General features: G+C 40.7%; 1 pseudogene; it reads left to right on the plus strand.

The window, feature by feature from the left end:
• The first annotated feature begins 12,705 nt into the window (after positions 1-12,705).
• On the plus strand, positions 12,706-13,287 carry LOC101605252 (annotated as a pseudogene).
• The last annotated feature ends 58,802 nt before the right edge of the window (positions 13,288-72,089 follow it).

The raw sequence follows: 72,089 nt of genomic DNA on the forward strand, positions 1-72,089 counted from the left end.
AATCTTCATAATAGGAGGAAAAGTTGATGACATCAAAATAAAAAAAAAAAAACAGACTAATTGAGAGAGGGAGGGGATATGATGGAGAGTGGATTTGAGAAGAGAAAAGTAGGGGAGAGGAGGGAATTCGTGGTTTATTGTCTATAATTATGAAAGTTGTCAATAAAAAAGTTTTTAAAACCCCACTGTGTATAAATGCAGTGTTGGAAACCTGATCCCACATTAGACTTGTCCAGTTTAAATCTACCCCATTTTTTCCATGATCTTGAGCCAGACAGGTAATGGCTAGATATCTTTCCTGTCATTAGAGTGGCTAAAATTGCATATCTCAATAGCTGATTTTTGGAATTAAATAAATGTTCATAAACATGCTCAGTACAATGCCTGCCACACAGTACAAGCTCAGTAAGGGTTGGCACTTGTTTTTCATTTTATTATTGTGATATTCCAAGTGAAAGCCACCACTCTGAGCTTACATGTATAGCCCCTTGGGTTAGAAATTGACCCCACCCATATCAGTAATTTTTCTATAATATGACTTTCGGATGTCTGTATAATTATCCATAGCCTCCATCACTATCTGTTGTCTGCCCAATTCCCTATATTTAATTTTTAACAATATTTTAGTTTCTGAAAGTAAAGAAAGAAATGATGAGTTGATTTTAAGCCATGCCTGCCACTTATGAAGCACATTTACCTTCACTGAATATTCAGAGTGATAATTTCAAGTGTAGATATTGAGATAGAGAGATGGCTCATTTGGCAAAGTGCCTGCCATGCAAACAAAGGACCTGAGTTCAGACCCCAGAACCTACTTAAAAACACAAGCATATTGGCATGAGCCTATAATTCCAGTGCTGGGAAGGCAACCAGGACGATCACTGGGACTTACTGGCCAGCCAGTCTACCCTAATTGGTGAGATTCAGGTTCAATGATAGATCATGTCTCAAAAAAATATATATGTGGTGAGCCAGGCATGGTTGCCCACACCTTTAATCCCAGCACTCGGAAGGCAGAGGAAGGAGGATCATCATGAGTTCAAGGCCACCCTGAGACAACATAGTGAATTCCAGGACAACCTGAGCTAGAGTGAGACCCTACCTTAAAAAACCAAATATATATTTTGTTTTTTAAGAATATATGTGTAGATTCTCTCTCTCTTTCTCTGTCTCCCTCTTTCTCTCTCATGTCTGTTTCTCTCAAATAAATAAATAAAAATTAAAAAAAACTATAAACTGAAATAAACCTTTCATCCTTATATTACTTCATTCTAATATTTGGTCATAACAATGAGAAATTATCTAATACAGTATCTGACTAGCAACTACTTTCTGGAAAATAAGTTCAGAATATCCAAGTACCAAAACCTTTTTTACTCTGGCATTTCATGTCATCTGTACCTTAGTGCAAAAATAAGCAAATGTAATGCAATGACTAGAAATGGCCTCTTGAGAGGAAAAGATACCAATTATGTCTCTAAAGCTTAGAGATGTACTAGAGTACACATCAAAGACTTATTTAGTACTAGTTAGTCAGTACTATTCACTGTTCCACATGCCAACTCACTCAGTACTAACACTAACACTGACACAATTGAGTACTTACTACAATTGCCTTTGTAAAAGACAACATTAAGGCTCATGGATGCTAAGGGCATGACCAAAACTGCATACCTAAGGAGTTGTGGAGTCATGTCTGAAACCCAGATCACCCCAGTTTAACCCTTCTGCATTCACTAAATGTTCCCATACCACCCCTCCCCACACATGCACTACTACACCAAATGCAAAGCCCTGCAGCCCCTCTCCTCACCTCAGCTCCAACTCTCCCCCTCTGTGCTTTATCTGTCCATCTTGTGCTTATAACCAAAACACCCACAGGGTGGGTTGGATAGGCAGAGAGATAGATATAGTAATATAAAAATTATCAATTTACTACATGCTTATATGGAAATATAGTAATGAGTGTTTTTACTTCTGAAAGTCATTTAGTAAAATAAAGAGACCTACAGTTAACAAAGAAGAAACCAAGTAATAGCAATGTATTAAGTGTCTATTTCCATCATATTTTGTGTTAGGTGGAGAAGCTGCCAATAGTCTGTGCTCTAAGGGGCAATGTGTGCATATGGTTAAGAATATCCTAGGCTGGAGCTGAGGACAGATGGCTTAGCAGTTAAAGGTACTTCCTCTGCAAGGCTTCTAACGTGAATTCAATCCCTAGCACCCACATAAAGCTGGGCACAAAGTGGCACATGCGTCTGTAATCCCACCATATCTATAACATAGAACTCAGAAGAAGAACCCTGAAGCTCATAGGCCAGCTAAGCAGACCTTCTCAGAGGCAAAACCACAACCTTGTCTCAAAGAAAGTGGAAATAGAGGATCAACCCCAAGGTTGTCCTCTGATCACCACACATGTGTCATGGCATACACCATTTAAGCATACAAAAAGAAAAAGAAGAAAGGAAGGAAGGAAGGGAAGGAGGGAGGGGAAAAGAAAAGAGGAAGACAGAAGGAGGTAAGAAGGAAGAAGAAAGAGAGCAGGGAGAGAGGGAAGGAGAGGAAAAGGGAAGGAAGGATACCTTAGGCGACATTGAAAACTCTGGCTATAGCATTTATTACCATTTATACTTTAGCAGGATATGTGCTCTTACAACAACTCCATTTAATACCCATCATAGTTCATCTTAGTAGATGGCAATGAAGGGGAAGTGGCAAGCCATAAGCAACCCCTCTCTGGTGTTTTAGCTCCCAGCTATGAAGGGAAGACACTAACTTGGGCTCACATCAGCTGAATCAGTCACAGCATAGTTTCTTGATTCCACATCATTTTTAGGGCTATTCAACAAGTGCCTCACAGGCAAAGAAACACTAGCAATGATGGTTATGACTGACACTAAACATCTGCTGTTTCCAAAAGAAACCGAGGAGGAAAGAATGAGTAGACAGAAAGAGCTACACACTTCCCTGGGGGTTAACGTCAGTCATTTGTAGGGAAGGTGGGAAACGCAAAAGCTTTCCTCCCCCATGGAAAAAGAGAAACAGGAGGCTTCATAGGAATGAGTCCTCTGGCATTTCTATTATGATATGAAAAAAAGAATGCACCTGCGATTTTATATTCAAAAGTGAGAAACTTCTTGCTAAATGGAACTTTAGAAGTGAGGATTTCTTGGCTCTTATTACCGAGTCCCAAATGTCCAGTACCAGCCACTGCGACTTCGGCGTCCAGCTAGTTCTCTCTGCCGGTGTTCCCATCGCTTCAACAGCACAAGCAACCAAAGAGCACTTCGAACGCTGCAAGCCCAGCTTCCCCGCCTACCATTTTGTGCAGACATCCAGGAAGAAGCCAAGACACTGAGACTGGATGCTGGACTTAGAGGTCATGCTTCTCAGGTTTTAACTCAGCACTTTCCTACCCTAAAAACAACACTGTCTCGCTGCTACGGCATGAGAAAACGTGCTTTGACCAGCCTTCTCACTTCAGCAGAGGGGCATAAACCACATAGAGCGGACTCAGGTTGCTTCACCACAGCCCCAAAAAAGAAACACACCTACAGTCAAGAGATCTGCATCCAAGTTGGCTTTTCCTCATTTCCTATGGGAACCCAAAGGAAGTTTCTTTACAAACGTAGATTACTTTCTCTAATCCAGGGATATTTGGCATATCATAGGATAGGGATTTAAGGTAAACTACCCAGAACCACATATGTTAACAGCTATAATTTTCTGGCAGGATGACTTTGATGCTCAGAGCAAAGAGAACTACTTCGCGGAGTCCCCCTGCCTCTGCCAAGCCAGTCCCTCGCCCGGCCACTGGGGTGACAGCTCCTAAAGCGATGCAACTTCACTTGCTGCTTCTCCTATCAGCACATAGCACTGCGTTAATGAGAAGTCCCCAACCCCACCCTATTCCTTTCAAAGGCTTGAGTCAGTCTGCTTTTTTCTTTTCATTTTTTCTTTTTAATGCCTGTGACTCCTTAGTTTTCTATTTGCTTTACTTTGTGAAGAATGTATTCTCATTTGACCAGCTTAGGAGTGAATAATGTCAGCTGAGTGTCTATTGATCCAGACCTGATAAAACTGTCCACTTAGCCCAAAACCTGTGCTTCTGGGACATCAATAGCATTTAATCATAAAATTCTCACATTTTTATATCTTGTTTGCCAAAATAAGATCATTTCCACATCATAACCCCAAAGGAAGCGAAAGAGAAAAAAAATAACAAGAAGAAGGAGGAAGGGGTGAAGGAAAACAAAGAGGGGAAGAAGGATGGAAGGCATGAGGGAGGCAGAAAAGTAGGGAAGACGGCGAGCTGAAATGTTTGTCAAGCAGCATACTCAAGCAAACAACCCTGTCCACTGTAGTTCCCTGACATGTGCTTAGAGTCTGAATGAGTAAATGGATGAAAAACTTCAGGTAATTATCAGCAATATTGGTCCTCGTGGTCATAATAATAGCCAGCATTTTTTAGTGCATTCATCCAAAGGGTACCATGTGCTCACTCACTATTTCTCAGGAAAAAAACCAAAAAACAGAAGGTGAGATACTATTTTCATCTCTGTTTTACAAGCAAGAAAACTGAGACACTTGGATTTTAAGTTACTTGCCAAAGACCACACATCTGGAAAGTCATTTGAACCAGGTCAGTCTGCCTCCAGAGTCCATCATATTCTCAGTCCAATTGCCTAAGCAGTTAAGGGATGCAGGGGAAGATGAGAGGCAGAATAAACTCCAAGGATGGGTTAACAAATAATCAACATTTGTATATATCAAAAGGACCCAAGTGCCTTTTACTTATATGTAACCCTGTGAACATTACTAGTACCATGGTAAGGCAATTTCCTCTTGTGGAGACAGGCTGTCTTTGTTTGGACCTTGGGCATTGAGCAAGAGAGAGAAAACATACCCTTACATATTCACTGGTGTCCATTCCAATCTAATTGGACCAACTCAGGGCATATAAGCTACATAACCTACCTTAGGCCAAATGATCCACAAGAGAATGGCAGAAACCGACTGAGGCAGGGTACTCCCCAGGAATGTGATGATATGTATCAGGTAAAGCCTACAGAAAGGACATTTCTATCACTAAAGTAATCATGTCCACATCATAAATCTTATGAGCTAGAAAATTTGTTGGTTCACTTCCATTTATGACATTCATTATCTTAGGAATATATTCAAATGTCTTGAGGAAAACATGCTTCTAGGGAAGTATTTCTCACTTACCTCAGTTGTTCAAAGGAAGTATAATTATGCTACCATTATATTTTCAGTGAGGTGACTTAACAGGAAGAATTTTAAGTTAAAGGGAAACACAAGCCATTGCCTTTTCTTTCAGTGCTGTACGATATTTTCCATCATAACCTTTGATCTGTCCATGGTGGTACATGTGACAAGGGAAAGAGTGGGCCTTCATCACTCCTGTTATGGGGACAGGCTCAGACATGCAGTGCCAGCTCTTTGATCCAGCTGGTCTTACAGTGAAAACTTGGCAAGGTACCGAGGTGTTTTGTACTGAGAAGCATCAGATAGACAAACTGAACCTCCATATCACTGCCAGGGATATGGAAATGATATGCCCAATAAAGCCAAGAGACACTTCACAGCAACGCTATATCTCTGACTCCATGCAGGTGGCATAAACAGCTGCTGATTGTTCTTGCACAGACATAAGGACCCGGGAAGTCTTCACCCGGGAGGATTCCTTATTGTCTCCTGCTTTCTACAAGTCTTCAGCTTCCACGTCCTCTGCCATTAAAGAAACATTGTGTAACTATAACTGTGTCTACTGGCCTCATACCATCAATCACATCAGCCATCCCATAGAGACACTCATGAACTTACACAGGATATTGAACAAGAGCAGTTGGGAAGTCCATCATCTTCTGTGAAGTCTTTATGTATTTAATTTGAGATGACTGAAGAGCAACTTTCTAAGGTGTTCTATATGACTCTATAAGGTTCAGGTACTCCCTAATATAACTAAAGGAATCCTCTTAAATTAAGAACGTAATGAGTTTATGAGAATACCTGTTTGGGTAGTCTAAGTACTTCCCTTCTGTTTCCTTCTGATGCAAGGTCTTCAGAAACATTTTATTCAAAAAAAAAAAAAAAAAAAAAAGGCCAGGGCAGGAGAGACGGCTTAAATGTTAAGGTGCTTGCCTGCAAATCCTGAGGACTTATGCCTGATTCTCAGGTCCCACTTAAGCCAGACGCACATGATGTAAGCACACATGAGCACAACAAGGCACACATATCTGGAGTTTGATTGTGGTGGCTAGAGCCCCTGGCATGCCAATTCTCTCCCTCTCCCACCCCCATATTTTAATATATTTTTGTTTATTTTTGTTTATTTATTTGAGAATAACAGACAGAGAAAAGGAGATGGAGAAAGAGAGAGAATGGGTGTGCCAGGGCTTCCAGCCACTGCAAACAAACTCCAGATGTGTGCATCCCCTTGTGCATCTGGCTAATGTAGGCCCTGGGGAATCGAGACTGGAACCATGGTCCTTAGGCTTCACAGGCAAGTTTTTAACCACTAAGGCATTTCTCCAGCCCCCATCCCCAATTTCTTTTTAAAGTGCCAATCAGTTGGGCTTGGCTTAAAAAAATAAGAGAAGGTCATAAAGCAATAATATCTGAAATTTAGCATCTAGGATCCTTCATTGCATCCAATGACTCTGAATTGGATGTTTATCAAGATTCCAAAATATGTCTATTACACATTGAAGATTGGGTGGTTATTTATTTAAAGTATTGCCTTCTTTAGCTTACATCAACTTACCCTCCCCGCATCCCTTAATCACATAGAAAAATCATGTGGGTCAGCCACATACTCATTTGCAGATACTCACAACTGGAGCCATATCTTTAAGACTGCATAGTAAATGAGGCAGATATCCACAAGTAATACTCATATGTGCATAAGATACCTCTAATATTCTACATATGTTCAAGTTAGTAATTTCTGTAATTATTATTGTGTGAAATATCAGTAACTAGAAATAAAACAAAAAAGTTTAAGATACAAAACATTCTGCTATGGTTTGAATATGCTTTGTTCCCTCTGAAAACTCTTTCCTGATCCTGAGCAGGTTTTAAAGTTATAATCATAGGGGTGGAGCCCCACAATTAATACACTGTTGAGGCAAAGAACCAGGTATTGTGGTGCAATACTAATTCCAGTTCTTGTGAGGCTGAGGCAGGAGAAACATGAGATTGAGGTCCTCCTGGGCTACATAGTAAGACTCTGTTGAAAAAAAAAGAAGAAGAAGAAAGAGGAAGGACAGGAGAGGAGGTGGCGGTGTCCAGTATAGACATCATGTTCTTGCTTCTTGTTAGCTCTTCCCTGTGTCTCCTTGGGACTATGCCATTAATGAAGCCATCTGCCAAATGTGGCCCCTCAACATTAACCTCAACAGTGAACCAATATAAGCCAATTTCTTTAAAACCCACTAGGCCTATGATTTTGTTATTAGCTAAAGAATATAACTAATAACAATTCAGTTTAAATGAAAGAGACTGTGTTAGCCCTAAGTAAAGATATGAGAAGTTATCACTGCCCTCCTCTAACATATGGAGTTTGGTTACACAAGAAAGAGCTGCCTTTCTGTAGGAGATAAATGGTAGAACAATAGACCACAGAAAGACACGCAGGGAGACCACACCACAGATATAGTATGGGCGCTGGGTGGTACATCCTTGATGGTGGAGCCAGCTACTTCCTTTCCCTTCTTGCCATAATGGATCTCTTTCCATGGGAGTCTATTTCTACTCCAGTTATCTTTGTCAACTGCAGAAATGAGCACAGGACAATTCATTGGCCCACTTTGCTTATTGTGAGTGAGATTTGGGCAAAACGTTCACTTACTGCTTGAAGACCACAAGTCCCTAACTGGCAAATGGGTTCAAGATTTGCTCTGACTCTGTAGGAATTTGCATCATTTCGGAGCCTATGTCCCTTAACCCATTGTCTGAGCACCTCCTTTTTTCTAGTCTTTACCAATCTCCTTCCCTGTTATCATGGTCATTCACAAATGGGAAAGTTACCAAAATAATTAAACACAATAATACAAACAAAAAATAATCAAACACTCTCATTGACATTATTTTTCTCCATAGGACTTGCCACTACTAAAAGGACATCATTTTTTGATGGTTGTCTTTTGTCTGTTTTCTTCCTGATTAAACTATAAGGTCATGAAGACTGGATGCCATATCCATCACTGTCTTTCCAGGGATGCTTAGAACAGTTCCTGTACCCAAATAAGCCCATGATAAATGCTTATGGAACAAATAGACATTTCTGGAAGGCAATTGGCGATGGGTATCAAAATCCTTCAAAGCTTGTGTGAAGCCTATGGCCTGAAATTTTAATCTCTAGAAATTCATCCTTTAAAAAACAATTGCAATTCAGTATTGACAGATTTGTTCATAATAGAGTAAAATTGAAAAAAATAAAGCACCTTTCTAAACATATAATCAGAGATTATTCATTCACTATTGCAGCAAACTTTTACTGAGTACTTACTAAATTCCAGGTATGGGACTGAGTACCAGAAATATAATAGCTGATGAAAAAATATGATCTCTGGAGTCCAGAGAGCTTGAGAAAATGTTTTGCTTTTTATTTTTGTAATGAAGCAAATAAGTGAACATTAGCTTATAGACACTCTACTAATAATAGCAGTAATAATGAGGATATTTTACATTTGCATAACACTTATAACTTTTCAAAGTAATTCTCTAGCCATTATATTTCTCAAAATTAGGTCATATTAAACTGCACTTGAACTTCATTATTAGATCTTTCCTGAGAAGAGAGTTGAGAGGCTGTTGGACCTTTTACATTAGCTATAGATATATAAGATGAATTAATCAAATTCTGCTGTATTTGCTCTTAAGGTCAATTGAGTGGGAAAAATAGATACTCTGCAGGGTTTTGAGTAGGATGCAGCAGAGAAGATTATTCAAAAATTTAAAAAAAAGCCTAAAAACTTTTTGAAAGGCTTTCATTTTCAAAATAATTCCTAAACCCACTGTGTAGATGGCACATCATGGGTAGTCCACATGAATACCTCGACTTCTCATGGCTGAGGAACTGCCTCAGAGGGTCAACACTTACTGCGCCATCAAGCATGAGGACCTGTCTTTGGATCTCCAGCACATGCTCACATATAGACACACATACACACTAGACACACATAAAGCTTCTTGTTAAACTTCACTAGCAGCGGTGTATTGATGGCAAACCTAATGAGACTCTGACTTGAGGGCCCTTTACTTGCATGCCCCCCATCAAGGTTCTGAAGCAGACTCAATGGAATAGTCAACTGTCATATTTTTGTAACAAAAGACACTTACCTCAGCAGGTTACCCTCTGATGCATTTCTCTTTTGTCAAGTAACACTAATACAACCACAGCTAGTGCTTCCCAGAGGATGGCAAATATTATTTTTAGAACCCTTTAAAGATTCATAATTGTATCAAAATGTATTATAAAATGTATAGGACTATGTGAAGTTAACTAATTTGTCAATGAGGATTAGTATGATCAGTAGAAAAGAGGAGTTTGTATCTGTTTGTTGTCTAACCAGAAACCCAAAATTTTGTAGTATCCAGACACCTTGTCTATTATCACAGAATGAGGAAGTGTCTCTTCATATTCTCTAGAATCAAAGGTGTTCCCTGGCTAATTTCAGGATACCTACCATGAAAAAACAGTTGCAATACTGTTACTACATACAGTATCCTAACTTACTTTTTTAAAAGCCTGTTTTTTTTTTGGAATAATATGGTCATCTTGCCTCTGCAGCCATCCGCTAGTACAGCATATTCAAAGTGACTTAAACTTCCTTATAAGGCCATGGCATTCAGTTTGTATGACATAAGCAAATGATTCTGGAAGATCATCACATCACTGTCTCACCACACCATATTCATAAGAAGCAAGTGACAACATGCATCAAAGAGAGCAGTGATTGGCCTTACAGAGCAACAGTCCTGAAAACCCTTGCAGACAATGAGTACAGCCTCTCCTGGAGGGGTTGTGACAGCTAGATAAGAGTCAAGGTAATGGCCTTAGAATCTATTGTTAAGAGTCCCACAAAGCTCAAAAGGCATGCTACATTCTGCCTTCTCCCCCAGGTTCTGCGCACCTAAAGCAATATTGAAATCCAAGAAAGAACCAAAACACCCTCCAATCAACTTCAAGGATGGATAGTGGGCACAAGTAGATCAGAGCCCTTAGCTTGCCTTATGTCAGATGACAGTGAGTCATCATGAAAACCTGCCAGTACCATTCTAGTTGGCCAATATCACAAATTATCTTAAAAGAAACGCCACATGATTAATGAGTGAAACCTGCTTACACAGACACCGGAACCCAAGTCTCACAAAGCTGTGAGGTATCCCGTCAAACTCAAACATGAAAGAAAGGGCCAAAAGCAGCCCAAACGTTGAGATACGGATAGAGGCATCTACAACCAGAGCTGGAGAGATGGCTTAGCAGTTAAGCACTTGCCTGTGAAGCCTAAGGACCCCGCTTTGAGGCTCGATTCCCCAGGACCCATGTTAACCAGATGCACAAGGGGGTGCACTCATCTGGAGTTCGTTTGCAGTGGCTGGAGGCCCTGGCATGCCCATTATTTCTCTCTCTCTCTCTCTCTCTCTCTCTCTCTCTCTCTATCTCTCTGTCTCTTTCTACCTCTGTCTGTCACTATCAAATAAATAAATAAAAATAAACACAAGCAATAAAAAAAAAAGAGTCCATCTAGATGTTGTGCTCAGTTCCAGACAATCTCAGGATCCAGAATGAAACAGACAAGTTTGAGGAAAGCCTATCAAGATATCCCCAGAGGCCCAGGGCCCAGGGTGAGGTCTTGTCAGCTATGGCTCAAGGACAACACTTGCAACAAGCGTTTTGAATGTGCAGTTAGGAATGTTGGCTCAGAAGATACACCTAGTGAGGGTTTATGGAAATATATTTATTTAATTTTATGTCACTTCCATACATAATTAAGTTATCACAAGCCATCCCAATGCAGAAATGGCTTCTAGGCTTTTCTTTTCTAACTATCCATTGTGAAAATTAATCCAGTATTTTAAAACAAAAGTCCATGGCCAGGAACCATGCCAAGATACAACATTGCACCATAAGAATACATGTTTCAAGGGCTGGAGAGATGGCTTAATGGTAAAGCAATTGCCTGTGAAACCTAAGGACCCAGGTTCTACTCCCCAGAACTCACATAAGCCAGATGCACAAGGCGGCGCATGCATGTGGAGTTCATTTGCAGAGGCTGGATGCCCTAGCATACCCATTCACTCTATTTGCCTCTCTCTCTCACTCCTTCTCTCTAAATAGATGGATGAATAAAATAATTTTTTAAAAAGAATATGCATTTCAGCTAGTGGTAAAAAACAAGGTTTGAAAGTAAGAAGCCAGAACCTAGTTGGTGCAAAAATGTTTTCAATATTAGCAGCGCATAATGTGAAAGGAACATGATAGAAATTTCCAAAAGTTAATAACAACATTAATAATTTCCATTAAATAGCCATGAACAAGATCTGAAACCAAAGAAGCATGTTAAAAGAGAGATTAAGCTGTCTTTTCATTTGCTGCATAGTAAATGTTACACAGCTACTATCATGTAGCAAAATGACCATAGTGTACAACTGAAATGCAAGAGAAAGTATTGTGTGGGTGCACCCATTATTAGAGCCATAGAGCTTAGCTTCTGAATTTGCTGGTGCTTGTATCAAAACAGCTTTTTAATTTTGTGACTTCCTGTGATTTCTTTTGCCATTCTAAATGTTTACTTTCATGCCTAATTTTTAATTCATTTTTGTTAATGAAGGCCCATAAACTCATACACATTTTCAGGCTCACAAAGCCTACATCTATCCCTGTTTATGGCGTCACACTTCAAAATAGCTGACTTGTCAATTGGAACTCGTCATGAGCTATAAAAATATGCATGGAGATTTATGAGTCTCTCTGGGTAGCAAGTACAGTATTTACTTTCCAAAAGGAGCCATTCACACTTCGAATCAAAAATTCCATACCTCCTTACCACAAACTACTTGCGCCAGACATAAACAAATACACAAGTAACCACTATCTTCTTCATTCTGGCTGTCAGGAGATGACAACTATCATGGCTGGCTAGATTCCTTTCCTTGAGAATTCACTGAATTCCTAAGCAAGGTTTGCATTCATTTTATCTTTGTTTTCCTACCAGCGTCTGCTTTCATGCAGCTCTCTCGGGAGAAGTTTAAGGACTGTTCTAGCCAGCTGTGCTGGGCTGGGCGATTGGCCAAGGTGTGTAAACTCATGGAAGGCCAGCGGGTCAGCTGATTCCTGGCCAGTTCTGCACGGACTGCATCCTCAGAGAGGGGACTCTACACTTCGTCACTGGGGAAATCAACTCCCACAGCCCATATGCCGCTGCATCTGACCAAATACACAGCCGGGCAGAACCGCAGTGTTTCCGTTGAGGGTGGCCACTTTCAAGGCAGCAGATGGAAGAGAAGAGTATGGTGCCTGGGGGAGATATTAGAAAGCTGGAATACTTCAGCATTAATCTAATATACTCTGATGTTAAATCTATTTCCATAGGATAAGGCAGCAGTTACACCAAGGTGCTTCCTGTTGTAGTCAGTGTGAATAGTATCTTGCTCTAGATTGGGTTTCCCCGAATAATGACGCTTGTATTCTCTGAACACATGTCAGTCAAGGTGATTAATATGAACTATGTTAACAACAACATGAGCCCAGAACCAAAATCTTGATGATAAACAAAATAAAAATAAGCTGTTTTCCTCCTTACTGCTTGAGGATCACCACCTTCCTGATGACACAGTAACAATCGAGACCAGGAAGTTTATGACCAACCCTGCTTCAGAGGTCCTTGACAGGGGAAGGCTACAGTACCCAAGACAGAAATTTGGGGAAAACTAGCCAAAATATCCAAGGCCACGCCAGATGTCATCTTTGTATTTGGGTTCAGAGCCCATTTTGGTGCCGGGGGAGGGGTGGGGGCCAAGACAACTGGCTTCGGCATGATTTATGACGCCTTGAATTATGCAAAGAAAAATGAACCCAAACACAGACCTGCCAGACACAGCCCGTATGAAAAGAAAAAGCCCTCAAGAAAACAGTGGAAGGAACAGGCGAACGGGATGAACGTCGGGGGCACTGCCAAAGCCAATGTCGGCGCCAGCAAAAGGCAAAGGACTGAAGACTGTGGTGACTTAATATGCCACAATGCTGCAAATGCCTAAGGTGACCAAAATCTAAAAACTCAAAAAATTAAAGAAATCAAAATAAATAAAACTTTATTTGTAGCCTCCACAATGCCCAGTGCATATATTCATACACTGTCCTCCAAAGAACAGCTGAGGAGCCCAGGGCGCTCCACTCATGGGGCTCTCTCTCCCATTTTACCCCCTCAGGGGCATAGAGCTGACACCTGAGAAGGCTGAGGAAAAGAAGGTCATGCAGGGCCTCCTAAATGCTGGCGTTATACCTAAAGTTTGTCTTTTCTGCCTGCATTGCACTGGCTGGAACTCAACTGTGAATCTCCTTCTACTGGACAAGAGGCTGGGAAAACCACTATAACTGATAGGAAATAAGTTTGCTATCATTGATAAGTGTATTAATATAAACTAGTCCTCTGTGTTGCAAAAACCATAGATTTTTTTTACTCAGGAAACTTTGAACACATCCGCTGATTGATAGCAATCAATCATTATGCTTCAGGTAAATGAAGAAAGGTTAAAATTAACTTCTACCACTCTTGTGCTTAGGAATATCAATTTAACATCTCTTGTCTCTTATTTGACTATATTAGTATTTGCTATGTGGATTTAAGATGGAAGATTAAATATTTTAAATTTACCAATGTGAATCTCTTTTTGGCCTCCTAATTGACACTCTTGATGCTTTCTGGCCTCCTGCATATTTTGTTTTAGTCCATGCCCCTTCCCACTAGAGTTTTTGTTTTTTTAAGTACTGATGGTTCATGTGGGAAACCAGTTTGAAATCAGGAGTTAGGTTGGTAAATACTGACTTTAAATATTGTCGTTTCCCTGAACTTGTTTTCATCTGAGCATTCTCAAAGCTCTGATGCAGTATTTCCAAAGAGGATCCACTGAATCTGAAAGGGATTGTAAACTTCCTGTTAAGTTTTTCCTACAGTACTTTCTCTTAGAGATATAAAATGGACCTGATAATATTACAGACTGAGGAAATTGGTTTTCCGTGCTTTCACTAAAGAAACAAACAAACAAACAAAACAGTTTGCTTGTTCTGTTTTTTTGTTGTTGTTTTATTTTGTTTTGTTTAGTTTAGTCAGGATCTCATGTAGGCCAGGATGACCATAAAATTGATATGTGGAAAGACTAGCCTTGAACTTCTAACCATCCCCTTTTCCACCTCCCAAATGCTAGAATGACAAGGCATATATAATCACACCCAGCATTTTCCTAAACATTATAACCATGACAGGTGTTTGTTTCTTTTTTCACTTTTATATTTTACTTTTTTTACATCATTCATACATAAATAACAAACTATTTCTAATGTAGGGAACGTAACGTCCAGGAAAGATCCAGCAAGAGCAATGATTTAAGGAGGGGATTTCTCATGGTATCAAGACCCATTCTGACTCTATGGGACCATCTTCTTGTTTTCATCTTTTCCTAGGGCCCAATTTTATATGTGCTTTCTGAACACCTAACTCTGTGCTTTATCAATTAAAATAATGCCTCTCCAGTGATAAGTAAGTAAGCACAGCTGGGCGTGGTGGCGCACGCCTTTAATCCCAGCACTCGGGAGGTAGAGGTAGGAGGATCACTGTGAGTTCAAGGCCAGCCTGGGGCTACATAGTGAATTCCAGGTCAGCCTGGGCTAGAACAAGACCTACCTCATAAAAACAACAACAAAAAAAAAAAAAAGAAAAATAAGTAAGTAAGCATATAAGAAGGTAAGCAAGTGTTCCGTTTGGGAGAAGTTCCAAGTTCTCTCCAATTCAAATTAAAGAAAATTCAGCCAACTTCACTGTTTTCACCTAAAAACCTTTAAATTTAATTTAAATTTTTTACACTTTGTGCTCTGCAGTTAAAGAGAAAAGAACTGTATCTTCTCAGAGGAAAAGACTTTAAGAAAGAAAAAATAAGCCAAATAAACTCAGTAAGTTCCCTACTGATAGTCTCCCTTTCCTCTGGCTTTTTTTCCTGCTGGGGGAAAAAATAAATAAATAAACTCCATTTGACTTTCCCTGGATGACAGTGTCTTCTGACAGCATCACAAGTTGAACTTTAGAACAAATACATGAATAGTAGCAGCTGCCGCAGGATGGGAAATGCAGAGACGAGGGCAGGACCTTAGGAGAAAGGAAAGCTCAGTATCATGTGATGTGTACAAATCTGCTGGACGTTTTTCACATGGTCCTGATATAAATGGAGAAATAAAGGCTTTTTAGCAATAGTGGGTGATATCCACATCTGTATGAGGACCTGAGGCTTTGTATAAATGATATACCCAAACTAGATAGTGAAAAGAAGTGTATATTTACCTTGAACTCACTCCCATTCCCATCTACTAAGCACCCACATAGGAACAGGAATCCTGCCACCCCACCCAGTCCCCTGGAGAGAAGAAATTCCCTGTTTTTATTTTATTTTTTTATTAATTGATTTTGTATTCAGCAAATGCAGTCAGTTTGGTACCATTATTAGGCTCATCCATGACCTACCCCCTCCCCATTGGCCCCTCCTGGTTGAGGTATATGGGTAGTGCATTCTGGAGTTAGCCTACAGTTATGGGTAAGATAAATGTCTCTGCATATCATGACCCAACATGTGGCTCTGACATTCCTTCCGCCCCCTCTTCCGCAAAATTTCCCTGAGCCATGTTGGGTTCATTTTTGGTCTGCTTCAGTGATGAGGCGTTGGGGGCCTCTGGGGCTCTGGCTCTTTAATTTGGTAGGAGTTGATTTTTTCTCTGTGTTGGTCTCCTTCTCCCTTGTGCTGGTATCCGGTTCATCAGGAAAACAGCATTCTTGCTTGTTTCACCAATTATTCTTAGTTTCAGCTGGGGCCCTTTTGAGGTATGATGGGGTGGCTCTCTCCTTAGGATCTACATCTATCTGAAAAAGAGAAGCAGATTCTCCAACAGAGAGTAAGTTATCGCCAGGACAAATGAGATAACCCTTACTTTTTTTATAGAGAATTTAATAGGTGTAGGCCCTCTTGTAGCCCATGATTGATGGTAGCTTGATATTGGAGAGTGGGCTTATGTTTGGATATGGTTCTGACTTGTTTCCTAGCTTCAGCTATGGGTCCCATGCCACTGAGGGGATCAGTTAGCCAAAATAAGAGTATTTGGTTCCCCACCATGGCTGTGTGCCACTATTGCACTTGTGTGGGCATCACAACAGGTTATTTGCTGCTAAGTAGGTGAGACCATGAGTTGCTTGGACAGATATTAGTCATTTTCCCTCAGTCGCCCATGTAGCACCTTCTGGCACTAGATGCGCTGTCTGGGGACTGACACTCTTCTAGCTTCCAGCTGTGCCATCCCATTTTACATGTCCACTGCATATGGTGTCTTCAGCAGTAGGGTCTTACCACTAACCTTTGGTGGGTCATCAAGTACTCTGACAGAAATCTGTCTGTCTTTTAGGAAACCTTGTAGGTCTCTCTGATCAAAAGCTATAAAAAGCTCATTGTGGATGAAAGTCCCATGCTGGTACTTGGAGTTACAGGTCAGTGCCCACTACAAAAATGAGGAAAAAGATAACTAATATACAAGAGTTAGAGAGAAGAGAGAGAGGGGGGAGGGGCAGAGGGAGAGGGAGAGGGAGGGAGTGAAGATGTAGAAGATTAAGATTAGCCTTGATCCTACCCTCTCCAGTGTCTTGTGGTTCATCTGTTCCCTGTAAGGGACTGACATGAACACAAAGGATCACCTGAGCTCTGATGAGTAATAATTGGGTCATATTCCTTGTCTCTCTCTCTCCCCCTCTCTCTATCTCTTTTCAATCATTTATTTATTTATTTAAAAGAGAGAGAGAGAGGCAGAGATAGAGACAGAGAGAGCATATGTTCCAGGGCTTCCAACCACTGCAAATGAACTCCAGAAGCATGCAGCTCCTTGTGCATCTGGCTTACATGGGTCCTGGGGAATTGAACCTAAGTCTTTTATCTTTGAAGGCAAGCACCTTAGCAGCTAACCCATTCCTCCAGTTCCTCCCGCACCCCCCCACCCCCCCGCCGTTATAAGTAACAGCTTTATATGGACACATCATACATTGGTACCATCATTTCCTTCCTAATTGTCCTCACTCCACTAAGGGTCATCCTTAGTGAGATTGCTGGTATTTACCCCAGAAGTTCATGGAGTGCTTTTCAGCACTATATGGGTTAACCATCTGTGAACTGGCTTCCTTCCAGATTCAGCCAGTTCTCTCATGTTCTACATCAGTAGCATATAGTGTCTTTACTCTTGTTTTTCTGTTGTTTGTTTGTTTGTCTTGTTTTGTTTTGCTTTTCAAGTAGGGTCTGGATTTAGCCAAGGCTTACCTGGAATTCACTATATAGTCTAAAGGCATCCTCAAACTCATAGTGGTCCTCCTACCTTTGCCTCCTGAGTGCTGGAATTAAAGGCATGTGCCACTGCACCTGTCTTAGGTAATTTGTCATCTTCACTTCAGCATCCCTGCTTTTATCTACTTTATATTATGTAATTCCATGCTTAAAAATATTTATTTAAGGGAAGAAGGGATGGCTTAGTGATTAAGGTGCTTGCCTACAAAGTCTAAAGACCTAGTTTTGACTCCCCAGAACACACATAAACCAGATGGAATTGGTGGTACATGTATCTGGAGTTTATTTGCAATGGCAGGAGGCCCTGACATGCATATTCTCTATCTCTCTCAGAAAGAAGGAAAGAAAGAAAGAAAGGAAGAAGGGAAGACAAAGGGAGAGAGAGAGAGTTAGAACCATGATATTTAGATATATATGGAAAGCATTATATGTAAGGATATAGTTGGTAAGATGATAATACTTATCTTTATCATACTGTATTAAGATTTAATTTACATAAAAATGTACACATCCCAAGTGTAAATTCAATGGACTTTTTATAAATGTCATATGGAAATACAGAGTCTATATACAGTACTCAAAGATAGTTAGCACTTTATTTATCTAGAAAGTTCATTGTGTTCTTCATTCAAGAGACCTCCTTCTCCACATACATATACCTGTCCCCAGGCAACCATTGATCAGTGTGCTTTTGTCTATTCCAGAGTGTTATATAAAAGAAATCATGAGCTATGTACTTTTTCATATCTTCATCTAAAATGTCTGGGTTCCTCTCTCTGTGTGTAATGTGTGTGAGATTCATCAATGATGTTATATATAATTTAAACTAATATTTTTCTTTGTTACATCATGTTTTGTCATATAACTAAATCACAATATGTTTCTCCATTAATTATAATAAATTTATGGAGCCATTTTTAGTTTGGAAGTATTACAAATGATGTCAATAAGTAGCCAAGTTCAAGCCCATTTGTTGTCACCTATTTTTATTCCTCTTGGATATTTAGGAGCACAATTACTAGGTTATAGAGTAAATTTCTTAAAAATCTGCCCATCAGAGGCTAAGATGAGTCAGTGGATAAAGTGTTTGTCACACAAGCCTGAGTATCTAAGTTCACAATCCCAGGCTGCAGGTAAAAATGAGTCGTGGTGCCAAGCTTCTTGTAATTCTCAGCTAGATATAAAACCAGCAAAATGATATGCAGAGGAAGGAGAATCTCCCAGAAGCTCATGGGCCGGCTAGCCTTGCAAATGTATTATGGTTAACAATGAAAATGAGGAAACTTTGCTTCAAATGGGGTGGAAGGCAATAGCTAACCTAAATATTGTTCTCTCACTGCTACAGTATGCTGTGATATCATTTACATACATAAACACATACACACGATGGAAAAAAAAAAACAATTTCCCAGTTACCTTTCTATAGTATCACCAACAATGGAAATATATTTATATGGTAACCACCACATAACAGTATCATAGTTTGTAATTTTAATATTATTAACTGGTTCCAAAATATCTAATGGGGACTGGCAAAATGGCTCAGCAGTTAAAGGTACTTGCTCACAAAATATTCAAATGGCTTTAATGTATACTTTTCTAATATTAGCACTTTTTATATGTATATTAGCTATTATAATATTGTGGACTGTTTATTCAAGAATTTTGCCCTTTTAAATATATATTTATTTGAGAGCGAGAGATAGAGACACACACACAGAGAGTGGGCACACTAGGACCTCTAGCCACTGCAAGTGAATTTCTATGCATGTACTACTATGTGCATCTGACTTTACCTGGGTACTGGAGAATTAAATCTGCATCCTTAGGCAGGCAAGCACCTTAAGCACTGAGCAATCTCTCCAGTCCTCTTTAAAATTTAGTACTTGTATTTTTATCATCAGTTTATCTTTAAAAAGCAGAATGTTTTAAATTTTTTATAAAGTCTCATTTTAAATATCTTCTCTTATGCCAAGATAGACAAAAATATGCTTTCTTATGTTTTCTTCTAGTAACTACAAATTTAGTTTTCTGCACGTATTATGATCATGAAAAGAGTATACTCGCATTTGTTAGTTTCTTATCCAATATTCAATAATATGATACCTGGTCAATTTAAGACAGAATCTTGTGATGACTGAGCTTGAAAGAATCAGTAAAGAATGTTCAAATATATTTTTATTTTGTTTTCCTATCTAACAAGCTATGGAAGAGTTCAAAGTAGAATCTGTTGAGAGTAAAAAGGAGCCCCATTCATAAAAATTCCCACAAAAAAGAAGTTTTGGTCAGAACTTGCTTAGCAAACTCAGGCAGGTTTTTGCTCTACTTTCAGACTGGTTAACTGATGCCTGGTTACATACCACCCTAGATGTTCTCTATCAGGTGACAATGACCAACTTTTGTAGCAAAAGCTCCATTTATGTTATCTATGAGAAAAAAAGGAAAAGAAAAAAATGAAGTGGCCAAAACAGCCGAAGGCAGTACTGCTCTGTCCTCTCATGGGTCTGGGTGGAGGGGCATCAGCCATGGATTATAAATCTAGACTTGCACCTTTTGCACACGTGAAGACTGACTGGAGACTGAACAAAGAATGTTTCCATTGCTGCGTTTAGAACCCCCTTTGGGGAACACTTCTCAAAAGATATATTGTTACTCTTCCAGTCTGCATCACCATTTGGTTTAATTATTATTCGTAATTGAGAAATAATTAGATAAAACAATGATGTAAGCCCCAGTGGAAAATAGACATCTCTTAAGAACTCTAATGTTTTCCGTCACTTAAAAGGAAAGGGATATGACTTACTGGAGGAAAGAACTAATTAGAAAAGCAGACACATCTTCTCCCTCTCCTCATATTTCAGGCATGCTGGCAAGTGCTCAAAAATGATCAGAGAGTGGCCTATTTCTCAAGGACCCCAGGAGAGCATGATAATTTAAATCATCATCTCAGGAAAGTGCCTTGAGCATTTGTCTTTGCCGTTTTATGTTCTTCAGTTGGAAGACATAGTTTGGTCTCCACGCTGGCATGGCCATGCAAAATATTGGCTTCAGGAAAACTGAGGTCACACCCACACCAAAGTGATCCAGGCAAGTTAGGACTCCTGCCAAAAGAAACATATGTGAGGAGAGAGAAATGCTTAAGACAATGCCTCCCCCAAAAAATGAAAACAAAGCTTTCATCCGGGGACACAAATCAAAAATGTTTGACAACATCCAGAGATGAGAGAGAAGTGCACTGAGGTTCAGATGTGAGTAGAACAATTGAAAACAGTAAGTCACCCTGAAACCTGTCCAAAGTTAGAACATTTGGGTGAAACAGCTCAATTAACATCCATAATACTTCAGTAACTCTCAAAAATAATTTTTAAAAAATTATGCATGATCCATGATCCACATGGGTTGACCTGTATCCACAACAAGGATGGCGTCTTTGGAAAAGAAGATAAAGGGAAGGATGGTGTTGTTTACATACTAAGTATATCCATATCTAATTTAAAAAGGTTTTTTAAGTTTAAAAAAATCCAATGTAGGAAAACTGACATTCCAATGAAAGTACTATTTAAATTCACCTTCTTGGTAAACATAAAGGTCTATTAATAAATTATAATGTCATTGTTTGAAGATGATAAACAAGAGCAAGTGAGAAGAAAGAAGGCTGAAAATGAACAAGATGTTCTTAATACTCTCCCCAACTTGGTCCAGCTACTTCTTTCCCTTAATATTAAACCAAAGCAAACATTAATTCACTAAAAACAAAATTTCACTGATGGTCTTAGGTCAGACTCTTCATAGCAAAGCACTATATTGTAAACTCAAGTAGGTACAAATATTATTGGCAAATGAGAGCTCTGACTCTGCGCAGATGTCTTTTTTTCTTCACTTTCCTCGATTCCTTTGGTTTACAATGTATTTTATTGAAATTTATTTCATAAAATTTTATTTAAATAAGATAAATTATTTTTATTTACAAATCCCTGGACTTATTCTAGGTTGGTGGGAGCTCTGGGCTTCTATGGTGTGTGACACACTTGGTGTTGCCATTCCAGTGAGCAAAATTATTTACTTAGTGGCCACCAAAGCAAGGACTCTGTGCTTGGTCATTCAACACATAAAACAAGTACTCTGAGAAGATGGGACTATAGTTGAGTCTTGATAGATAAGAGGGTAGAAAAGATTAAGCTCTCTTGACAAAGGCACTTAAATACATGTGTACCCAACACATACTGGAGAAAGAGGAAGGTGAAAAGGGTTCAGAGCAATGCGGGGTGTGGGGAGGGCTGGGGAGATGGCTCAATTGGCCTCACAATCATGAGGACCTAAGTTTGAGCCCTAGAACCCAGGTTTTAAAAAATGCCAGGCAAAAGCACCACATGTTCTCCCTCATCTGTAGATCCTAGCTACAGATGACTGGGCTTCTATGTGAGAAGGAAAAAACTCAGTAGCAGAAGCCAGTAAGTTAAAAAGGAGATATAAAGGGAAAAGAAAGGAAGGGAGGAGGGTACTTAATAGGTTGGTATTGTATATATGTAAGTAGAAGAATAGATCAACTGGGGTGAAAAGGCCCAAAGTGAGGTCAGGGGAAGAGATTTAGTAAAGGAAAGGTGGAGGGAGGGCTAATCAAAATCTAAGAGGATGCAAATAAATCTTATGGGAATCCTCCAGTTTCAGACAATGGAACACTCAGGAGCCATAGATTGTTGTTAGAAAATTTTCAGTGCCAGAGATGGGATATCTTCAGTGAGTTGTTGGCCAGGGAGGTCCCTGATGTCCCCAAAACATTATAGGCCATTGACAAGGCCCTGGGTTCCCCATCAGGAATAGATGGTAAGACCCTATTTCTGAAGACTCCACATACGTGGGCTGCAAGACCGCTGACAAATCCTGCTAAAACTGAGCTGATAACCTCCTCCATGTAGACCAGCTGACAGAAAGCTGGAAGAAGCCATTCTACATGTAGTTCAACGGGAGAAAAGAGAAACCACCAGTGAAGATACTCAACAGTGGACACTGCAAGCCTTATAAGTGGCCAGCCAGCCCAAATGAGCCAACACGTGCAATAGTGGCATCTGTCATGGTGGAAACTAACTGCCCTCCAATTGGACTGGAGGCCCGCTCCATGAGAGGGAATACATCCCTGATACTGAAAGCTTAAAACAGGGGTAGTCATGAGCCCTAGGGGTATAACAACTGTTGATGTCTGGAAAAATGTATATACTATGCTTATCAACCTGCCCAGTAAGCACTTCTCTTAATATTTATACCCTTATATTAATGCTACTCTCACTTTGGGTAGAGAATCTTCTCTTTGCAGATGGCAGTGACCTTGGGATGACTCAGAAGGTATCATAGAGCTGGAAAGAAGTGACTAGAGTACTGAGTATTATCTCAATCACACCTTCTAAGGCTCAGGGTCTAATGCAGAAGAGGTGGCAGAAAGAAAGAGCCAAAGGAAGGGTAGGACTCCTTACAATGTGCTCCCTCCAGACATAAAATGCCCTGGATATCCATGACCTCATAGTGCCTGACACTACCTACACAAGACCATCATAAGAGGAGGAAAAGATCATGACATCAAAATAAGAGACTGATTGAGATGGGGAAGGGATATGATGGAGAATGGAATTTCAAAGGGGAAAGTGGTGGGAGGGAGGGTATTACCATGGGATATTTTTTATAAGCATGGAAAATGTTAATAAAAATTGAGGAAAAAAAAAAGAAAAAGAGACCAATTGAGGGGGGAGGGTATATGATGGAGAGTGGAATTGCAAAAGGGTATGTGGGCAGTATGGGGAATTACCATGGTTCATTGTCTATATTCATGGAAGTTGTCAATAAAAAAATAAAATTAATTTTAAAAAATGTTTTTAAAAAATGCCAGGCAAGCCGGGCATGGTGGCACATGCCTTTAATCCCAGCACTCTGGAGGCAGAGGTAGGAGGATTGCCATAAGTTCAAGACCACCCTGAGAGTACACAGTGAATTTCAGGTCAGCCTGGGCTAGAGTGAAACCCTACCTCAAAAAACAAAAAAATGCCAGGCATGGTAGCACATGGTTGTAATCACAGAACACAGGGGAGGCAGAGATAAGTGACTTACTGGGTCTTGTTGGCCAACCAGTTTAACCTCTTTTACAAGCTCCAATCCAGTGAGACCCAACCTCAAGAGAAAGGTGGACAGTGCTCCTGGGGAATGATGCCCAAGGTTGACTTCTTACCTCCACACACACGAGAGAAATCAGCAAGAAAGTTCCTAAGGACTTTGACTATATCTTACACATTATTGCTTTTTGCTTTTACTAAACAGTAATGATGCCTTAGAAAATTAAAGAACTGCCGCATCCCCATGAACACAGGGCCCAGACTAGGGTGCCTTTGTCCATTTCTGTTGTGTTTTCTGGAGAAGAGATTAATGGAAGTGTGGGGAGAGGTGTGAACACTATTGATACTGGAAGAGGGTAAACCATCTGACTATCAGATGCTTGACGTGCATGGCAAAGCGTTAAATCAAAAACACTGGTTCAAGCCAGGTGTGATGGTGCAAGTCTTTAATCCCATCACTTGAGAGGCAGAGGTAGGAAGATCACTGTGGGCTCAAGGCCACCCTGAGATTACAATGTGAATTCCAGATCACCCTGGACTAGAGTAAGACCCTACCTTGAAAAACTGGAAAAAAAAGAAAGAAAGAAAGAAAGAAACACTGGTTCCAGGATGGAGAAATGGCTCAGTGAGTAAGGCACTTGCCTAGAAAGATTAAGGACCCATGTTTTACTCTCTAGGTTCTGTGTAAGCCAGAAGCACAAGTTGACACACATGCACACAAGACGGCGCACACATCTGTAGTTTGATTGCATAGGCTGGAGGCCCTGGTGTGCCAATTCTCTCTCTTGTTAAAAAAAAAAAAAAAGAAAAGAAAAGAAAAAAGTGTTCAGGTTCATAGAACAGACCAGCAGGGGTCATTTTTTAATAAGGTGAGTAGATGAAAATCTTCACCACTACCAGAGATGATTCTTCACACGATTTGATGGATTGATTGGATTGCTCTGACTTAAATACATGAGCCATTTCTCATTCTGTCAGTAGTGGGTGGAAAACTGGTTGTCTAAAAAATATTTCGTGGGCTGGAGAGATTGTTTAGTGGTTAAGGCACTTGCCTGCAAAGCCAAAAGACCCAGGTTCAATCCACCAGGACCAATGTAAGCCAGATGCACAAGGTGGAACATGTGTCTGGAGTTCATTTACAACAGCTGGTGTACCCATCCTCTCCCTCTCTCTCTCTCTCTCTCTCTCTCTCTCTCTCTCTCTCTCTCTCTCTCTCTCTCAAATAAATACAAAAAGAAAGAAACGTCTTTTGTAAAAAAAAAAAAAAAAATTCCTGATAGTGCTTGCCAACTATGTGTGGTATAAATATTCTCACTATAACCAAATTCAGCCTTGCATGACCAATTTTACCCACCATAAAGGGAAGTAGAGCTAGAAGGAGAGGTACAAACCCAACGCTTACAAGTAGATAAAACCAATTCTAATATACCAACTCCTCACCCTTCCCTCTTTGAAATACACCTCTCTTTTCTCCTTAGGTTCAGTTTCTGTGGGAGTTTGAATGGATGTCTCCCAATAGATTCAGGAGTTTTATTCATGCTTGTATCATGGTGTCCCTGTAGGTGGATCCTAGGTTCTGGCCCTGAGATGATGTGGGAATAGATCTGGAATTCCAGACTAAAGATATGCAGAGTGCTTGAGCTCTGCCTGGGGCTCCTGGGGGGCGGGGGTTGCTTGTTTGTGCTGGTGGGGGTTCTTTCTCTTTCTCTCTTTCTCCCTCTCTCTCTCCCTGTGAAACTGGGTCCAGCTTCTTCTGCCATTAGGGAACTTCCCCTCTATGTGTAGGCTTCAATAAATCCCTTCCACCATCACTGTGTCTGTTTGGATGGTTCATCCCAGCAACATGAAGCTGTCTACAGTCTCCTTGATCACCCCAGATGCCTCTCACATTGCACGATGAACTTTACTGTCCTCTTATGAGACTCACTGAGTCTCTCTTTATCCACCCAGAAATCAAGTATGCATCTTGAAAAGGCCTACTTAAGTTCTTCATATCATTACTGGGCGTGAGGAGACTGTGAAATGAAAGAGCAGCGTAATTGACATCCATCTTATTTTAGAGTAACAACTGGAATGCCTGGTCAGATTAGTCAGGGTTAATATTAATAAGCTGAGGAAAGTGAATGATAAGCTGTGCAATATTCTTGTGATAGCTCGACCCACTGCCCTTTGTGAACTTTCTTCCCCCCCCAAAAGAAAAGAGGCCAGATGCACAAAGTGGCACATCATCTGAAGTTCATTTGCAGCAGATGGAAGCCCTGGGGTGCCCATTATCTCTGTTTGTCTCTCTTCTCTCTTCCTCTCTCTGCTTTAAAATAAATAAATAAAAAATATTTTTAAAAGAAGTGGAGTTTGAGAGAGGGAGAGAGAGAGAGACAGCCTTTTCTTTATCATACCAAATGTAAAAATCTGAGGCCAGGTCCCATGTTGGAAATCCAATTCTTTATAACAATTCTATTCACAGTTTATTTTGTTTATGTTTCTCAGCATAGAATGTTTGAAAATAAATATTGCAACCTTTGGGGTTGATTTTTTTATCCTGTAATTAGTGCCAAAATTAGAAGAAAAATACTTTTTGTTTTGTTTTTTATCAAAACAGGTTTTAAGCTTATTATCATAATTTTGATTACTATTGCACCACCTTGAGTGATGTAATTTTTGCTCAGTAAGCTATTATTTATCTAACAGTCATGATTTGTGCATCAATACCATTCAAGGTTATGCAATAACAATCAGAAATTATAATAAACCTTGAACCACATTTCTACACAATATGATAAACTAATGTGAGCTTCTTAATCTTTTCATTAACAAAGCATCTTATGCTTCAGTGATACTTTAATTACCAAGAAATTATCCAAGAAAATATGTAATTATTTCTAGTAATTGACAGCAACTCTATATGTAACACCTCTTTATGTTAAAATAATTGCTAAAATATGACCTCTTTCTTCCCCAGACATGTAGAATAATTAATTGCATTTTGGTATTTCAAATAAAAGGTAATTTTAAAACATGATCACTAATGTACATAAATAATTCCAGTTCAGTTGAGAACTGGTTAGTGACCTCAAAATAATATTTTGATAATGACCATTATTAATGAAAATATCGCAATAAAGTAATTTTAATTATTTAGAGTCTTCATTCTTCTTCAATGCACTAAAACATGCTCTTTCTTGGAATGATGTTGCTTATCATTCAAAACCTCATATTCAAAAACTTCCCCTGGTGGCTATGGAGAAAATCCAAAGCCCTTGCATCAGTCAGAGAAAGAGAAATTTACTGGCTCAAAGCTAAAGCTACTCTAGCCCCACAGCCATTAAATTTTTAATACTTTAGGGTTCTATATGATCTAATAATAATTTAAACTCATTCTTTAATGTGTCCATCCCCTGGCTTCTTATTTATGTATCTGATAGAGCCCTAACTCAAATGCCAGACACACAACTGCTTATACAAATTTGTTTTCCCTTTATGTTTTACCAGCTCCTTCTCTTCTCTGAGTAAAAACACATCTATTAGATAAGCTTTTATCATCACACTCAGTCCCTTTTGAAACTGACCAACATAGTGGGTTTTTAAGCAACAATAGACAACTGCTACCCACACAATAATGTGGCATCAATGTGATTTAATTTGAAAGAAAAAAATCAATTCTGTTTTCTTTCCCCTAAGAGTGACTGAATTCTGTTGCAAAGCCCAGTTTTTGCAATACACACATCCTCCTGGAACTTCCATCTTTCTTTTAAACATCATCTTCAAGAGCCATATTCCTACCAAAATGTCAGAAGACACCCAAATCTAAAGCCACAATAATAACAGTCTGATGTTCAGCATGTTTGGAAGGTTAGCACCAGAGGTTCTCCTGAGAACCAGAAGATTCTGTTAAAGTACTTGAAGGAAGGAATCCCAGACATAACAGTGAGCCACACATCCAATTCCTGTTAGCCATCTAGAGCCTGAAAATTCATCTGCTGTCAGTATTGAGTTCTATAATCGGTTAAAATTCATGCAGAGATGGCTTAGCGGTTAAGGTGCTTGCCTGTGAAGCTTAAGGTCCCATGTTCGACTCTCCAGATCCCATGTAAGCCAGATGCACAAAGGTGAGACAAGTGCAAGGCAGCACATGCCCACTAGGTGGCGCAAGCATCTGGCGTTTGATTGCAGTGGCTGAAGCCCTGGTTCACCAATTCTCTCTCTCTCTCAAATAAATAAATAAATTAGAAAAAGAAGGGGGGGGGAATCCTTCATTTTCGATTTATAGATTAGAAAGCAGAGTTGTTTCAAGAGCAGCCCAGTTGTCCCAAGCAAAGCACCTGATGGCTGGCGGTGCTCGGTCTGGAGTATGCAGCACGTGACAGCCAGCCCAGGGCTCCCTACTCCAGATATCTCTATCCTGAGACAAATAAAAGCCTTAGTGGTTTGTCCAGTAATCTGTGGGCTTCTCTTCAGAATTATCAACAGGTTGCTTAGGGGCATAAGCTCACTCAGAAGGGGATATGAGGCAAAAGCATCACTGAGCAAAAATATTGGCCCTGAATCCTAATCCAGCTTAATGGAATATGCCAGAGCATGTGATGTAATCCTCTTTCTCTCTCTTCGTCTATGTTCTGGACAACCAGCCTGCCATGCCCTTGGGAGCCTGGGACTGGACATCTGCGAGGTTTAGATACACAGTAGGGCTCTCTGGTCAGTTATGAAGACACTCACTGTTCATGAGCTGAAATCTTAAGCATGAGCACTTCTACACAGCTGCTTGAGCAGAAACGGCAGCAACGTTCTGTGTCTTCATTTGCATTCTGCCCCGTCCCTCCCCCGACATGCTGGGTCTTTCTAGACCACTGGCTGCGGCATTCATCCCCGCTGCTTGCCAGTGGAGAAGGTGTCTGTGTGTGTGTGTGTGTGTGTGTGTGTGTGTGTGTGTGTGTGTGTTTCTTCCAAAGGAATGGGAAGCTAGAAAGTATAATGCATTTAGAGTAATCTTCCCATGTTTGTTTCCACCTTGTCTCAATAAATTTTAAGTTTGACAAGGGAAGAAAAAACATGCTTTTTTTTTTTTTTTTTTTTTATTTCTCCGTGCACTGGAGAGGCCTCATCTCTCAACAAACCCCATGAGCTTTTACATTCTGGGCCCTGTGTCCTTATTCTGACCTTTAAGCTTTCTTTCTGCTGGAAATAGAGCTTTCCATAAGGACTTGAAAAGTCCTACAAACTAAGCTTGACAGTGAAGCAGTCAGTGCACAGGGCAGACGACCATCAGAGGAAACTGTGACTTGCTCGTCAAAACCCATTTGCTTAACGTAAAACCCAGGAGGCTTCTGTAGGTTAACCACTGGCTCCCTCACACCCAGCAGCTTATCATTTCTTGGGCACATAGACCAACAGTGGCACTTACAGAATGCCATGAGTGCTTTTTCTTCCAGAACGGAAGGTCCTGGGGTGCTTCCAGCCTCTCCTTGGGACCACTCCATTAACTCCACTAACTGGAGGGGAAGTGCTATATATTTCCTGCCCCTTCTCATGCCCATTCCATCTATGAGACTCTCAACAGACTGAGAAGGAATATCAAAGAGGAGAGTAGGGCACATCCTGGGCTCCTTTGTCCACCAGGCTCACCTCTCGAGTGTGGTGACGTCCACTAGGAATACAAGAAAGGCCATAAACCTGTTAAGCTGCTTCTCCTCAGCTTTAAAGCCCAACAAGTACCTGCACCTGCTGTGGGAAACTGTGACCCTAGTAAGCAAGTTGAAGACGGTGCGGCAGCACTGACTGGGGAGGTGGCTCAGTGGGTAAAGCACTCACCCCTCAAGCCTGAGTCCCTGAATTCAAACTTCAGACCCCACATAGGACTCTGGAAGCCTTGGTGGGCTTCTGGAATCCCAGCACGCACACACGCACGTGCGCGCGCGCACACACACACACACACACACACACACACCACATCACATCAATGCAAAAGGGGTTTTGATTTCAAATATATGAGCTGAGGCGTGATGCAGTTAAGCCTGCTGCTATCCTTGGGTTATGGATTCCTGTCCCCTTGGCAGTAGGAAAGCTTAGTCCTGGTGTTAGAGAGAATCTTAGGTCTTTTCCCTAACCACCCAGGGGTTCTCTTCCCCTCAGCTCTCCGGCGAGCTTCCAAAGACACCATAAAGGGAGTCGTAGGCCTGCAATACTTTCTGGTTTAATTTTCCACCCGTTGTGAAAAGAGTCAAGGTTCAGATGCTTCTGTGCTTCCAATAACATCCAAATTACTGTTCTAGGGACTGAGCCTCGGTGACATCAATGCGCAGGACAGACTGCAACACGCAAGTCCCAGGCTCACTGTAAACAGAAGAAATCCATCCCAAAGGGAAGATCTCAAGAGAAATCCTGGCCAGGCTTTCATTACAGATCATGGTGGATAAAACCTTGCTGCCTGTTGACACCGTGGTCTACGGACTTTGCTGTCAACATGGGGATTGTCTGGTTCCAGAACAGCTCAAGTGTCCTTCACAGCAAGGCCTTGGACACCATCATTGTTAAATGCGTGTACGACTCTCTCTCAGAAGCCCTTCAGTGTCCCTGTCTTAGCATTCAGACCCAACACCCTGCCAAGGGAAAGAAATGAAGTTATTCAATTGTCATTCCTGACATGTGAGCTGCCTGGGTGACCGAGCGGGCATTTTGTCAGGTACCTGCCTCTCTTTTTACAATGCTGGTAAGTCAGCCAGCTGGGGGCCTCGCTTCTTTCTACTGTCACGAGTATTGGGGTACCCTGAGTTCCCTCTGGACCTAGTCTATGCCTGTTTTCAGCCACTGAAACATAATAAACAGCATTCATTATCTTCCAGGACTTGGGATAGTTGGGATTGTCCAGCAACATAGAACCAGATGTGTGTGTGTGTATGTGTGTATGTGTGTGTGTGTGTGTAAAGAGAGAGAGCATTTTCATTGAACTACTGCACAAGATTGTGGAAGTTGGCACATCTTAAAATTTGTAAAGGAGGGCAATGATCTGGACACTCCAGTAAGACTTGTTATAGGAAGCTAGAAAGGAGCCGTGAGGGAGGGAGGAGAGGGGAGGGTTTAAGGGGAGGGTATGGTATATATGTAACGAGATGGGCAAGAATACTGAGGGTGGACTGGTCTAATAAGGTCAGGAGATGAAATGGAAGAGAGAATGGGTGGTAATTGATAAAAGAATCAAGACTTGTTACAGTCCTGAGTGTGACTTGCTCAGGGCATGAGAGTGAAAGTCAGGCAATGTTTCTAAGTGCACATTTGAGACAGAAGTGTTTCTGTCCTAGGGAGCCTTGGTCTTTCACTCTTAAAGCCTTCAACTGATTAGATGAAACCCTCTCACATTAGTCAAAGTGAACTAGTTGTCTATTAGTCACATGCACAAATCCCTTCATAGCATGAAAACACCTGATGAACTACTGCATGGCTATTTCAAAATTCACAGCAGATTAAGTCATAAGCAGGAAAGGAACTTCAAAGGCATGAAGAGCTGTGGAAATAAGTTATTTAATAAATATTGACCTCCTGTGTGGCATGGAGCTCTGCGTAAGGCAGAGATGGATGAGTCAGTCCAAAGAGCTGCCCTGGAGGAGTTTGCCATCTGATGGAGAGGCTAAGATCAAATGTGCAGAAGTAAAATGCCAACGGGCCACCTTAGGAGATCCTAAAGTCTGTGTGAAGGTAAAGACATGGGAGCCCCAACGCAGAGAGTTTGCTAAGAACGAGAGTCTGACGGGCCACTGGAGGGACTGCCTCTCCAGTAGCATGGCATGACTGCTCCAGCGCTGTCTCTCAGGATGCCATACTCCTATTGTTCTTTAAAACCTATTTCAATGCATAACCATTGCTTTGCTTGTCTCTATTTAATGAGGCTCACGTTCATCGGAAACACCATGGGAGTCAAGGGACTCTGGTTGTGGCTTTCAGCCCCTTCTCCAACACTTAACCACGTAGTTGGCCACATTGTAGCTGAGAACATATGACTCAACATGATATGAAGTTTTCTCTTATGCAAAGCCTTATCAACTTATTATAAAATCATACAGATGTACCGAAGTTTGAAGATTTTGCCATAGCCAACAACATATAAATCATGTAAGCTCAATAATTACTAATACTTTTGTAATTCTGTGCAAAATCTACGTGTGTGTGTGTGTGTGTGTGTCCCCACATGTGCATTTCTCTTTGCTTTCTCTCTCTAGTTTTAGTATTGAATCAATACTAATTGAAAGTAAATGGTTGATGTCATGACACTGTATATTTGAACATACATTTAAAAATAGGTACATATCCTATATTACCCCAGTAACTAAGAAATGTAGCAGTAATCCCCACTCTCGTGCAGTGTTTAAGACATATTCAAATTTTCCCAATGGTTAAAGCTCTTTTATGTTCTAACTTATATCTAATCAAGATCCTGGACCACCTTACCAACTCTCTCTCTCACACACACACACTTAATTATTATTATTATTATTATTATTATTTTATCATTATTATTATTATTCAATGCTACAGAATGTGCCACATTCTGGATTTATCTGCTTGTCTCTTTATGGTGACATTTCATTTGATCTTCTGACTTGTACCTATCTTAGAAACCAGTCATCAGACATAACAGCTGGATGAGATACAGTTTAAACACATCTCCTAAGACTAATTGAACAATGGCAATTCTTGCTTCGCACTTCGTCAGGAAGGCAAGGTTACACGGTCGAGCCAGCGACCACCTGACCTGCCGGTACTATTGGTGCCTTTTCCCCTTCGTACCAGCGGGAACTCATTCAAACCAACATTTGAAAATTTATTTATAATTGAAACCCAAGATAAATTCTTTCCCTGGGATTTAAGGCAATCCAAAATTCTAGTTTATTTGTAGAACTGCTCCATCCTTTTCTTTTTGAGGGTGGATGCCGGGGGTTCTCTTCAATTACCATTGCAGAAAATGTTGCTGAGCTTAAACTCAAGTCTTCATGAATTTTAAAATAAATCCCCCTTCCCATGTATTTTAAAAGACAGCATTTTGCATGGAACTTTGACTCCAGCATTTTCACTCAGCATTAATTACATATATCAACTTTTCATCCTTCCTGTAAACTGATATTATTTATTAAACTCCCAAGAAAAGACACGATTAATCTTTGTGATTCATTGTTTCTCCTGCCAAGAACTAAAGCATACATTCAGAGTTGGGTTTGGATTTGGGTTTTCCCCCTACTGGGGCTGTATAATTGGGTTAGATCTGTGCGGCTCAAATCTCAGTACCGCTGGGATCAAGCAGCAGCGCCCTGGAGGTATTCAGTAAACATGGAGCCTTTGTAAAGCATCGTTTTTCCTTAATGGTAAGTAATTTAAAAATTTTAATATACTGAAATAAACTAAGATTTCAAGGAAAAATGCAAGAATCACATTTAAAGATTGCAGCCTAAGACCACTTGTGTTAAATAAGTTAACAGTTTGTCCCACACCCATGGTCTTTCCACACCTAGGTGATCAGTCACCTCTTTTCTTCAAAGTTTTTGGTTAAGAATTTTGGTTAAGTATGGCAACTCACAAAATTCCCAACAAATTTCACTAACTAATCTGAAAAATGTACCGAAAAATGTATCGAACCTGGGTCCTCTGGCTTTGCAGGCAAATGCCTTAACAGCTAAGCCATCCCTCCAGCCCATTTTTTTAAATAAAATATTTTGCTTTTTGGGCTGGAGAGATGGCTTAGCGGCTAAGCGCTTGCCTGTGAAGCCTAAGGACCCCGGTTCAAGGCTCGGTTCCCCAGGTCCCACGTTAGCCAGATGCACAAGGGGGCACACGCGTCTGGAGTTCGTTTGCAGAGGCTGGAAGCCCTGGCGCGCCCATTCTCTCTCTCTCTCCCTCTATCTGTCTTTCTCTCTGTGTCTATCGCTTTCAAATAAATAAATAAAAAATTAAAAAAAAAATATTTTGCTTTTTAAATTTTATTATTTATTTGACAGAGAAGGAGGGAGGGAGAGAGAGAGAACGAGAAACATCCATTTTTACTGGCCCAGCTCAGTAAGTGCTATTTACCTACCTCCTTTCCACACCTAGGCAAGAGTTCCTTTGCAGTTAATGTCTGTACACTCTTCAACTACAGAGTCTGTGCTAAGTGGTTGTAGCACATTCCTATGAGGCAGCACCATGCAAAGGAAAAGGTTTGTTTGGGCTCATGGTTTTGGACGTGGCACTCCATTACTGATTGGCCCTGTTGCTTTTTGATCAGTGCTGCCACATGTTCGGCGGAGTCTGAGGCCGAGCGAAGCTGCGCACCCCGGCCAGGATGTGAAGGCAGGCGAGGAGGAAGGGCTGGGTCACCCCTGTTCCCTTCAAAGCCACATGACCAATAACCAAAAATCCTCCCACGTCGTAAAGGTCTCCCCACCTCTCGGTGGTGCCACTCTAAAGAAGAAGTCTTTAGCACTTGTGCCTTTGGGGGACATGTAAAATCCAGCAGACATTTGCAAAGCATTAACTGTAGCACTGGAGAGAAATTTTAGTTGGTAAAGTGCTTTCCATACAAGCATGAAGATTTAGCACTCCGCCCTTGTAAGAAACGTGTAAGACAAAACAAAGGTAAACACCGGACTTGATCTTTACATATAGATGATTTATTAGAGAAAACAGCAAAGGCGGGGGCGTGGGGGAGATTCAGCTCTCCCTTGGGATGAAGGCTAAAGCACCAGGCCAGGCTGCGGTGTAAGCTTATAAGGAGGATCCTAAGAAAGACAGACTGGACCAGGTGTAGTTGATAAGGAAATTGTAGCTGCTTGTGTCCTTGTTCAGAATAGGCTTCTTCAGCCAGCATTGTCTATGGGAGGACACCCCGATGGTCTGTGTTCCTTCAAGGCCAACTAGGCTAAGGGGAGTACATGAATCAGGGAAGGGTGCCACATTTCTTTATTGGCTGAAAGCTTTAGGGATAGTTATTAACTCTTTAGTTCCCTTTAGTTTCCAGGGAAGGATATTACATCACTCCTAGGACTGACAAAAACGGGCACGTGTTTGTTTGTAGTGCCAGCACTGAAGAGACAGAGGCAAGCAGAACCCTGGGACTGGCATTCCGCCAGTCTGTCCCACACAGTGAGTTCCAGGCCACTTAGATACCCTGTCTCGGGAGGTAAATGGATCTATATTAGCTACTTTCTTGTTGCTAGGACAAAATATCCAACCAGAAGCAATTTTACAGAAGAAAAGGGGTTTAATTTAGATCAAGGTTTTAAGGGGAAATTTCTACATGGCATGGAAGCTGCAACAGGCCCACATCACAGCTCACCAGAATCTAGAAGCAGAGAGAGAGAAAGAAAACAACTTGACATAGAGCTGGCTGGAATGCCTCAAGGCCCACCCCCAGTGACATACTTCCTCCAGCAAGTCCCCACCTCCTTAAAGTTCTGCAGCCTTCCCAAACACCACCAAAAGCAAGTGTGTTTGAACACGAGTCTCTTGGAAACATTTTACATCAGCAAACCCCCCACAATGCCCAAGGAACGCTCAAGGCTGTCCTTGACCTTTACATGCACACACACATGCACATGTGCACATGTACACATACACACATGAACACACTTAGTCATGTGTGCACGCACACACAAGGCACTCACGCAATGGGTTGTCTGTGAGCAAAGATCCTTTCCAAATGCTTGATTGGTGATAATTCACAGTGGGGGCCACCTTATCAAATATTATTATCACCCTCACTTTAGAGATAAGCAAAATGAGGCACAAAGACTTAAACAACTTGCCCAGCATGAGCTCACAGAAGGTGGGATCTGAAACGAAGCATCTGGTTTTGTACTGATAGCACCTGTTCCCGAGCTTTGTGTTCAGATGACCTAAATAATGTTTGACGATTTTGTTGATGAAGCAGGAAAACGTGGAGTCATTTTTGCTTCCTCCTGCTACCCAGCACTGCAGCAGTCACCAAGGTCACAGCATGTCAAACGGCTCCTTACGGCTCCTGCGCTCCCCCAGCTGCACCACCTCCAGGCTACGCCCGCTCTCGGCTGGACATTCCTTAGCTGGCACTCTTGGCCTTCAATGTCTCCTTCCCTCATATCCAGCCGTCATATTCTCCCCAGTCATCCTCCCAAGCACAACTCTGTTTGCCTTAGCCACAGCCATGACTCCTGTTAGTTTGCAAACTAGAGTCAGTTCATATCAATCAAGAGCACCACTTACCTTTCCAAGCCTGTCTTCTATACTGAATTCCCCCAGTATGCAGACTAGGCCACTAATAGAAACATATGCCCATGCCAGGACCCTTTGGTACGTACATATGAAAGATGGTTGAGAATCCCATATTCCTGCTTTCCAGTACAATACGAAGTGTCTATCCTATACTGAGGCACACTCGGCACAAACAGTTAGTGGTGGGGTGGACTGTATGTACCAATATTTGGCACATTAGAAATTGATCTGGGAACCATCTAAAGTACAAATTGAGTGGAGCACAATGTGGCATGAGAGCTGAAATGGGGGACTACCTGTGGGAAGAGAACCAGCCAGAGAGAGCAGTGGACACAGGAAAGGTGGGGGGAGGGTGGTAAATTAGAACAGAGTACTATGACACGTATGTGTGGAAATGGACAGGACATGGTGGTGCACACCTTTAATCCCAGCTCTCAGGAGGCTGAGGTACAAGGATCCCCAGGAGTCTGAGGCCAGCCTGGGGCCATAAAGTAAGTCCCAGGTCAGCCAGGACTACAGTAATACCCTACCTCAAAAAAAAAAAAGTATGAAAATTCCATAGTGAAACCATTACTTTGAAAAACAAATACTATTGTCATCATGATTTAAAAGGAAAATAAATTATGCATAAGCAAAAATAACATATTAAGAACAATAACTATATTTTCCAAAATGTGAAATAGCTCAAAGCATGGTGGTACTTTGCGTTTTTGCAAATCTGTACTGTCTGGTTTAGTAGAACACAGATAGAGTCTCATATGTGCCTCTGCATTTAAGCTTTTGCATATCATGGAGCCTCCAGCAAACTATCATATGCTCAGGAAAAAATGACTATGGAAAGGCAAATCACATCTTAGTGTTATGATAAAACTCATGCTGATCTCAAAGATGGCTGGAAAAAGCTCTGGAGAAACCCCAAGGTCTTTGGTCTGTATTTGAAGAGCCATTATTTATGTAAATCATGTTTTGCTTTTATGACAATTCGCCCTAACCTTATATCATTTCCTTCATGGAATCCCCTTCTTTAGTTTCTTCATCCATCAGTGATCAAGGTGGCACTGTCTTTTTATGAAATCTTCCATCACTAATAAGATTCCTCCCGGCAGAAACTATAGATGAGTGATAGTCCAGGGCTCAATCTGCAGCATAAAAAATATACATTTTCCTTCAAATTTCTATAACACTCTCATTATATTTTTTATCATATTTGAAATATTCAGTTACTTAGTCAGTGAATATTGACTGTCTATCTTTGCTATATTTTTACTGCCTACCCCCTTCCCAGATTTCACAATCTGCCTTGTTTGCCTTGAGGGTCAACCAAATCAATCTTTTTATTAGTGGTATAGTTTGAGGTACACTGATGTTGTGGTAAAGATAATATTTTAGGGTCAGAGAACCTTTCTATAGGTCTCAAATTATACCATCTATATCATGTGATTCTGTCGTAAATTAAAATGTCTACTGTTCTTCAACCACACTAAAATAGGTTCCATTCCCTTTAAGCATAAAATTACAAGCATTGCAGCTGATGGGCAAGGTGGCATGTGTCTGCAATCTCAGCTTCTTGGGATCCTAAAGCAAGAGACTCACAAGTTTGAAGCTTGCTTGAGCAACTTAGCAAGTCTCTATCTCAAAAAAAAAAAAAAAAAACTTTAAAAAGGAATTGGGTATTTCTCAGTGGAAGAATACTTATCCACCTTAGGCAAGGACCTGGGTTCCATCCTTAATATGGGGAGAAGAGCTGGAGAAAAGAAAGAAGGAAAGGACTGGAAGAGGGAAGGAGTGATAGATGCGGGGGAGCAACAGTACATCTGAAAAATATTTATGAGGATAAATGCTTGAACCAAAACACCATAGACATATACCAACATGTTCAATATGCCCCTAAATGTTTAATTTGGCAGATGTGTAATAGCAGGTGTTGGATTTGGAATCCACCGGAGTGAAATGATGCTGTTGCCCCACTTTTCTGTAACGTTTGAATGAGTACCAGGAGTTTTTATAAGGAGCCACTTCTGACACGTATTTCTGCGGCAATGTTAAGTATGAAATGACATTTCTAGAACTCAATATCTTCCACTACCCTAAAACCGTCTTGAAGACAGAAGATGTGTATTTTTTAATCTCTGTATACAGTGTCTGTCACTTAATAAGTGTCACATAAACTTTTTAGGAACAAATGGCCCCATGTTGAAGAATAATACTAAATAAATCATGAAGTCCTTGGATTGGAAGTTCCTAACATAAGACCAATATGTCATAACCACTCATATTTGCTGAAAATATGAAGACATCACTGAATAATATATAACTGATGATTCTACTGTGACAGAGTTGTTGCCCTGGGCACTATGAGGTCACAGTAATGACTAAGACTGGACCATGCATCACAAAGCTCAGAGTGAAACCACATACTCTCTATTATGATAAACAATCATGAAACCAGCAAAGCACCTAGATGCATGATTCCTTAATTGACTTGGAGGCCCCGGGATATTCAAGTTCCACCCCTCACTTTTATTTCCGCTTCTAATTGACACATCACTAAAGGCAAGGGCTCATGGGATATCAAGGCTGTGTCATCACAGCCCCTAATTGATATGAAGGTGCATAACCACTCAGGGTAAAATGATGTTCTCACTGATGGGACGCATAGAGTACACAATTTGCATTTCACCAGAAAAAAAAATATTATTTTGGTTTCCTCTACAAAGCACTAATGTTCTCAATACTGCTGACTGTGCTGTTCTGAGAAAAAGCTATCAGGCCTGCCACACAGTTAGAAGAAGAGGAAATATGGCCTCCCTGGGTGTCAAATTTCCTTTCTGTAATGGAAGGACGTGTGCGGCAACGTTTCAAACACAGTCACAGAGGAAAAGGAGACTGACAGGTCAGATGGATGAATGAGAAGGAAAACACGTATTGAGAAAGAAGCTGTCAGAAGTGGATCCCACTTCTGAATCAGAAGTGTCCTGATTAAAAATGCCCATCATAGAGCCATTAGGAAGGAACGTGTAAAAAGGTAAAGCTCAGCCCTATCGTTGAAGTATTAGAGATCTCAGGGAAGAATCTGGGCACTGAGGGTACACTGCTATCCTGGCATCTATGATATTAACTACCTCTGTGTTTCAAGCCAGAAAACCTGTATCTTCATCAAGAATACTTTTTTTTTCTTAATTTAAAAATTCAGTAGAAGTATATATTTGGGGTGTTGTTAGTATGCAGTTTGAAGCTCATTTCTTCAAACTTCTCATCAATAATGGTTTATTTCTTTCCTATAATTAGAGTCCAGAACTTTCTGTGTTTACAGTGACATTAGTCGATTCCCTAGATGCTCTGGGCCAAATTAAATAAAGGACTGCAGGGAAATTTATCTATAGAACATGAATCTTTAATGAGCCTTCATCCCTATAACTCTTATAGTAGAGACAATCTTGCAGAAGCAGATCTAGTTTCTAGCCACCCACAAAGGCTGGAAGAACTTGAACAAAGGAATGAATGCCCTGGATGCTCCTGCCTCACATATAACATGAGAGGAACAGACTAGATAACCATTGAGGTCCTTTCTTGTCTGACCTTCAGACTTCATCATTCTCACATTTCCTTCCTCCATTCTAAGTGATGTACAACAGACCGTTGTTAATATGTGGTGGGTTTGTGGTGACCGGGAGACATTAGTTAGGAGTGCTAGCTGAGACTCAGCCTCACCTATATCACTTATTGGCTATGAGACTTTGAGCAAGTTACCTATGAGTGCCATGTTTCAGTTTCCTCATCCATAAAATAGGATAATAATATTTGTATCTCACAAAATTGCTAAGATAGAATAAAATAATTAATAAATAATTACTTTCCATAAAAGATTTGACAGTAAACATGAAATATTTAATGATACAGTGTATATTTTGCACCTAGGTATGGGAAAGAATACTTTCTCTGCAGACTCTCACTTATGTCATCAGACAGACCAGTCAAAGCTATGAAATTTCCAGAGCTATGAGGAAGATTTTTTGGTACAAAATAAATCAATGTCACCTGTTGATGTCAAGAGTTCTCTTATAGCATGAAAGAACACAAACGTACTAATAAAAGTGCATATCATGTTATAAATAAACAGAAACCTCTTATTGAGGATAAGCTTACAGAAAAGTGTCTGGATAAAAATGAAAATAAGGGCTGGAGAGATGGCTTAGCAGTTAAGCGCTTGCCTATGAAGCCTAAGGACCCCAGTTCGAGGCTCGGTTCCCCAGGTCCCACGTTAGCCAGATGCACGAGGGGGCGCACGCATCTGGAGTTCGTTTGCAGAGGCTGGAAGCCCTGGCGCGCCCATTCTCTCTCTCTCCCTCTATCTGTCTTTCTCTCTGTGTCTGTCGCTCTCAAATAAATAAATAAATAGAAAAAAAAATTTAAGAAAACGAAAATAAGAGGAACATAAAACTAAAGGATGAGAGAGAGTAAAATAGATAAATAAAGACCAGCTTCTGTCACCTGTTGTGTTGCCTGTTTTCACTGCCTTACTCATATCCATTTGTGGGTCAGATTTCATTTCTATCTGAATAATAATTTCTTCAAAACCTTGATTTAAAGAGGCTATGAACATCATATATACACAATGTATTCACATATAAAAATTTGATTTGACGTAAAGCAGCTCCCACTTTGAATCCCACAAAGAGGGTGTCCATTAGCAGCCATCCCTGGAACTGTGTATGTGTCCAAGGATATTCCTGGTGCCAAATACAGCTGAGCCACTCAGAATACCCCCAAGGTTTGATTTAGCCAGAAGCTCTTCTATGACCCTGGACACCTGGAGCCAAATCCCATCTCAAAAGAAAACTTTAAAACTGATCAGCAACAGATATCACCCAATTCTATCAGACAGATAGAATTGGGTGATATCAACCCATAGCCATAGATTCCAAACAAACTCAAGCCGTAATCTATTCAACAACTCAGTAAGTTGTTTGGCCATCTGATTACTGGCTCCCCGTTGAAAATAACTTCATGAAATATAGCAGGCAAGCATGATGCTTAGCAGAAAAATACTAAATAAAAATTATGACTTTGTTAACTTTGAAAAAAATCATCTATTTTAGTAGATTTTGGCTAGCAGATATACTGACGAGTCACATTAGAGATTTTATTGAAGTACAGTATTGGTGCAAAAGCCTAATAACGCAACCTAGAATGATACTGAAAGATAAGAAAAGCAAGAGAGGAAGGAAAGAAGGGACAGAGGGAAGAAGTAAGTAGAAATCTTGGTTCCAAAATTAAACCAAACAAAAAGCAAGCAGCCAGGAAACAGGAAAAGCCATCTACAGTCAGGGTGAGTTTGTGTGTCAGATTCATGCAAATACCATTCCTTGCCTTTTCTGTCACCTTATTGATTAAATCAGGTCAACTACGCAGCCAACAAATTTAAAAAAAAAGTGTATGACCTCTTTCGGCAATAGAACACATCATGCTCCAATTAATAGAGACAACTATATTTAAAAAAGAAAACACTTTAGTTAAACTGCATGATTATAATATTGTTGTAGTCACTTCCATGCTACTGGGATGAACTTCCAAACCAGACACAGTTTATGGGAGGAAGGGATTTATTTGAAGCCAGGGGATGTTCCACCGATGGCAGAAGTAGCTGGCCCTCTTGCACAGGTCCAAGCAGAGAGACACAAGCACATGCTAGCTCCAGAGGCAAGCTCAGGCTTGGGGACGCCTGCAGCAGCGGGGCCCAGAGAGCCCTCTGCACACCTGTGTTGGAACTCAGATCTGCCTCCAAGAACACCTTGGGGCTAGACTCCAGGATGTGCCCTCCAGTGAGTCCTCCTCCAGCCAGGCAGCAAGAGACAAGCATTGAAATAAAAATGTCTGAGTCCACTGGGGAACACATACTCAAACTACTACAAATACGGTTCTTTTTATTTTCAGGACTGAGGATTGAACCCGGGGCCTTGAGCACGCCACGACAGCACCATGCCAGCTGAGCTGTATCCCCAACCTAAAGTTTCACAAATTGATCAATCAATAATAATCTGTTAATAGGTTTCCTTGCTCTAATAATAAAATGGCATGATAAATAGTTCAATTAATACTTTTTGAATCTAAATTTACCCAGCAAGCCTGCTACCTCAATAGAGTTAAGAAAAATCTGTGGGAATAGTGATATCTAAGAACCAAAAAATGAAAAAAAAAAAGTCACTTCTAAAAACCATGCACCGAGTTTCTTTCAATTGATATTTTTTTAAAAAGGACAAAGAGTATTGAATGTTGTTGCTTCCAAATGAATTGTGGCTTTTATAAGTTCTGCTAAGTGATCTATAGGAGCAATGTCCAGCAAGCCAGCCTCCCTCATATTATCTACTGAAGAGCAAATGCGACTCTGCACTGTTAAGCTGGTCATTGTAATCAATGTGGCATCATTTAGAACATTCAGGATATAATAGTGGTCCTTTCATATAGTGCCTGAGGAGAGAATCTCTCCTTGCATCCTAGGTACAGTTGGAGGACTCAGACATTGCATCACTTGACCACTTTGCCTAAAGTAGATATTTAATATTTTTGGCTGGAATTTAGCACAAAGGGTAAAGCTACTTCTACACAGAAAGATGAGGGATTTGTAAAAAGTAAAAAGAAATGAAATAAATAAACTCAGAGTGGAGCAAAAAGCAAAGTTAAATGTTTTGTTTCTCCCTTTTATAGATTTCCATGGTACTCAACAACAGACAGCAAAATGCAAAAACTACTTAATACAACACTGAGTTGGTGGTAAATTTTTCAGGAAGGTTGCTGAAGAGAAGAAGAGCATCCAGACACCTAGTGAGGTGAACCAAGTTAAAGCAAAATGGCAAAAAGAGGGTTTAATTTAGCTAGGTTTAGACAGAAAATGACAAGTTTGAAGACAGGCAAAGACCCTGCATGCACATAATCGGTATTTGAACAAAATAGAAAAGCTAGAATAGAACCATTTCTGCTCAAAGATCTAAGAGAAGAAAATCATCCCAAAATTGAGTAGGACCCTTAGCCAGGGGTAGCAGCACATGCTTTTAATCCCAACACTTGGGAGGGAGAGGTAGGAGGATCACTGTGTGTTCGAAGCCACCCTGAGACTACAAATAGTGAATTCCAGGTCAGTCTGAGCTACTCAAAAAACAAAAAATAAGTAAAGTAGGACCCAAACCTGTACATGAAAAGACCACATCTCATTCTCAGGGTAGAAGAATGATCTGGATGACAAAGCAGGCTTGTCTGACCATGTGCTACTCTCTGGTACGCATTGTGCCAAAAATGTGCCATCAACCACCAGAGTAAAAGTCCTCAGGATGGTCTCGAGCTTTACTACAGCCATGCTCTGACCTGGACACAAAATACTGGGGGAAAGAAAATGAGGTCCAAGGGTTATATATTCTGCTTAAGATATGCAGCTTGAAAACACAGATATTCATTTTCATATATTCCACAATACAGATAGTAGAATGCGCATAGGCACTGAGCAAGACAAAATGAGTTGTTGAGAAACTGCAGCCAATCAGGACAGAAGTGAGGAAGCCATGATGTGAAGACTGGTGGTGAGCGCTGGATAAGCTGAAACATATGATTAAGATGAAACAACTGAGCAGAGAACATGAATTTTGTAGACCAAAGCCATGAAGCAATATCACATCCTGATGAATAGTTGAAAGGTATACTATTTTTTTTTTTGGAAAAAAAGTCAGGTGAATAAGCACGCAGACCTCGTCTTAGAAAGTGCACACCATGTGTCCAGCATATGCATATAGCTATATACTTCTTAGCAAAGTCTACAGTTCAGGTGTATAGGAATGTTTGTATTTATTTAAGAAAGTATATCACCCAAACTGAAGGAGTAAATAACAAATCAGACAATACATTTTGCTAGCAGAACAGGAAATACATTAGGTTAATGTTTGGCCCCTCTTGTCAAAATTAATTCCAGAGATGAATGTAAAAATTAACACAAAACTAGAAGAAATAGTCATGTGCATATAATTGATATCTCATTAGGGAAGGATTTTCTGAACATTATAGAAATACCAAAAATGAGGAAGTATCAGAAACAACATTACAGTTAAAGGGGTCATATTAACAACACTTATGAAGCATTTAAGAAAACACATCCCAGGCTAGAGAGATGGCTTAGCAGTTAAGACACATGTCTGCAAAGCCTAAGGACCCAGGTTTGATTCCCCAGTACCCACATAAGCCAGATGCACATGGTGGTGCTTGTGTCTGGAGTTTGGTTGGAGTAGATAGAGGCCCTGGTGTGCCCATTATATCCCTTTCTCTTTCTCTTTTTCTCTCTGCCTATTTTTGTCTCAAATAAATATATAAATGAATAAAATATATTTTTAATTACAACAAAAGAGAATATATTCCTATCTAAAAGAAAATGGCCAATAGAATAAAGACTGATAATTCTCAAGAATGAATACAAACAACTCTAAGCATTCTTATTGAGTGCCACCTCTTGGTGCTGAGCTTTGATAGCTCTGAGATGAATTAAAAGATCTTGTGGAGTTTATAGTCTTCTGGAGGAAGAACATTCTAGTAGGTGGATTCTCATTTTATGGTTAGTTGCTTAAAATTGATTGGCCTCATAAAAGGATCCACAGTAGTACTTTTATAATCATCTAAGGCATTTTCAAGTGAGCTATTAACTCATACCAGAGTGTATTTTATATCAACATCAATGCATTCGACACTATCCATGCATATAGCGCTGTAAGACCACACTGCTTGCTAGGGCTTAGAGGGACAGGATGCCATTCAGTTCTCAAAACTACAGAAAACTGCCAGAAGTTTCTTTACCTTATATATAGGGAAATTAAGGTGCTTCAAGAGATTTAGCAAGTAATCAAAACACATATATTAAATAAAAGCCTAAGCCATAATTTAAGTCCTCCCTAAATCCATGAAACAAGGCAACAACATTTGCAAAGTGAAAGATTGCTCAGAAACATATCAATTAGGTTAGATAATGTGTACCATAGATACAAGTTTGCTCTCTATAAAACATAGATAGCAGCTTTGAACATGGGCGAGATTCATCTTTTCTTCCTTGACCTACAATATATTTTCACTTTGAAAACTAGCTATAGGATGTTTCGTTTTTATTGGTTTCATTTTGTCTCCGATAGTCATTACTGATGCAGTCTGATTAAAGATACTCTTGACCTTGAACTCTCTCCCTATTCCTAGGCAGCAGAGCAGGATGAAACGTATGGCACCAGAGTCACAGCAGCACAACTGTAGGCCTCCCCAAGAATTATGTGGCCATGGTAGTGATTTGCTATCAACAATTTCAAGGCTCCTCACTCAGAGCAGTGGATGTGTGGCCTTAAAGTGTAAACCTACAGATCAGGCAGGCAGTTTCTCTCCTATGCAGAGCAGCCAGGCTTTTCAATGCATTCATGGAATCTATATTTTCCTTCACATGACCACCACACTCCGGAGAATTTGGACCAACTCAGCATGCAAGGACAATAGGGCCGGCATCCGCTCTGCAAATAACACACAGCACACTTCTCAAAATACATGACCTTGGGTGAAGACGAGGAAAGGGGCCGTGAGCTTGCATATGTACGTGTGCATGCATGTATCTCTCCACACATATGCCAGGAAATTAATCGTGTTATGATCATCAGCAAGACTTCTGACTCAATATTTGACTAAACAATGACCTTTGTAGTTGCGAATGTGTGAGCTTGAAAAATGAAAGTTCACCTTGTCATCATATTGCTGGCACTGGAATTTCTTCTTGGTTAAAAAATCTGAAGTGCTCATAATTCTCCGATGCTGCGCCATCCCTTTCTGGTTTGTTGAGTTTATTTTTTCTGGATGGCTTTGCTGTAGTAATAGATTTTTATTGCGTGATGCTCTACATTCTAGCAAATTTGCAGTTGATTATCCGAAGCTCATTCTGGACCAATTTCCAGAGATAGTTTTGCATGACCTTGTGGAAGCAAGTATAGGACAATGATCTTTCTTTTTATTTTCTTTCATCTTGTATTACTCTCACATGGGGAAGGTGGGAGAAAAACACAGTGAGGGGCTGACAATTATGTTCTGTTATGAAAAGATAAGGACCTCTACTTTGTAAAACACTATTAAACATATCAGTGTCTTCCCCCTTTTTTTTTGACATGCTGTGCACCATAACATTGAATCATGATTGAAACTGTTAGCATGTATATTCTTTCTATGTGTAGATAGATGAGATATATAGATAGATGATAGATAGATTAGATTAGTTTAGATTAGATTCACTTCATAGAATGAATATACTTTGGTTTTAGAAATAACTCCTCCTCATTATGTGTTAGTAATTATTTGATGAATTTCATTGTTTCTTGTGATAGTGGACCCATGTTGCCATGAAAGACAGGGTTACTAGTTAGGAGGCTGTAACCACAACCTGGCATCCATGACCTGTCCCATCGCTATGCAATATACTTCTCCAGACGTAATTCTATAAGCAACTGCATACTTTCCATATTGCATGCATATCGAGCTAGGACAAGAAAACACAACAGTTAGGCTGAGGACGTGGCTCAGCAGGTGAAGTGTTTGCTGCATGATCATGAAGGCTGAGTTCAGATCCCCAGCCCCCATGGAACATCCAGGCACAGCATCACGTGCCTACCATCCCAGCACTGTGTGAGTGGAGAGAAAAGGACCCCTGGGGCTTGGTTGCTACCAGTTCTAGCTGGATTGGTGAGTTCCAAGTTCAGTGAGAGCTCTTTCTCCAAAAAATCAGATAGAGAATGATTAAAGAAGACACTCACCATTGATCTCTGCTCTCTCTTTCTCTTTCGTACACATACATATTCACATGAGCACATATATCTGTACACATGTGTACCCATATGCATACAAACATGTGTGTGCATGTGCACAGAAAGTAAAGAAAAAAACACACGACATGCTTAGCACCTAGGGAAAGCTAGAAGGAAAATGAGCCAATGCCGATATTCATAAAATGCCATAGAAAATAAGAAAAGGCAAATGGTTGACGACAGCAGTGATGAATGTCAGAGATGGTCCATCATTAACTCAAACCTTAGCCTGGACTCTTGAGCACTGAGAGGCTTCCTCTGACCATGTGCCTATTTCAAGTCTCCCCACACTCAGGTGATCACCACCAGTGTGGTGGGCTTTCTCCAGCACAGGTTAAGCACCAAGGGATTTAAGGCACCATGCAATGGATCTATGGCCTGGATTCAATGGCACCTTTAATCCTATCACTCCTTAGGGCCCACTGAGTCCAAGTGGGAAAGTGGACTCTTCAGGGTCTCCACACACCCCAGTGGTTTCCACTTCTGGAACTTTGCTTAGGGTCTCCGTTTGCCTGTAGGCCTCTGCTTCCACTTGCTTTTCCAGCAGGCTTCCTCTGAGTCCCTGTATACCAACAATACCTTCCAAATGAGTCTCATTCTGAGGAGGTTGATTTCTTATCATTGTCTGTTTATTTGTCTGTTTTTTTTAAAGTCCTATGAGGACTTGAAAATCAGAAGCTGGTCTACATAGCCTACAGCCCTGAAGAGCCCCCAGCATATAGTGGGAGCATAGTAAATCTAGGTTGAAAGTAGAACAGCTGTTATCAAAACAATAAAATAGCAAGTACTGGTGATGGTGCAGAGCTAGGGAGAATGTATAACGGGGGAGCCACTATGGAAAACAATGTGGAGGACTCTTTAAAAAAAACCTATAATTAGAACTACTGTGTGATCCAACAATCCCACTCCTGGACATCCGTGCAAAGGAAATGTGATCAGTACATCATTTGTATCATTTTATTCATATATGTTGGCATGTATGTAAGTAGTTATATGAATATTATCCATAAAATAATAGAGTTCTGTGATTTACCAGTGTGGATAAAACTAAAAGACATTATGTTAAATAAAATATGTTAAATGCAAAATAAAATCATAGATTCTTATTTATGTGTAAACAGTAAAACATTGACTTCAAAGAAGTAGACAATAGAATAATGGTTTCCAGAGCCTGGGAAGAATGTAGGAAAGAGAAAGATGAAGAGAAGATAGCTGATGGGTACAGAGGTACAGTTAGGAGAAATGACTTCTTTTTCTCTGTGATAGCACAATTTGGATAACTATGCTTGTCAACAATTAACTGAATATTTCAAAATAGCTAGTGGAAACGATTTGGAGTATGCTTACTTTTTGTTTTTTAAATGCTTATTTATTTAAATATTTAAAGGAGAGACAGACAGAATGGGTGTGCCAGGGTATCCAACCACTGCAAACGACCTCCAGATGCACCACTTTGCACATCTGATTTTATGTGGGTGCTGTGGAATTGAATCCCAGTCATTAGGCTTTATAGACAAACACCATAACTACTGATCCATCTTCCCAGCCCCCTGAGTATTCTTATCTTAATTTTACAAGAAATGATAAATATCTCAAGTGATATGTTATGCCAGTTTCCTGTTCTAATCAATATGTATTATATATATGTATAGGAATATCACATTGCATCCTATAAATATCTACAATCACTATGTGTCAATTAGAAACAAAAAGAAAGGAAAGAGAATGAAAGGAAGGAAGGAAATGGAGAGAGGAAGGAGAAAAAGGGAGAAGGAAAGACAGAAAAGAAAGGATGGAAGAAAGAGTGGGATGTAAGGAGGGAGGGGAAGGGAAGTTGAATATGCAAATTATCTCTGAAGTCATCAAATCTTTATGATGGCAGGTCTTCAAATACCAATTAGGTTAAAATTAAGCATGTAGAATTAGTTTCATTATTTATTTGCTCTGTTTCTACTTATCTCACCTATGCAATGGCTATAATACCACCCACCTCTTTGAGTTGATGGCACAACTAAATTTTAAAATATGAATAAGCTGAGTGTGGTGGTGCACGCCTTTAATACCAGAATTTGGGAGACAGAGGTAGGAGAATTACCATGAGTTCAAGGTCACCCTAAGGTTACCTAGTGAATTCCAGGTCAGCCTGGGCTAGAGTGAGACCCTACCTCAACCCCCCCCCAAAAAAAAAGAACGAAAGAAATGACTAGAAAATACTTAGATATATAGATAAGAATATGTATGTGTATGTTTCTCATATGCATGTTGTGGTGTTGAGGGCATCCACGTGTAAGTGCAGTTGTGCACACTGCATGCACGGTGCAGAGGCCAGGGGGAAACATTGCATGTTGTCTTGTATAGCTCATTTGCATGTTTTCTTGGATTTTTCACTGAATCCAGGGCTGATGTTTTCCACCAGACATGCTGACCAGAAAGCCCAGCCATTATCTGGTATATACTCCCCACAGGACATGCATGGTCACGCCCTACTGTTTATATGAGTGTTGGGGAATAGAGCTCCAGGTAGATAAAGCATTCTCAGAAACTCATGCAGGGCCAGCAAGCACTCTTACCCTTCGAGCCACTTCCATGGCACTACTATAAGAGTTGAAAGAATGCTGGGCATCATTATTCACCAAGTAAGTAAAGTCAACCTTCTGATTTCTACCATCCAAAGTCGACATGAATTAAAATTTGAAGATTATGTAGTTCATTTCTGCTGGGACTGTTGGGCTTTGAGTTTATTTTGGCATTCTTTACATGGCTTACTATGTTGCATTGCTCTTTTATGTGTCTTGGTTTTTTGTTTTATCATTTCTCGTTTATATGCATATTATTCGCAGTCTTCCCTTAATCTTCCCCTTCTCTGCATGAGCAAGAAATAGCCAGTAATTCAGGTGGCTAGTAATTCAAGGCTGGGTAACACACCCATGTTGAGTCAGCAGGGACTCCGATTTAGAACCACATCAGCAGACATCTTCCTCTGTAAATATTTCAAAAATCAATGGACACAGCTGCTTTCACTACTCCAAATTACCATATGCATCCATCAATCAAATCTGTTTCCATTCACAAACAAGACTCATGATGTTATTCTTGAAAAAAAAAAAAAAGAACCATGAATCTGAATTTCTGTGTACATCAGTCTTAGTCATTCTCTTTCCCATCAAGAGACAGGGAGATTCATAACTTGGTGATAGGAGCAAACTGGGCATACTCTCATAGGTCAGCAATGTCCTAGAGCATGTTCAAAACTAAAGGTCAAACTCCCACAAGTCCAAAGCTATTTTCAAGGTAGCAGTCTCATTTCACTTCCCTTAAGATGATAAACGTGCTTATTTCCAGAAAGATTTTGTGGAGTTGCTTGTCCTCTGAGTAGCATTAGAAATAAAGTTAGGTTTAGTACTCTCCTAATTAAAGACGATCCTAGTACTTGGGTCAGGGTGGCTGGTCCTTGTACCACAAATACACCGTGCTCCTCCTTCTTCGCGCTCTTTCTCAAGCTCTCCTCATCTCTAGCCTACCATGATGTCAGTGCAGATTCAGGGCTCCACTGTGCATGAGCCCCAAGACCTTGGAAAACAGATTGAACTTTCTCTAAACCTCAAGTTCCTCATTCATAAAATGAGGAAACAGCATGTATCTGAAATAGTTGTTGTCTTGAATAAATTAGAAAAAGATGTGATTTGTAATTCATAGCATGTATTTCATGGCCAAGTGTGTCAGTGCTGAGATTATTCTGCCTAGCTTAGCCCATGCTAGTCTACCTCCCTCCAAGGCCCAACTAACCCTACACCTTCCCAATAGTTTTACCTTCATCACTGTTTCTACTATATAACTTTCAATCAGCACTAGGCTTCTATATTAACCACACACACAGACACACACAGAGACACACACACATACACAGTTGCAAAGATAAAGATAAAAATATTGACATCGCTTTATGAAATCAATTGTGAGGGCCTCTGCCAAGGAAATGACCATTTTCTTGTTCTCACAATGATATTTCTGGTGTCATTTGGTATACTGAAAAACTAATTTTGTGTTGTATAAAAAAAAAAAATCATGGGTTTCCAAGCAAATGCTACATGACAGTAATGGAGACAGTAGAGTGATTCGGATACCCAGGGAACAATTGACTTTGTCTGGTAAATTATGTCTAATGGTAGGCCTGGAAATGCCCAACCTTATCAAATACTAATCCTGAAAGGGGACAAGTCATACTTCAAGACCTGAGGACTCTGGGAGAGTGGGGAGACTTGTTCAGACATGTGCAGACAAGGTAAGAGAGGGCTGACAACCAAATAGGAGGAAATATGGGATCATCCAAATATTTTACCCAGGAAGAAAAAGAACTGACATAAATAAGGTCCTCCTCCCCACATTCCCACATTTAGCTGACAGCAGAATCAGCAGGCACATGTTTCAGAATACAGATGACCAGGGAGCAGCTAGTTTTGCTCGGAATCTTGTAGGAGGCTGTGGAAGCTAGAATGCATGGGGTTAATAATTCTGCCAATGGAGTATGGGGATCAATCAGACCTGAGAGTCTCACCTGCAGTTTCTTCTAAAAGAAGCATTCCTTCTGCAGTTAGGAATATTCTGGGTCCCAGAGAGACAATGAAGATGCTGCTTGCCCTATAAAAGCACCTGGAACCCAGGGAGGATGAGGGGAGACGTTGCGAGGAACTGTTCCAATTTTCCCTCTTGCCATTTGAGACCAGAAAACTAAGAGGGAGTAGGGACTCTGAGGAGAGCTGGGTGGTCCCCAGCTTGAATTTTAATTGCACAACTCTATTTCCAGGTGTTTTCCTGAGGGAAAGAGACGCCATGTGGTTGCCCACAGACCTTAGCAGCATCCTTAGGAGCCTTTCAAGCTCTGTGTTATCATTTTACCTACATCAAGAGAAAGTTCAAGGCAATTTAAATAATGTATATCTTTTCTTTTAAAAATCAATGTAAATATTTCATAGACTGTACGGTAAATAATAAATACATTTGGAAAAACAATATAAATATTTGATAGTTTGCAGAGCAACTGTTAAGCCTGGGATTACATATGAATGTTCCCAAAAATCCAATAAATCCTAAATTACATACAAATGGCTCAGAAGTGACCCACACAGAGTCATGGGCACAGTTTTCAGAAGCGCTGCGCTGGTGTTCCAGCTAGGGGAGTTTTAAATCAAGGTGTCATGGTCTGTAACAGCCTACATGTGAGTCATCCAAAATTTTGGTAACTCCCTAGCGCCTATGCCTTCTGATAATACTTGGATCACATCTTGAAATAATAAAAAACACCCTCTGCCTATGAGGGAAGCATGCAGGATGCCCACACCAGGCAGCTGCTGCTTTTAATGCAAAGAATTTGCAATCCTGCCACACACGCTCTCTCAGAAAGACAGATAACATCAAACGGCTGTGGCAAACAGCAGGTACAATTCTTTCTCACTCACCAATGAAGCAAATCTTGGAGTAGAAAGTTTCAACCAGATACATGCACTTTTAAGTTACCCAGGACTTGTTTTCTATTCATAAACTGCACAGTCCATACGACCGCCGACTCCTGGTCCTTCTTCTGCTTCCACTGCCCTCAGCGATTCCATGACGAAGTGGACCGCCAGATTCCACAGCACACGACTCGCCTGTGCCCTTCCCCACTTCTGTTACTTTCTGTCATTTGTGCCCTTCAAGACTCAGTCCCACCCCAGCACAGCTCCTCTGGGATATCATTCTCAGTGAGCCTTGCATTTGCCTCTATTGTAGCACATGTCCTGGACAACTCAAATAGTTGTTTGCATTATTTATTCACCACCAAATCCCAGAACCTAGAAGAGTGCCTGACACATAGTCAACAACATAAATATGTGTTGGATGAGTGGCCAAGCACACTATTTTCTACATCGTGTCCACAGAGCTTGATACGGGTCTCATCTACACTAGGTGTCCAACAAAGATACATCAAGTGGATAAGTACACCTAATCAAGCAATGTGTTTGTGTGGTGGAGGCTTAGGCATTTCATGAAAGAGAATGCAGGAGAGAATAAGGAATGTGCCAAATTATAGCTTCCTTCTTCTTACTGAAACAAATCCCTGGGGGAGATTATAAAGCGCATGCCTTAACAAATGTTTATAAAAGGGTTGGAGAGTATATTTTCTCAAAAATAAGTCCCCATAAGATCTTTAAAGGGCTCCTGGTTACACCCATATAGTATTTACGCACTACATACTTATAAGAAGCTGGGGGCACAACCACATTTAACACATTAAATTTTATATCAAATAGCCCCCACACATTGGATAGAAGCAAATTTATTCACCTCATTTTCCCTTGCAGGAAGCAAAGGCAAATGAAAGAAGATCTAATGACTTGCCCAGAGGCACACAGTGATGCAACAGTGATCCAATTTCTTCTTTGCAGCTCTGTAGAGCACATCTCTCTGAAATGTTAGATGGGGGAGTCTGGTGTTAAGATATTGCAGCTGTCTGTGATCTACCAGTCAGCAAAAATTCATGAAGGTTGAGCATCACTTAGGACACTGGCAGGAAGAGATACCTCAAGAAAAAAAATAAGACATGGTTCCTGGCCTCAGGGAGATGAGGATCTAATTAACTATAGACTTCTTGGTGAGACAAGCTCTCAAGAACACTCATCTCAAGGCACAGTGTTAGATGGCAGCTGTAATTGCTTGGAAGAAGTCATGTGTCGTTTCGGGTTCTTCCCTTGCATGGAGGAGGGACTGAAGCATAAAGGAAATTTGATGTGACTGGATTGAAAAGAAGAATAAATTTTCAACAAGAAGCTACATAAAGTGTCTTGTTCACAGGAGCTTCTTAACATCCCAGTCTAGTCACCATGAACAAAATGAAGAACCACTTCTTTCTCTCTTTCATAATTCTACTCAAGACTCAAAGTCCCAGTAAAGAGAGCCTGGTTAGCTGATACCATGACCATATGGGGCCAATAAAGAAAGTATCTGATAAAAGTTGCTTCTATAGAACCATTAGCCTTTTGCCCAGGAGTAAGAGCCTCTTATTGCTCTGTCCGTGGTTAATTCTTAGAGAGACTCCAAGGACTTTTCAGCAGGGAGATGAGCAGGAGGGTGCCACAGATAGAAAATCCTCCTTCCCACAATTCCTAAGAAAGGAGTTCAACAGACGGGAAGGAAATCCCTTCACTTGAGCCAAGGAAGAGTCATGATGGAGGCCAGACTTGAGTTCAGTATAGAAATGTTCACAACATTGACTCAGATAAAGAGAAGACAAACTCACGACCAAGCCCTGAGAGGTGAGGCTAGGACAATAGATCTCACTGTCAGTGAAGTAAACAAATTGCACTGGGGTGATGTCATAATAATAAATACATTTTGAAAACATGGGCATATCTGGTTGCCAGGCAAGAGAACACACACCAATGAAGAAATACATCCAATTACCCCAGGAGGAAAATTCAAAGGCTTCTCATTCTCACAAATGGGTTGATAGTGCTTATGTCAAGCGGCCTGTGTGAACGGTGCGGGCTGTGCCAATGGCTCTGTGCCAGCTATGCACATCACGGCTCAGACACGTCTCTCTGCTGGTTGGTAAAGAAAGAATTTTCACTAAGCTCAGTAAAGACTGGAGTGAGCCATGGAAGCTCACTCTTCTGTCACTGTGTTTAGCTAATTGGAATAAAACACAGTATTCAGTATGGATATCACTTGGGCAAGACAAAAAAATATCTATTCAGAGCACTTGTCTACAATCTAAATCACATATTACCAAAAAATTGCTTTATATGTATATAACACATTTAACTTTACTCTCTATTAATGCCCACTCAGTTGAGCCTTGCAGAATTTCTATGCTATACCTATGGTCTCTGTGCCTATTTTCACTTTATATAAGCTCTGAGAGGTAGATGGCTTGCCCAAGACAGAGTCATGATCTTGTGTAAATAAGAGTAGAAATATGATACAGCATGCCTAAATGTTGGTAGTCCATGTTCTCCTAAGGCCCAGGCTGAATTAAATACCCTAATAAACAAATAAAATAAATGATGAAAATCTTGGTTTAAAAAAATAACATTTTTTTCAATAGGAGAAAGGTGTAGAGAACATGTGTCATCAGGCAACTAACATTTACTTGGGCTTAACTCTATGGAAATTGATCTCTTCCAAGCCAAGCCAGAGCCTGTGACCATAAACCTGGAAAAAGTCATCAATGTAGAGTGCATGGAGATCTGCAAAGAGGGACACTGCCTTGTAACCAGCATGAGGAGTCCCAGTGCTTTATTGAGGACAGAGGTGCAACTGGAAGGATGCAAGCTACGCTTCCAAAGCTTCCCTGAAGAAGCCAAGAAGCAACCTGAACCATCAAAACCACAGCCACAAACAGAAGGGTGGAGGTGAGCTTTGGGAAGTTAAGAAATTTTCCAAGACTTCCTGTAAAGCTCCCAGTGCCCTAGCCCCGTGTAAACAGGATTTTAAGGAAGATCCCTGAGCAAGCTCCCAGGTCTGGGTCAATGGAATACACACAAAAGCCTAGGAAGTAATCATCCTCAGAGAGCTCTGAATCAAGCAGGAAAGGTCAACGTGGACATTTGGGCAAGGACAGAAGTGCAATTATAGACAAGAGATGTTGAGAGATGAGGCCCAGGTGGTCAGAGGAAGAGACACTCTAAGACAGAACAACCTATTAAAACTCTACCCAAGAATGACATAGCACTTGGCAAACGTGCTTCAACCCATGTTTCTTGCCAGTTTGCTTCAAAATTTAAGGCCAGACTTAAAAAGCATGTCTCAATGTATCATTCAGGCAGAGTCCTTTCTTCCTGCACCTGCTTTGTTTTTCCTGTTCTTAACCTGGATTTCTCTGAAAGCTAGCAAAGGTTCAGATTCCTGTGCCATTGTTTCACATCATTTCAAGACCCATAATGAGTGCTCTGCTCCGTTCTTGACACTGTACCATGTGCTGGAGTTCTGGTGTGCAAGACAGCAAAGACCTTGTCTTCAAGAAACAATTCTCTGGGCTGGAGAGATGGCTTAGCGGTTAAGCGCTTGCTTGTGAAGTCTAAGGACCCCAGTTCGAGGCTCGATTCCCTAGGGCCCACGTTAGCCAGATGCCCAAGGGGGCACATGCGTCTGGAGTTTGTTTGCAGTGGCTGGAAGCCCTGGCACGCCCATTCTCTCTGTCTCTTTCTCTCCCTCTCTCTCTGTCACTCTCAAATAAATAAATAAAAATGAACAAAAAATATTTTTTAAAAAGAAACAATTCTTCAGGAAATAGACACATATAAATAGATGCTTAGGAAACATGATAAGAAGGTCTATAAAATAAATAACATAATAACAACATAAATGCTAAGAGCAATGATTTTCCCCCTTCACTTATTTACAAATATTTGAATGTTGTCCAAGTGATCAGGGCTATTGTAAACACTTGGAACTGACTATTTAATAAGTCATGGTCCTTTTATTGGAATAGTCTATATTTAAATTTGAGGAAGATGCCCATCTGCATCAAAAATCAAGAAGGAACATTTTGGTCATGTTGAGACTCTGGTCCGAAAGGAATAAAAAAAATTGTTGTAGAATGAATCTAATTTGGTATCACTATAATGAAGAACAGCTCACCCTGTGGCTGGCCCTGAGTATCTCTGCCAAATCTTATGCATGGTCTTTGTAATGATTTGGAATAGGTAATAGTAACAATCCTAATACTTTATTTAAATGAGAAAAACTGTAGCACTCATCCTAAGGAGAACTCATTACAGCAGAAAAAAATCCACGAGAGGGCAGAGATGGGGCCGATAATCCTTTGGTGGCATAATCCTTACCTGGCACCACCTGTAAGTTTTCTGGTACAAGCCAAAGGGAGCCAGCACCAGGGTCTACAGCTGTTCTCCTTGGAGACAGCACTGCATTCTTAGATTGTGACACACTCTGTTTCTGACCAACCAGAAGTCCATCCCTCAGAGTTACCTCTGGCCACTGATTAGTACCTGCCAACCATGTGGTTTGAGGAAGATAAATGAGTTCATAAATTATAGGGTTTATACTGCCTGCTACATAGGAAATATCATGTAAGTAATGGCTATTGTTGTCATTACTATTATTATTCAGTAGTCAATCCAAATATGCTATGCAGTTGTTTTTGAAATTACTAACAAGCAAGGAGAAAATGGGGAAATCAGTTTATTGACTTGAGACAGAGAGGGTATGTAATTGGCTGCTGAATTCCAATTTTTTAATTCATATTCATCTTCCACTTATAAAAATTAGAGCACTATGCCCTCCTAGTTACAAAGACTGCAGATGTCATGCATATGCTTGTGTGTGTGTGTGTGTGTGTGTGTGACACAACAATGAAGAACATACATGTGCACATCAATCATTAAAAGGAAGCTATAAGCCAGGCGCGGTGGCACATATCTTTAATCTCAGCACTTGGGAGGCAGAGATAGGAGAATCACCATGAGTTTGAGGCCACCCTGAGACTCCATAGTGAATTCCAGGTCAGCCTGTGCTAGAGTGAGACCCTACCTCAAAATAAATTAATTAATTAATTAATTAAATAAAAGGAAGCCTGTTAACAACTCTGAAAGCAGCTTCTGAGCACCTTTTTTTTTTTTTTTTTTTTTTTTTTCCTGAGGTATGATCTCACTCTAGCCTAGGCTGACCTGGAATTCAATCTTTAATTTTAGGGTGGCCTCAAACTCTTGGCAATCCTCCTACCTCTGTCTCCCAAGTGCTGGGAAACCTATAGTTCAAAACTTAGTGCCATATAAACCAAGCATGGTAAACATACCTGTAATCCCAGGACTTGGGAGGTAGAGGCAAGAAGCTCAGAAATTCAAGGTTGTTCCTGGGACACATAGTGAGTTAGCATCTAGCCTTTACATGAGACTCTGACTCAAAACAATAAAGTATAGTAAAATAGGGTGAAATTTCTCTGAGAGAGAGTTGGAACTTCCAAATGACTGACATATTGCTCGAAACGCCCATGATCAAGTCATCTTTAATGGTGAGGTCTTTGTCCACTCCTCTGTCTACCAACAGAAATAAGGCATCAAGGCAAGATGAGGTTCCATCCAGAAAGCAAAGATATGTTTCTATGGATGAGATTTCAGGTTCCATGTAGACAGCCCTATTACAGAGAAAATGTACCCAAATTTTGTATGACGGACAAAATTATTAATAAATAATCACCCCAGTGTTTGTATAAACCTGGTTTTCATTTCAAAAACATACAGCCCACATATTAGTCTCACCTCAGATGTGGAATTTTTTAAGGAAAGAATTATTATGTTCTTAACAAAATAGGAAGTATTGCTATATAGGCTCTCATAACAAGAGAAACTTCTCTCCCAATAAAATGTTATTCCCACATCCTTTGAACAATGACAAGTTTTCCTTGGTTATCTTTCAAACAAAAGGAAAATTTGCTTTATACATTATTCCAAATTAGTTAGAGAAGGCCAAGTCCAATATAAATATTATACCCAAAGAAAACCAAAGGGGAAAAAGGAAGTTATACAGGAATCATAAACTAAAATACCCACAAAAGTTAGGAAGGGATATTAAGTCTTAGAGTGGAATTCTGGGTACAGAGCAGTGTATTAACCTCCCAGTTCCTCTGCTAGACAAAAACTACATGTCTCCATCCTAGAATTTTCCCAAAATCTAGAACAAACTGCCTTGTGTCCAGGCTGGAACTCAGTCTGCTCTGTGATAGTGCCCAACTGTAAAGATGGAGCAAAACCAAAACTCCCTTCTATACCTCAGATCAGCATGAGAATTTGACATTGCCAGTGCAAAAACTAGCACCCACCCTAAAAAACAATTTCCTCTTTTAATGTGAAAATGCAAAAGCAAGGTAAAACACTGGTGTCATCTTACACTTTCATAATCATAGAGCAAATATTTTTCATGATAAGTGCTGAAAGTGTGACTGTTGAATGCTCAGCCCAGCATGGGACATCTGTGCCAGCCCTTTCCCAAAGGTTCAGGGAACACTGCAGAAGAGAGAATGAAAAGAAGGTAAGGGCTGGAGGATGGGCAGTGCTACAGGACTGTCATCTGGACCCGAGATGGCCACTGTGCTCCTGCGCAGCTTTGGTGAAGTTTCAGTGATGCAAGGGCATCAATGCAGATGTCCTGTAACCTTCTGGCTAGCAAAGAGAGATACTATGTAATGAAAGTTATGGAGCTATCCCCAGCTACTGAATGGTAACAATACTATCCAAATTCTAAGAATTAACCCAATAATCTTCAGACAAAAACAAAATAGCCGAATGCACAAAGATGTTTACTGAAATCATCTCCATACTGTCAAGCCAAACAAAAAACTCAAAAACTGGAAACAATTCCATATCCAGAAATCATTTTATGATGCATTAACATAACATTGTGCTTCCTTCAAATTATTCATGATGGAAACCATATGAAACCATAGGGTACGTTTATTTTATAATGTTAAATGAAAAAAATAGATATCAACATGTACATATCCTCTGCCAAAAGATGTGAAAATCTTTGCATACAATATAAAAATAATAAATATGTTTTTATATAAATGGTGTTGGCCTGCTTAAAAATTCTTCAATATTTTTAATATAAAAAACAAACCATTCTATTTCTTCAAATAAATTTCAGTAAAGTCCTTTCAAGAAGCAATGTGGCTCTGATATAAATCCATGTGGCAAAATCACAATATATCTAAGGAATTTTCTTTCAAATGTAGGCACAGTAGAGGATTAAAACAGAAAGTTACGTAAAAGGGCTGAATGAAGAATAATGTCTGGGACAAGCCTGTCTTATAGAAAAGAGTTTCTTCAAAAGGAAGAAGCCAGGTGATAGGATTTTTATATTTTGTTTCAGTTTTTTTTTTTCTTTCTAAAAGGGTCCCTCTTTTAACTATTAAAAGAGAGAGATTAAGGAAATAAAAGAACACACTCAAAAAGAAAAAGAAATCTCTTATTGGTGAGCTATTCTACAGAGCTGCCAAATCTGAGTAGAAAAAGAAAATAGCAGCTTTGACAAGAGTTACCGACTAAATAAGATTCTCACACCTAAGAAATGAATGCCCCCACCAAAACACCCACAGGTGCTTTTCAAATGAAAGCAAAAAGGAACTCATAGCTAGCCATGCACTGGATAAAGCCCAGTATTTGAAGGTTAAAATATTTTCTAGGGAGAGATTGGAAACAAAATGCAATTAAGTAGAAATGAATAGTAAATTGAATTTAGTGCTCAAAGGTGCATTATATGTGGGTGTTGAGCTTCTTTGGACAGTCTGCACAGGGGGAGCAGAAAGAGCATTCAGCCAGGCTTGAGTACTAATCACAACAGTGCCACCACCTACCTCAACGAGGGCAAGTCACAACAGCGCCCGTCTGTGTGGGGTTCTGTTTCCTCTAAAGATGGAAAGAATAGGGGTTATGTTGTCCATATCGGCTCACAGAACATATCTGTTTCTGGTGGCAGTTTTGGAGGCTGGAACTAGATGTTTGGGGATTGTCAATCATGTGAAGAAGGACACTTGACATTGAATGAATATAGAGGCCAGGACCCCATGGCTAATGCTCTCCAGCCCAAGACTGCCATGGGAGCTATGATCAACAGTCAGGCTCGTTGGCTCATGTCAATGAATGTGATATGACAATATGACAGCCTTGGAATAGGCGTGCCTGTGAGAGGACTGTAGCATGACGTGTGTTAGGAGTTGAGCTTGTTAGGCGATTTTTAAAGGAAGGCTCCAGGAAGCATGGTTTTGTTGTGAATATCATTCTATCTGGAAGCAAAGTAATCCTATTGTTGGGTCTATCAGTGTGCATCTTACTGATTGACAGGAGAAATAGGGTGGAGCTAATGCTGTAAGTGGTCCAGGAGCAGTGGTTCCTCTTTTTAACCCAGAGAGTGAAATGCTTGGCCACTTTGGTTTGGACAGCATTCTTGTTTTCGATGGCATTCAGACGTGCTTGCAGAGAAGTTTCCTTTCTATCTTACTTGATCCATGATCAGAGAGTAAAATGGTCTGGTATTGATATTCAGTGAAATTGTTTACGTCCAACAGATCTCTGTGGTCTAGCTGTTACAGCCAGATAGCTCCAAGCTGACAGCAGTCAGGGCTGCATTTTTCTTTCTCCCCATGAAGAAAATAATTAACTCCAGGGGTAAGTAATTAGCTCAGAAGCCAGAAAAGGAGGCTCCAGGCTGGAAACTATTGAAAGGTAGTCAATCCATGAAGCAGAAGCTCTAGGAAAATGAACCAGTAAAAGTAAAAGCTATTGACTTGGAAATAAAACAAACAAACAAACAAAAAAAGACAGGCATATGAGCAGATGACACCATATCGCCATGCAACTAACCCCTGGATTACAGAGCTTCCACAAGACTGCTCCATTTCCATGTCCAGCCTGTAGCTTTCATTGTCAGATCATATTTTTAAAGGGTCAGACATAATAGTATCTCAAGTGTTTCCAACCTCTGTGGTTTTATAAAATCTTACTCCAAAAAAGAATTTTATTTTAAACACAAAATTGATTTCTGTTTTAAATAACCAATGTTAGTCTATTTGAATAATTTATTTTATTAAGCCATTATATTATGTGCTTGTGGTGGTTTGATTCAGGTGTTCCCCATAAGCTTAGGTGTTCTGAGTGCTAGGTTCCCAGCTGATGGATATTTGGGAATTAATGCCTCCTAGAGGGAGTGTATTGTTGGGGGCGGACTTATGGGCTTTATAGCCAGTTTCCCCATGCCAGTGTTTGGCATACCCTCCTTTTGCTATGGTCCACTTTATGTTGGCCAGGGGGTGATGTCCACCCTCTGCTCATGCCATCATTTTCCCCTGCCATTGTGGAGCTTCCCCTTGAGCTTGTAAGCTAAAATAAATCTCTTTTTCCCAGAAGCTGCTCTTTGTTGGGTGATTTCTACCAGCAATGCGAACCTGACTGCAACAGTGCTCAATTTAATTTCCAAAGTGTCTATACATGAATCAGGGATATTAACATTTACCTCCTGAAACATATCAAAAATGTAGAGATAATATTTAAGAGAAAATAAGTTTAACCAGGAGAGAATATACATTTTAGATTTTTGTGTAAACATCCTTGTTTCAGAGGTCTCATTTCTCAACTAGCATATCTACTCATAGTAGAGAATGTACTCTGATTTTTTTTCAATATCCTTAAAAAAAACTGTTTTGCTATGACCCAACCTATTTTGTGATGCTAACATTCCCAGTCCTTGATGGGTAATTGGTTACACAGTCTGATAAGTATGTAAGACAGGCACTTAAATAACTGAAAAGTGTTTAAGCAGCACATGCTGAGGCACATTTTCTCTCTACCCCATCTCTGAATGTCCTGGGGTATGTACTGAGAACACAATGGCATTAGATGCCACACGGCGGCCATCAGGATCCCAGGAAGCCCTCAAACAAATTTTGAAAGTGATAGCAGCATTCATGGCCTGCAAAATGGTAAAATAGAGATGACGTTGGTTCCAGTAATTAACTTTGCAGCATTGGGGGCAAGAAGCCCCCTGCAGAGTGCTTCGTGACTGCTTTCCTCAAGGGGACGTCTCACAATCTATGACCTCTGGCAGATGGAGTAGCATTTGAATACACAAAATCAGGAAAATGAAGACAATAAAAAGAAGGCAATTTGCTAAATGGAATGTGCATAAATTGAACTGCCTATAAAAGTTCATCAGAACCTAGGAAGAGATTTTTAACCATCTCCACAACCCCAAAAGACCCTGAAATACTCCCTTTTAAAAAATTGTGTTCTTGAATATCTATGCAACCACATCACAAAGACAGACCCTTGGTTCCTACTCAATAAGATCTTGTGCGCCTGTCTCTGCTTTCGAGTGTGTGTGTGTGTGTGTGTGTGTGTGTGTGTGTGCGCGCGCGTGTTCATTCACATCACATAGAAAGACACACATATTTGGCTGGAGAAGTAGCTCAGCACTTATGGTGCTTGCCTGTGAAGCCTAAGGACCCAGGTTCGATTCCCCAGGGACCCATGTATGCCAGATGCACAAGGTGATAGATGTGTCTGGAGTCTGGAGGCCCTGGCACACACATTCTTTCTCTTTCTGTCTCCCTCTTTCACTCTCCCAAATAAATAAATAATATATGTATTTGTAATTTTGTACACATTTTTATTTGATTTCTATTTGATAATGACAAAAGAATATGTTTCCCTTTCATAAACCTCCACAGAAGCTTTTGTGGACATGAGGTTAGTAGAAAGAAGAAATTCTGTAATGATGGACTAGGGAGACATCCTTAGGGGTCAAACTCTAAACTGTGTCTTCTTAGTCTTCTGTAATAGTGGCACTCTTAGAGATAGTGCCAGTGTTCACAGCTGCTGTTGCAGGGTTAGTGTGAGGCTCTGGAAAGAGGCGCCCCACACTGCATGCTCACACTCAGCACACCATTTGTACACGACACCCGTATGAACCATGGTTTAAGGCAGAGATTCTCACCCTTCCTGGAGGCTGAAATCACCACAAGAACTTTAGAAGTCGCCATGTGAAGCCGCATTGTGGGCCATCTACAGTAGAGAGCCTACACATCTGCACTTTTTTTTTTTAATTTTTATTTATTTATTTATTTGAGAGCGACAGACACAGAGAGAAAGACAGATAGAAGGAGAGAGAGAGAGAATGGGCGCGCCAGGGCTTCCAGCCTCTGTAAACGAACTCCAGATGCGTGCGCCCCCTTGTGCATCTGGCTAACGTGGGACCTGGGGAACTGAGCCTCGAACCTGGGTCCTTAGGCTTCACAGGCAAGCACTTAACCGCTAAGCCATATCTCCAGCCCACATCTGCACTTTTTAAGGCTCTTCAGCTAAGTCTAAGAACCAAGACATTGGGCAAAAGAAGGCCAAAAACCAACCTAAGATAAGTAAATGTGTCCTTACTGTGACATGGTTGAAATGGAACCAAGGTGGGCTAGAGAGATAGCTTAGCAGTTAAGGTGCTTGCTTGCAAAGCCAAAGGACTCACATAAGCCAGTTCATTTAGCATTCATTTACAGTGGCTCGAGGCCCCTGCATGCATGCCCATTCCCTCTCTCTCTCTCTCTCTCTCTCTCTCTCTCTCTCTCTCTCTCTCTGTGTGTGTGTGTGTGTGTGTGTGTGTGTCATAAAAGTAAAATACTTTTAAAAAGAAATGGGACCAAGATAAGTCCCCAGTGATATTTTTTGGCAATCTACCCCCAAGAACTAGAGAGCAGATGAAAAGACCCTCTTGCAGTTTGAACAGAGATCCATTTACCACTGTGACTTGTTTGTGAAGAATGTGCTGTCACCATGGAGCAGGGCTGAGTGAACCTTTCAGCCAAACTTAGAGAAAACAGCGTGCTGTTTCATGGAGAGAGACAGAATTGTAGCTTTCTGCAATGATGAAGAAGTGATTTCCACCTCAGGCCACATCTTATCAATGTCACTAGCTCTTTATTGGGGAAGGAGTTTGCCCAATGTTGCAACACTCCTTTCTGGGACATTTCCAAATATTCACTCCCTTTTGCTACCTTGTTGGCATGCCTTTTGTTGACTATCAGCCACCTAGGAACAAAGTTGGAGTGACAAACAGGCTTTGAATTTAGAGAACCATGTGTGTTATTGTCATGTGAATGTAGAAATGAGTAGATGCAGTTTTCTCTGAAACCAAAGAAATGTCTCAACCAACCAAGTGGTCAGCTTCATGACTTACCATTTAGTAACATTCCCAAGTCTGCAGAATCGTTTACTGTAACAATGACCCTGGTCACTGGCTCCAAATCTAGTTTTCAGTTCTGGCTCCTTTCTACCTGCTTGGAAGACAGGAACACTCCATACCTCTTAAAAGATCATATTTCCACTTCATAAGCTTTCATGGAACAGATAGCAATAATATAGTTCTTATTAATAGAGTATTTACTACAGTCTACTGGTCTAAGCACTTTGAATATTTGAACTCATTAAAGCCGCTCCCTGCTCTCTGAGGTCAGCACTAGTGTTAGACCCGTTTTGTCCTTAAGCCAAAAGAGAGCAGATCAAGGTCATAAAACTAGAGAGGCGTTTCAGGGCTAGCCAAGCTGGGACTCCAAGTCTCTTTGGAAGGAGTCAGGGAATGGCCATTCCTTGTTTGCATCACTTCCTTAGACCACATACTTCCTAATTTGCTGCTGACTTTTCCACTAAATTACTTTTAAGACCTTAGTTGTAGCTTATTCTGTGTTGCTATTAGAGAATACCACAGCTTTTGGAATTTACAGGTAACAGAGATGTACTTTCTACTGTGCTGGATGGAGGCTGTGCAGGGTTCCAATATCAGCATCTACTCAGGGCCTTCTTGCTGCACCATATATGCGTACATGATTATACACATGTAAGTGCACAAGAGCAGATGCACACACACGTGTACACTGGCATTGGAGGTCGAAGGTCAGCATCAGGTGACTTCGTTAATCACTCTTTTTATTATTTTTTTAACGTGAGAGGGAAGAGAGAGAATGGGCATGTCAGGGCCTCCAGCCAGTGCCAACAAGCTCCAGACACTTGCACCACCTTAGGCATCTGGCTTACATAGGTCCTGGAGAATCCAGCCTGGGTCCTTGGGCTTCACAGGCAATCACCTTACCCACTAAGCCATCTCTCCAGCTCCACTCTTGTTACGTGAGACAAGTTCCCTCACTGGAACTGACAGCAAGCCCCAGGGATCCTGTGTCTCCTGCTGTGGCACTGGGAATCCAGGTGCACACTGCCACATCCCGCCAGGTGCTGCTGGGTGTGTGAACTTAGGTTCTCATGCTTGCCCGGCAAACACCTTACCAGCTGAGCCATCTCCCAATGCATGAGCTTTTAGGGGACCACAGCAAGTCCCATGCTGCTGCTCCGAGGACATTTTCAAAGCTGTTCCTCCCATCTTGGGGTGCCAGAGTACTCTGTCCCTCATTAACACAGACAGCAAGCTAGGAACGTCCTAAATGTCATGAGTGTCTTGTGAGCTGTGCCAGAGCTTCACAGACATGTACCTAGGATTGAAACTGTGGGGGTGACAGTGACCATGCACTTTGGTTTATCTGGGTTAGGGACACCATGAGTTTACTCTTCAAGAGCAATGGAACTGTTGCCCCTCCCATAACTGGTGCCTGAGAATCATGCTGAACAACTAAAAACAAGCTAGAGTCTTTTATTCTTTAAGGGCCAGAGCTCTACCTAAGCCCCTTTTAGCATAAGCCAATTTTCTTAAGAATTGTTGCAATTATTTTCATTCTCACTAAAAATAGATTATGTATTACTTAGCCTAGTTAACAGCACATTCCCAAATCCCAGTTATAATTTTAAATATGACTCCATTCTGTGAATAACTCGTGATGCATAAAAACTACCATGTGTATTCTTATTTTCTATGTAACAATTCAAAATTAATATGCAAGTTATAATATACTTATTCCTACAAAATATGCACAAATATGCACTTGGCAGCAGCATACTGCTCAGAGAATTACCTTGAGGAATACCGACTCCACTGAGAAGTGTTTTGGAGTTTAAGAGGACTGAAGGGTCTGGGAAACAGCAGTGGGAAGAAGAAGAAGAAGAAAGAATAAAAAGAAACTATACCCAACATTTAAACCACCAAAAATGTGCTGGCCAGATTCAGTTGGCAAGAAAAGAATTTTATAATTTCTTTTCCATAATTTACCCTCGCTGGATAATTACATTTAGAAAAATAAGAGAGTAACCACAGATGTATATGTAATGAAATGTTTTTTTTTTTTTTTAAGTTGTAGATATACCCCTCATGGAAATAAAAGGGCCATCGAAGGCTATCATTATCAACTTAAGAACAAAAGCTGCATTCACCCCAACCAAAAGAATAATTAAAATCAGTCAGAAAGACACACAGCGCCAATCTTACCCACTTGTCGTTTCAGAAAGCTGGCTTGACAGTTGTACACCCACTCTCGTTGACAGCCAAACGCGTTTCTCAGGAATAGATCAGCTTCCCCAGGTGTGGGCAGCGAAGCATACACTTCCAAACCAGCTTCTTAGTCCGGAGAGTTCAGAACTGTGAAGGCACTGCTTTGCTTAAGTCACTCTTAGATCTCTGGAAACAAAGCAGTGAACAAAGGTTGGCTGTATGACCGGAGAAAATCACTTATCCTCCTTCTGGGGGTAGCAAGAAAGAAGGTGCTCCTTGCCTTTTCCAGTTCTACAGGGCGCCTGCATCCCTGCATCCTGAGTTCTTTCCCGGTTCTACAGGGCGCCTGCATCCCTGCATCCTGAGTCCTTTCCCGGTTCTACAGGGAGCCTGCATCCCTCCATCCTGAGTCCTCACCTGCATCCCTCCATCCTGAGTCCTTTCTCAATTCTACAGGGAGCCTGCATCCCTCCATCCTGAGTTCTTTCTCAATTCTACAGGGCGCCTGCATCCCTGCATCCTGAGTCCTTTCCCGGTTCTACAGGGCGCCTGCATCCCTGCATCCTGAGTCCTTTCCCGGTTCTACAGGGCGCCTGCATCCCTGCATCCTGAGTTCTTTCTCAATTCTACAGGGCGCCTGCATCCCTCCATCCTGAGTCCTTTCTCAATTCTACAGGGCGCCTGCATCCCTCCATCCTGAGTCCTTTCTCAATTCTACAGGGCGCCTGCATCCCTCCATCCTGAGTCCTTTCTCAATTCTACAGGGCGCCTGCATCCCTGCATCCTGAGTCCTTTACCGGTTCTACAGGGCGCCTGCATCCCTGCATCCTGAGTTCTTTCCCGGTTCTACAGGGCGCCTGCATCCCTGCATCCTGAGTTCTTTCCCGGTTCTACAGGGAGCCTGCATCCCTTCATCTACAGGGCGCCTGCATCCCTGCATCCTGAGTCCTTTCCCGGTTCTACAGGGAGCCTGCATCCCTCCATCCTGAGTCCTTTCTCAATTCTACAGGGCGCCTGCATCCCTGCATCCTGAGTCCTTTTCGGGTTGTATAAGGTGCCTGCATCCCTCATCCTGGGTCCTTTTAGGGTTGTATAGGGTGCCTGCATCCCTGCATCCTGGGTCCTTTCCCAGTTCTATGGGGCACCTGCATCCTGAGGCTTTTCAGCATTCTCATGACTGGATTTCTGTCTTCACAATTCCTTCCTGGCTGACCCTCTCAGCTCCTTCTGTGATTACATGGAACCAGTTTAGATTATCTAGTCACCCACCTCAAGAAAATTAAGTCAGATCTATTAAATCCATTCATCACTTGTTCACAGATACCAGGAAGTCAAACATGGACTTGGCTGTAGGCGACTACTCTGATGATACATTCATTAGCTGTGTGCCATTTACCAACACAGAGCTTCACTGGACCTTATTCTTATCTGTCAAATGAGAATTTTCCCTTCCTTTGAGGATTTAATCAAATAATGAGGATCAAGTGCTTAGCAAGGTGCCCTGCTGGGAGCAAGGGCCCAACCATCCCAACTCACATTGACACTAAAAGTAAAAATATAACAAAAATGACGCAAGTACCTGAGGGTTTTGTCATTGACATTATCTCAATTATTCCATTGCCCACTCCTTTATGTCATCTTTGTGATCACATGGAAGCAGTGTGTCACTTGAATTCATTTAGCTCTGGTTAGAATGGGAGTTTATGTCAAAAGACAGAAGAATTTCTTCAAACTTTGTAATGGAATAAAAAGTGAGCCTAATAGAAAGGGCTGAATCAGCTTTATGTAGCACAAAATAAAAATAAAAATAAAAACTGGGGAACAGACAATAGATATCAAAAGCCTAGAAATGGCACAGTTCTAGTGAACCGCCTTTCCAGCTTTTTAGAGGCTATCCAAGGAGTACCAGGGAAGCTTAGCTATGTGGATGTTTATGTCATTCCACAGGGTGGCCTTTGAATTCGTGATCTCAAAATAGCAGTTGCTACTTGAACAATATTGGGTCCATCAACATGTCATCATGGGAGGTGAAGGAAGGCAAAACTAAAAGATAAACACTAAAATAGTAGACAGGAAGCATTGGTGGTATCGTGGTTAGCATAGCTGCCTTTCAAATCTGTACTGTGGCTGGCTAGAGGGAGGAAGGGGTTCAGTGGAAGGAGTGTGGGGTGTATGGGCAAAGGAAAGTGACAGGATGGGGCTATGATCAAAATATACTTTTATGTGCATACAATTGACAATAAAAGTCCTGTAAAACAAAACAAAACAAAACAAAACAAAACACAGAAGCGTAAAGCCCGGCATAGTGGCTCACACTTTTAATTCCAGTACTTGGGAAGCAGAGGTAGGAGGATCGCTGTGTGTTCAAGGCCACCCTGAGACTAGAGTAAATTCCAGGTCAGCCTGAGCTAGAGTGAAACCCTGCCTCAAAAAACAAAAGCAGGGCTGGAGAGATGGCTTAGCGGTTGAGCGCTTGCCTGTGATGCCTAAGGACCCCGGTTCGAGGCTCGGTTCCCCAGGTCCCACGTTAGCCAGATGCACAAGGGGGCACACGCTTCTGGAGTTTGTTTGCAGAGGCTGGAAGCCCTGGCGCGCCCATTCTCTCTCTCCCTCTATCTGTCTTTCTCTCTGTGTCTGTTGCTCTCAAATAAATAAATAATTAATTAAAAAAAAAAAGCAAACAAACAAACAAAAAAACCAGAAGGGCATAAAAGTTAAATTGTTTTACAGTAGGAAAATAATTGAATAAATGAAAATGACATTTAAACAAGACAAAAACAAAAGAGAAAAAAGAGAGAACATGCCAAAATATTAAAAAGTAATGAAAATAAATTATAGGTGATTTCTTTCTTTTTATCTTTCTTTTCTTTCTTTTGCATTGGCTTGGATTTCTCTTCTGCATTCGCTAGCTTTCTAGTTTGTGAGAGACCAAATTCAATCTTGCTAGTAAGTGTCTAAAGTGTGTTAGTTTGATCTTGCATCACAGAAGAAGGTTCTGCTTAGACAGGCTTAGCTGGGTTCTGCCCGTGGCTGAGACGTCTACTTCTCGAATCTGAAAGTCAAGATAGAGAGCTTCTCTACTTATCAGACATTCGTATACTACAGTTAATCAGACCTAAAAGCAATCAGGGATCAGAACTAAGGCCAATGGGGTCCTGGATCATCAAAAAAACTTTGACAAATGTTTAAATTATTTTTTCCTTTTTTTTGTTATTAGATACAGACATATTTAGTATGTAAACATCACATGTTGGTACCATCCTTTCCCTCCTCCCTGTCCTTTTTTGGAAGAGGTGTTCCTAGTTGGGGATGTAGGTCAACCCCATGGGAACCATGGGTCATGCATTATAGGGGCAGCAGTCAGTTATGGAGGAGAGACAATGTCTCTGTGCAAAATGTTCCAACTTATGGCTCTAACAATCTTTCTGCCCCCTCTTTGGCAAAATTCCGTGAGCCATGCTGGGAATATTTTAAGTCTACTTGACAAATGTTTAAATTCTGAGTTGATGCAGACAGAACCTGACTGGTTAGTGTTAATGTGTAAAGTGCACACACTGGCCTAAGCTTACAGCAGGACATGGTAAGGAAGGGAGCAGGGGACAGGGAGATGATCCTCATGAGACAGCCCAACCCAGGACCTGCAAAGATTATGATCTCCCTCACATAACCTCAGCAGTCTCTGAACGGGCCGCTGCATCAATTTACTATGTGACCTCAGCAGGATCAATTATCCTCTCGAAATTTATTACCAGAAAAGACCAAACTTAATTGTATAGTTTCCCAAGTCATAGTCTTAGAAATAGTAGTGGGGAAAGTTTGGGGAGGAATGTGTATGGGAAATGCCCTCCCTACCTCTTCTCCTCTCACTTAAAGTCAGAGGAATAATTTTATCTCTTCTGTTTTACTGTGTCAGATTTTGATTAAAGAGAGGCTTTCACTGAATATATCTATATCTATATCTATCTATCTATCTATCTATATCTATCAATCGATAAATATAGATATAGACATAGATATAGATAGATATAGATTCAGTATTCCTTGACTGGATGACTTCCAGTGTAGTTCCAAATTATAGCCATCCACTTATAAGAACAGATGGTGGCCAAAAGTCCAAAACACAAGGACTTAAGTGTAAAGGCCATAGAGCAAAAGTCAAATGCAAGTTCCCTACCCCCCATGGGAAGCCAGAGGATCTGGTTCTCTGCCTGGTCTTTCTGCTCATCAGTAGCCTCACATTTCTTAAATGCTGTATTGTGTCCTGCGGTTATCCAAGCAGATCAAATGAGAGAAATACTAGGGTGTGATTTTTGTCAAAGCTTTAGATGGAAAGAAAGGGACTGAAGCACACACACACATTTCTCTGTCCCTGTCCCTTGTAGCTCGTTACCAAGACTATGGGAAAGGAAGAGACAGGCAATGAAGGGCAGAAAAGGGTCAGCATTTGGTCAGACATGGAGACAAGAATAAACACCAGGCCGCACTCTTTCTCATCCTTCTTCTGCACTCGGAAAACCTGCGAACCCAACTCCTCCTCCATCCACCGTAACAATAATGGCGTCCACTTAGAGAGCACCATCTAATGGTCAGGTTCCTTACTACATGTTCCCCATAGAGAATCATAAAGCTCCCATGACTCCTGTTCCTTCTTAGTGACTGCTTCTAAAGACACTGACAGCGGGATTTAGGAAATGCAAGTACTTGCTTCAAACCTCAGAACTGGCCACAGAAGATTCAAATTGTGACCTGCTTGGCTGAAAAGCCTGGTTTTACAACGTGGGCAGAAAAACCATAGAATTTATTGCAAGAGCCAACAGACACAAAGTACAAAACTAGAGAGGTCACATGGTAGTCAAACAGCTCGTCATCTGTTCCCACTAGCTAATTATTCTTTGTAATAAACACATTTTGAGTAATAACAGAGTACATAACTTCTTTCTTCCAAATGTCTTCTGAAGGCCATGACTTTTAGCAGAGGTAACTATTTTCTATTTTGGTCTGGCTTTAATTTGAGTAATAGTCTGATTGAACATAGATATTTATGACATTTATTAAAAGCTTTTATTGCTAATTTTGCCTAGAAAAAAATTCTAATGGAGATGTATGAGAGAATTTCCATAAAATTAATGTCCAAACTTAATGGATGTCTAAGGTATCATTACTAAAGGGAACACTCTACATCCAGAGAGTCTTTGATTAGAGATTAGATACAGTTAGATCACAACTTATTTAAAGCTGGATAGATGCCAGAATATCTAGAAATTCAATTTAAACACATTCTGGAGGCTAATACTTTATTTAGCTTGTGCCTTTATGTTGCCAAATGAAAAAGCTACAGTAACAAAACAAAAAAATAACATCGATTGGTTTGGTCAGCTGCAGGAGGATCTAAAGGCCATGGCACGCTTACTTT

The sequence above is a fragment of the Jaculus jaculus genome, chromosome 4 (assembly GCF_020740685.1).
Source record: "Jaculus jaculus isolate mJacJac1 chromosome 4, mJacJac1.mat.Y.cur, whole genome shotgun sequence".
NCBI lineage: Eukaryota > Metazoa > Chordata > Mammalia > Rodentia > Dipodidae > Jaculus > Jaculus jaculus.